General features: G+C 44.9%; 2 protein-coding genes and 1 pseudogene across 5 annotated transcripts; 2 read left to right on the top strand and 1 right to left on the bottom strand.

Annotated features, from left to right (window-relative positions):
- Window positions 1-15894: 15894 nt before the first annotated feature.
- FGF23 (fibroblast growth factor 23) lies at window positions 15895-23892 on the top strand (the record flags this gene model as incomplete). Its single annotated transcript, XM_081082483.1, has 3 exons — window positions 15895-16096; window positions 21613-21716; window positions 23425-23892. 3 exons carry the CDS (start codon window positions 15895-15897, stop codon window positions 23890-23892), a joined length of 774 nt encoding a protein of 257 aa, XP_080938609.1.
- Window positions 23893-37210: 13318 nt separating this feature from the next.
- Window positions 37211-66933, bottom strand: TIGAR (TP53 induced glycolysis regulatory phosphatase). 3 transcript variants are annotated; one of them, XR_013995482.1, is made up of 7 exons: window positions 66794-66933; window positions 58628-58665; window positions 51219-51340; window positions 46386-46463; window positions 41172-41282; window positions 38619-39649; window positions 37211-38398 (listed from the first exon to the last, which is right to left on the bottom strand). XR_013995482.1 is itself a non-coding variant. In XM_081082366.1 (6 exons), the coding sequence occupies exons 1-6, from the start codon at window positions 66823-66825 to the stop codon at window positions 39218-39220; spliced, it is 813 nt and encodes a 270-aa protein (XP_080938492.1). In that variant the 5' UTR covers window positions 66826-66933; the 3' UTR covers window positions 37211-39217. The 3 variants fall into 3 exon arrangements, 1 of the variants encoding a protein (XP_080938492.1); XR_013995483.1 differs by having other exon boundaries at window positions 37778-38398; window positions 38738-39649; XM_081082366.1 differs by having other exon boundaries at window positions 37211-39649.
- LOC308514131 (U6 snRNA-associated Sm-like protein LSm3) lies at window positions 53587-53895 on the top strand (annotated as a pseudogene). The gene has a single exon. The product of its transcript is annotated as a U6 snRNA-associated Sm-like protein LSm3 (transcript).
- Window positions 66934-71842: the final 4909 nt, after the last annotated feature.

Here is a 71842-nt window from a genome sequence, read left to right as displayed (position 1 = left end):
TTGACAAATTTTTTATAAGTTTTGACAATATAAAATTAATATAAATTAACAAAATTAGGGAGTTGTGAGGAGAGAGAGAAGACTTACCTTATTTTTCCTAGCACTTACCCAACTGAACTGCCAAAAAAAATCAGTAACCAAAAAATATATATAGGCAAAGATCCTAATCTTTTAATGTTTTTCATAATATTTTCATAATCTATTTTCTTAAATGTAGAAGAATTTTTGTAAAAACAATATCTTGTGCAAATATCACATTTAACTGAAATTCACCAATTCCTTCACCAGTTTTACTTCTGTTTCTTTTTATTCTGTTAAATCTGAGTAATATCTAATTTAAACATTTTTGCTAAAAAAGTAGAGCATATGGTATGGTTCCATTTTTATAAAAATACTTCTTTTAACATTTCTACCTGTTCTATTTATAAAAAATAATCATAGATATGTCTAGAATAATGTTCATTCAAGAGTAGATATCTATGTGTGAAATTTTCTTGACTTTGTTTATTTACTTAAATTATTTATGAGTAACTCATTTTCACAAACCAAAAATATTTGAGAAAGAAAGTTCAGAAGGAAATACACTAAGTTATCACCAAGTAATTATTTATGTTTGGAGAGACTGAATAAATTTTATCTCTCTACTTTTCTACCATTTCCCAAGCTGCTCATGTTTCAGATCTCAATTTAGTCATCATCATGTTCTCCTGGTTATTCACTGACCTCTGTGCCTGGATGGGCCCCATGGCCACACCTTCCCGTGGGTGTGTCTTCTACCCCTATTGTAACATTTATCACACTTTAATGTTACTTCTATAATTGTCTTTCTTCCCTATTAGACACAACCTACTTTGTGATCAGAGGCCAGGTCTGTCATTTTTTACTGCTAAAGTATCACATAACAACTCTACCCAATACATATTTATTAGATAAATATGCATGCTGAAGTTGTATCACAGAGCAAATGTTACAGCAGAACACAGAAACTGCTTTTTATTTTCTAAAATGAATCCTCTGGGTTTGCCAAACTTTTCAGCCATAAGGTCCATGGACATTTTAAGGAGGAAATATTTTTTTTAAGACTTTACTTTTTTAGAGCAGTCTTAGGTTCATAGAAAAAAATGAGAGGAAAGTACAAAGATTTCCCATATACTTTTTGCCCCTACACATGCATAGCCTCTCCCACTATCAATATCCCCCACTAGATTGACATATTTGTTACAATTGATGAACCTACACTGACACATCATGATCACCCTAAGTTTATAGTTTACATTAGGGTTCACTCTTGGTGTGGTACATTCTATGGGTTTGGACAAATGTATCAGATGACACATTTCCATCATTATAGTATCACTACTGGCCAGGTACATGGATTCGTGCACATTGAAAGGAAATTAATTAGAAGAAATATTTTACTATCGCTATTCACCCTTTCTCTATAATAGAAGTGTCAACCAAATTCATGATCAACAATGACAGATCGAAACACATGTGTGCGATTGGTGCCAGCGAGAGCTTTATGTGTATTGCCCATGTGTGAGTCAACTTAGCCTTTTATATATGTAGAATAAACTTATTTAATTAGACCTGCTTTCTGATTTAGCTAAACTTATCCCAGCCCAGTGAAGCACCCCAACTTCTCTTTCAGGTAATTGTCAGCAACACAGCAGTAAATACCAACATGAAGCAGATTATTATTGTAGATCATGCAGGGAGAACAAAGGGTAAAATATTTAACTGCAGCAGTGTTTGACTATATTCTGCGTAGTGAGAAAACCTGAAGTCATTTTTAAGGTCCACCATTTCTTACTTCTTTTCTGTGAGGTCAAGTTTCTAAACTTTCTAAATCTCTGTTTTCCAGCTAATGAAAAGAAAATTGGATTCTACCGAGTCTCCTATCTACCTACTCCCAGACTTCTGTGAGGATCAAATGAGATGAGGCATGGGAAAATGCTTCACAGACATTTGGTTAAAGTGTAAAATGTTTGCACCTGGCTATAAAGCAAGTCAGGTTCCTGGGCTAAAGAAACTCCAAGGAGGCTAATAGCTAGGGAGAGGAAGCAGGGTGTTGCTACGTGACATCATTACCCAGCGCCCACAGCGACTGTTTCCAGGCTGGGCTGGGCTGTGGGCCAAATTTTGCACCAAGGGCTCTTGGCAGCATTGGCTGCGATTGGGTGGGGTGCCGCTCTGGGGTGGTGGCGGGGCCTGTGTCCCACCTGGGGGAAGCTGAGTGTTGCTTTGTTGGCGTGTGCCAGGTCCATGGTGCCGTTTCTTTGTGAATGGCCAGTGTGTGTCACGGCAGCTCCTGGTTGAGCATCTGCCCCCTGGTAGTCAGTGTGGTGTCATAGCAACCAGTTGGACAGTTGGAGTGACACTTAGCATATTAGCCTTTTATATATAGACTAGAGGCCCAGTGCACAAAAATTTGTGCACTGGGAGGAGGGGGGGCAGTTGACTGGGGGGGTCCCTCAGCCCGGCCTGTGCCCTCTCGCAGTCTGGGACCCCTCGGGAGATAACGACCTGATGACTTAGGCCTGCTACCGGGTGGCAGAGGGCAGGCCCAATCCCTAGGTGCAGCCCCTGGCCTGGCTCAGAGCAGGGCTGATTGGGGAGGTTGCGGCACCACGCCGTGTCACGCACAGAGCAGGGCCAATCAGGGGGTTGGGGCGCTGCCCCCTGTCACTCACAGAGCAGGGCCCATCAGGGGGGTTGGGGAACTCCCCCCTGTCACGCACAGAGCAGGGCCAATCAGGGGGTTGAGGAGCTCCCCCCTATCAGGCACAGAGCAGGGCTGATAGGGAGGTTGTGGCCTCACCCCCTGTCACACACAGAGCCGCAGGGTGATCAGGGGGTTTGGGCGCTGTCCCCTGTCACGCTGATCCCGGTGCCGGGAGGCCTCGAGGCTCCACTGATCCTGGTGCTGGAAGGCATATTACCCTTTTACTATATAGGATAGAGGCCTGGTGCACAAGTGGGGGCCGGCTGGTTTGCCCTGAAGGGTGTCCTGGATCAGCGTGGGGGTCCCCACTGAGGTGCCTGGCCAGCCTGGGTGAGGGGCTGATGGCTGTTTGCAGCTGGTCACACACCCTTCAGGGTGGCGGTCCCCACTGGGGTGCCTGGCCAATCTGGGTGAGGGGCTGAGGGCTGTTTTCAGGCTGGCGGGTGACTGAAGCTCCCAACCGCTCCTTTTTTTCTTTTTTTTTTCCTTTTATTCTGGGCCAGCTTTAGCTCCAGCTCTTAGGCCTCGGATGCTGAAAGCAGGTATCTGGTTTGTTTGGGTTCTATGATCGAAACACTGTTTCAGCTCCAGCTCTGAGATCCCGGCTGGCTGAAAGCAGGTTTCTGGGGTTTTGTTTAGCATCTATATTTGTAACAATGTTTCAAACTGCAAGCTCAGAGGCCGGCAAGGCAGGCGGGGAACGTTGGAGTCCGTCACTGAAGCAAGCAAGCCTCATGTTCGCTTCAAGCTGCCTGGCTGCCGGCCGCCATCTTGGCTGGCAGTTAATTTGCATATTGCCCTGATTAGCCAATGGGAAGGGCAGCGGAGGTATGGCTAATTACCAGGGTTCCCTTTTATTATATAGGATATAGATGATATAGATATAGATATAGATATAGATATATCCATTGACAATTTTGTCCTGTTTCTTTGTCTCCGCATTTTGTTATGCTTCCTTGATGCACCCCCTAGTGGTCTTTGTTCGTGGTCTTATAGTTAAATTTTGATTGTTGTAGCTAATTCCAGGGAGGGTTTGACCTCCAGGCCAAGTGGCTATGAGAATCAGCTGTGTCAGCAGTGAGAGAACTTCTGTCCTCTAGGGAGGTGCTAATCTAGCCTTTGCCTGAGGCTATCCGGCAAATGCCTCTGTGCAGGGCTTGGGCGGGGCGGGTCGCACGGGATCAACAGGGTGGGCTGGAGAGAGCAGTTATGGCCGCTCTCAGTCCTGTCCCCAGGGGCTCTGCCTCTCTGAGTCCCAGCACCCGCTGCAAAGCTCGGAGAGAAAGCTGCACTCGCTCTGACAGAAGTCAGGCAGACCCGCTTCTCCCGTTTGAGTCTGGGTCCCTAAAGACTCGCCCGGATCTGGAGCTCAGAGTCTGCGACTCCCTCCCGATTGAAAACGCCAACCGCGCCCTCGGCCGCCGCCAGCCCGCTCCACGCACTCCGCACCTCAGAATTTGACTTCAGCACTGCGCCTCCTCTGAGTGTCCGTATGCGTTTCTCTTTCCTCCTAGTTGTAGGACTTCCACTCAGCCAGCGTTCCAGTGGTTCTGGGTGATGTCCCTCCGTCTTTTAGTTTCACTTTTGAAGTAGTTGTTCAAAGCAGCAAACTCCGGCGTTAACCTATGCCGCCATCTTGGTTCTCCCTCCTCGATTTTTGTTCGCAAATCATTTTTAAATTCAAATTTCAGTTTCTGGTTTCCAATTTTCCTGACTGGAGAAGACAGTCACACAAAGCCTTGGATGGCTCCCAGAGCTGAATGCACTATGATTAGAACAAATGAAACAAGTGAGGATTTGCAGTAATATTCCTCTAATTCAGCGGTTCTCAACCTGTGAGTCACGACCCCTTTGGCGGTTGAACGACTCTTTCACAGGGGTCACCTAAGACCATCCTGCATATCAGATATTTACATTACAATTCATAACAGTAGCAACATTACAGTTATGAAGTAGCAACGAAAATAATTTTATGGTTGGGGGTCACAACATAAGGAACTGTATTTAAAGGGCCAGAAGGTTGAGAACCACTGCATTTGTTTTGTGTGTGGTCTGAATAATATCATTTTAATTTTGAATTTCTTAACTAATTAGCTTGAAACATCACCCTAAGTCTCCTCCTACTATTGTCTCTCCATGCTTTAAAAGAGTGTTCACTCTTTTCTATTTTCATTTCCTCATCCCTTGTTCTGTTCTCAGTCCGTACAATCTGGTCTCCAATTCTACTCTGTTGAAATGGCTCTTTGCAAAATCATGAGTGAAAAAATGCAAATCTGGTCCCTTAGCTTATGTCTCCTCTGTGGCACCTGATATGGTTAATTATGTCCTCTTTCTGGAAATTTTGCTTCCTCTTGCTTTTGTATTATCCCACATCCTCATTTTCCTTTCTCCATTCCTGATCCTTAAGAACACACTCCAATCTCCATAGGGAGCTTAAGACTTACTCCTCACTCCACCCCTAAGAATGGCATCTCAAATATGAGTCAATAACAAAATAGGTTTCTTCTTCTGAAGGGTGTACACTGAAGTTTTGATACTGGAGGATGGAGCTTTTTAGTAGAAGGAATAAATAAACTATATGTGGAAGCAGCATGGGGTAAATCACACCATACCCTCTTCTCAGCCACTAAGATCCCTTTTATTTCTTCCCTTCTCTCTCTGCCTCCTTAGAAACCCAGTGGGCATCAGGGCAGGGTGGGAGGGAGAAGAGAAGAGATCTGCATCAGCTTTGCTCCGGCCTTTCTCGGAAAGGAGCCTTCCATTCTCCCCTTTATTTAAATGTCTTATTCATTTCCTCCTTTGGGAATTAGACAGGTTAAGACCCCAAGATCAAGAGAAGGATGAGCTTACAGAGAAGAGATCAAGAAGAAGCTGCCTTTGTGTGTAGCCAAGATCTCAAAGTTGATGATGCCCACAGGGGTCACTCACTACCTAGTACAGCTCACGCGGGCAGAAGTTCCGGCTGGTAATAAAGGTGGTGCCTTTGCCTGTGGTATCTTCTGTATGTCTTTTACAAGGAAGCCACTGCAACCAATGGCATTTACCGGGAAATGAGGGACTGACGGGCCTCAGCAAAAGTCTATGAGCAACACCTCTTGATATCTCTTGAGGGCTCCTGTTCCTCCTCTCTCTTTGGAAAGGCCAATATTCCCCGGATATCCAGGGCTCTCCTTTGTTATCCCATATGCTCTCCCTGGACGATCCATCCTTAATATTGCTTCAACTATCACCTGTATGAAAACAACTCCCATGTCTCTACCACCAGGCCTGATCTCTTTCCCCAAAATCACACACGCTCTAACATTCCCCAGACCCAACAAAACCAAACTCATCATCTCTCCAACCAAACCTATTGCTTTCTAATGCTCATCAGCCCTGGAGGCACCCATCTCAGAAACCCAGGGTCATCCTTGAATCCTCCTCTCTGACTCCCATGTATAAGCAATCATTTATTCCTCTGAGTTCTTTCTTAAGATCTTTCATAACCCTATTTTTTTCTAGCCCCAAATGGCTCCTGCTTAGTTCAGCCTATTACCATTTCTCATCTAGAATATTTTGAAATTTTGCTTACTGGTCTCCATGCATATAGTCTTAGTCCTCCTCAAATTTATTCACCACACTGCTACCAGAGTGATCATCCTGAAACATGAGTTTGATCATGTTTATTCCCTGCTCAGAATTTTCAGGGTTTCCCCATAGGCTGAGATTATAATCTAAATCCCTTAATATGTCATACAAGTCTGTCTATAATCCAACACTGTCCACCTTTTCCTCCCTCATTTACCAATACTTCACACCCTCTTTTATTTTTTTTAATTTATCTTTATTCTTTTTTTAAATGTATTTTTTTATATATTTTATTGATTTTTTACAGAGAGGAAGGGAGAGAGATAGAGAGTTAGAAACATCGATGAGAGAGAAACATCGATCAGCTGCCTCCTGCACATCTCCCACTGGGGATGTGCCCGCAACCCAGGTACATGCCCTTGGCCGGAATCGAACCTGGGACCTTTCAGTCCGCAGGCCGACGCTCTATCCACTGAGCCAAACCGGTTTCGGCAATTTATCTTTATTCTTGAAAGTATTATAGAAGTACCCTTTTTTCACACCTCCTTTTATGCTGTGCTTACATTGAAATCCTTACAGCCTCCCCAAGATGTCATGCTCTTTCATGACTCTGTATTTCCACATGTGATCTCCCTTTCAAAATAATCTCCCCTGGCCCTAACCGGTTTGGCTCAGAGGATAGAGCATCAGCCTGTGAACTGAAGGGTCCCGGGTTCGATTCCAGTCAAGGGCACATGCCTGAGTTTTGGGCTCGATTCCCCATAGGAGGCATGCAGGAGGCAGCCAATCAATGGTTCTCTCTCATCATTGATGTTTCTATTTCTCTCTCCCTCTCCCTTCTGCTCTGAAATCAATAAAAATATTTTTAAATAAATACATAAAGTAATCTCTCCTGTATCACAAGTGGCTCAGGTGGCTAACTCATAATCCTTCAAACTCTGGTCAGCTATGGACCATTCCTGAAGCCAAACTTGACTTACCTTGGCCAGTCAGAGACTCTTCCTGCTGGACCCAGAGCCTTTTAACACAGAGCCTTCATGGCACAATCACACTCAGAGTAGTCTTCTTTCTAGCAGGTGCCTTTCCTCACCATACTGTAAGCTTCTTGAATGCAAGAATAATGCCTTTTTACCCATTTGTCTCTGAGTCTAGCACAATGTCTAGTATATACTGGGCACTTACTGTATGTTCAAGGAATAATTAGATGTTCAGTCCACCTCACCTGGAGAGACCTTTATGGGGGTAGTAATGAAAATATAATAAAATGTGCACACTTATTAGAGGCAGTTTGGTGTTTTGAGGAAATATAGGGTGTCTCAAAAATGTATACACACACTTTAAATAATTACAAAGGCGGTGTTTATTAAAATGTATTTCATTTTCATAATGAGCTACCAGCTGTTATACATTTTGGGGAACACCCTGTATAAGGAGTGGAAGGGAATGTTGGGTACCTACTATGGGTCAAGTGTTTGCATATGAGGTAGATAGTATATCCCCGTTTTACAGACACGTTAACTAAGCTCAGAGATTCTGAGTAACTTGTAACTTGTTCAAGGTGACAGCCAGTAAGCGGGCAAGCAAACATTGGAAACTCCAGGTCTATTAGACAAGAAGTCGGAGCTCCCATGCCATGTGGCCCATCAGAAGAGCCTTGGTTATACCACCTCACCTCAGGGTTCCCCAGCTGTAGTGCAAAGAAGAATGAAGAACTGGGTACAACTCACTGGCTAGGAGACCTTGAGTCAGTAAATAACGTTTTTTAGCTTTTTTTTCATCTATAAAATGAAGGTAATAACCCATCTCTGCTCCCTCACAGAGCTGAGAGCTGAGCTGAAATTCAAGTGAAGTAATGTGGCCTTGCTTTAAAAGGGACTGAGGTAAAATAAAACAAAATAAAATAAAATAAAATAAAATAAAATAAAATAAAAAAGGGACCGAGGTTGACATAAAACCATGGTGAATGGATGATTTCCTCAAAAGTATGAGAGCACGTCCAAAGGAAAAGACAGTGTGCCACCCAAAGCCTCTGTGCAGGGAACATTGGAGTAATGGGTTGAATGGCGCCTTTGCCTTGGTGAGGCTGGTGGGAACAGCTTCCTTATGAGGTGAGTTGGCCCAGTTCTGAAGGTAGTGAGAGAAGAGAAAGGAAGAGTTTGAGGGAGAGATGAGAACGGAAGGAAGACAATGAGGCACAGCTAAGGCAAACCTCAGCACGGAGACATTGTCATGTGAAAGAGGGCTTAATAGAACAGTTCTGTCTTCCTGGAGCAGGGAATCTGAAATAATTGAAGATAAAGAATCATCTTCCTCTAGCTGCACAGCCCCTTCCAGTTTCCACAGCAGCGTCAGACCCTGTGCCCATTCACCCCCACAGCCTTGGGAAGAGGTTGGGCAGGAGACTGGAGGGGCCGAGAATGAACAATCCAGCTTGGCCAGGACACACCACTAGCCATGGGGTGCAGCAGGAATTTGAACCCAGGTTTTTGGTTTTGTTTCTTTTATCATTCCAAAGTCAGCTATCCCATCATATCAAGATAAGGGAAGAATTTGTTCCTTTATTCATTCCTTCAGCAACCAACGCGTGCCAGACATCAGAAATAACAATCACTCTGAAAGTCACCTATAAGGAATTCTTATAGTGGGTGAGAGCCACATTGGAACTCCTGCAGCTGGGGTGGAGGCTGGGCTTGGGAAAGAAGCAATAGAGACCATCAACACTGGCCATATACCAAGCAGGGCTATGTAACCACTTTATGTGAGATGAAGTATTCCATGTGCCTTTTAGATCCTGTCAATAATCTAATGAGGAAGGTCTGATTATTTTCACCTTTTTTACAGATGGGGAAAGTGAGGCTCAAAATGGCATCGCTGGTATGGGGCATAGCTCAGTTTCTGACCCAGACTGTCTAGCCCAGGGCCTTCATTCAACCACAGGACTGTGCTAACTCTGAGCTATGCTAAGGAGAATTCATTCACGCTAGGGCAAGGGCTGCAGTCAGTCAGAGGGCAGGGAGCTGCTGGAGGTGTGAGGGGGCTGAGGTCTCCCCTCTCCCCCTAGACATGCAGCTCCTTCCAATCATGTGGCGGGAGCATCCTGTCTGCCCCCCACCCCCACGTCTCATCAACCGTGACCTCTAGCAGGCTGGGGGGATGCCTGCCTCCGGAAGCCCCAACATCCTGCACTCGGTTGAACCCACAACGTGTCAGGCTGCCTGTCCCAGCTGCAGCACACAGACGGCCTGACTTGACAGGCTGGAGCTGAATTACCGGCCCCTCAGCTAGAAATAGCCCTCCGAGAAGTGTGTGGTGGCTACGTGTCCACAGGGAGGGGAGGAGGCTGGGCAGGGAAGCCAAGGAGTCCCAGGATCCTGAGATAACATGGTCCGGATGTGCAGAGTCCCAAACATGGTGGGCTGGCCTGGGTCACAGGCTCCAAGGAGGTGAGTGGGAGCCAGGATGTGTGCTCCCCGACGTGGGCTGCGTGACAAGCCCCAGGCATCCTGAGAGGGCGGGCTGGGCTCCCACCAATCGGATCAGGCAGGCTGTGTGTGTTCAAAGTGTCTATTGTTCCTTCCCTGGGCACAGTCCAGCGCTGGAAGCATCATTGCCTTCCCTCTGGCGCTGGTCAAAGGCACAGAGTGGGAAACGGGGGAAGCAGCCTGGCAGGGCCCTGCAGACGGGGCGACCGACGGCTCTAGACTGTGCTCCTTCTTCCTCCACCTAGAAAAGAGCAAACATCTTCTAGTCGATTCCCTTTTTCTACACAGAACAGAAACGAGATCCATGGAGGTGAAGATGAGCGGGGCAGAGGTGGCTGCCAGGACTCGTGCCCTGGGTCAGCTCTTCCACTGCACGATAGGAGACCGCAAGGGTAATATCCAGGATGGAGACAAAATCATTGGGCCACACCTTCACTGTAGTCCCTAAGCAGAATTAACGCCCCTGAGGTGGGAGGAAATGGAATTATGGGGAGCCAAGCTTTCCCATCCTTGGTCAGTGCTAATACTAGGGAGGCAAAGAAGGATCTGTTTGCAAAGGGCTCATGCCCTAATGCCATTTCCTTTATCTCCATAACCGCCCTTGTTCCAAGTGGCACAGATGAGGCAAAGCAGATGAAGAATTGACTCACCTACTAATGAGGCCTACTAACGAGGGCCTGATTCCCTCCCGTGAGTTTATTGCGATGAATAAATGTAGTTGTGACGCGATGGGGATGCCTGCCGATGGTCAGAAGCCTGATTCTAATGCTAAGTCCTGCCACTAACATGGCTGTGTGACCTCGGGCCTCATTAGTCCTCACTGTAACAGCAGGCAACAGTGAGGGACGCCCAGGTTCCCGGCATCCAGGTACAGGAGTCTCTGTTGCTATGACCCACACTAAGAGGAAGGTGGTGGGGGAAGAGACCCCTTGATCGCCCTGTTTGGGGGGAGTCAGCAGGAGAGGAAGGGGAAGAAAATACAGGGGAAAGGAAATGAACTCAGAATTTACAGGTCTCCCAAGCTCAGGAAACTCTAGATGGGGCTCTGACTTAGAAAGGCACAAAGGGGAGACTGAGGAGGGGGTGCCAGGGCCATGAAGTGCCAGGCCATGAAGTCTGACCAGCCACAAGGATACTTGATTTCATATCAACTTGTAGGAATAACAGTTTGGAAAAGTCCCTCTCCAAGGAGACCATTTCTGTGAGGGACAAGTGAGATACCATTATAAAAGTATTTTGAAAAATTAAAAATCCCTATTTACATAGAGTTAACTTATTTTTTTTTTTTTGAAGGCAGAGTGTTGAAGAGAAAGAAAGGGGAGTCAAAGAGCCCTGTGGACGTGTGACTATGCAGGGTTTGGGGAGGGCAGTACCAATGGACAAACTTTACGCTGCAAGCCCTTAATTCAAAAGCTGTGTCACCCACGCTGCCTCCACTGCAAGTGCGACCTAAGTCTTTGCCTTTGTTCTGAGTGAAAGAAGCATAACCCTGTTCTTATGACCCAAAGTGGACCTTTTGTGAAACCACTCACAGGCCTGGACTCCTCCAGCCTGGGACACACGTCGCCTTGTCTCCCTCAGGCTGTAGAGGTGGAGGCTGGGAGTAGGTTCCAGTAAGATGGGTGTCAGCGGAAAAAGGCGGACTGAGGACCTGGGAGGGAAGGAAAAGGCTGCAGCTACAGATCAGTCGCTTGGACTTCTCTCATGTCCTCTGCCCGCCAGCTCATCTGTGACCGCCCATTCACGAGGGCTCCCAGTGGAGGCACCTGCCGCACCGACCCCTCTTAGTCCTACAAAACAAGCTTCTGATGATCGCACCAAAAGCAACGTAGCAATTGCATGGATTCGACGCTATTACAGAAGCCATTTTTATTTCATTTGGAGTGAATGAATAATGAGGGTTCTATTTATATATTTAGATTTACTTTTGACTACACCTCTTTGGGTGAGACTGATATTATAGTGGCCTATGGTAGCACAATATAAAGGTACATCATCATACATATGATATTAAATATGAGATTAAAGGCAACTGCCTTACTTGAGTCTCTCCCTAATCCAGTGTGGGCATGATGAGCAAGGCAGGGAGAAAGAAATGAGCCAACCAGCAGAGAATTTAAACACTTTCAGTCACCACCCACAGTTGGGTAATTCCCAGGTGGATGATCAAGTATAGCAGGTGACAAAGCAAACGATTGGGGGAGGGGCTAGAAGACAAGACGGTTTCCTATCCCCCCAAAAAACACCCAGACGGGAACATCTGAACTGTTGGAAAGTCTTCAGATTGAGAGACTATGGCCTGGGGGAGATCGGATTCTGAGAAAAGGATGTCAGGAGCTAAGGGAAAGTAATCGACTGGGAATACAGATTCCTATCGTCCCCCCGCCATGTTTAGAGCCTCGGTTCTCTGACTGTAAATGCAGGGATGGACCAGAGGCTTCCACCCAGCTCCCGCAGCAAATCCTCCTCCGTCAGAGCAGGGGCTTGCAGGGCCGGCTGGAGAAGAGCAGGTGTGTCCACCTGCTGCATGCCAGGCAGCCACCTGGGCACCAAGGACAGTGGTTTCCCAGAACCACAAACCACTGGCCTGCTCCCTGCACTTCCTGCTCCCACCTGGTATCAGCCTTTCTCATTTGGCTCCCAAGGGCACACCAGTTTCTTAATCCTCTGACCAGAATTGTCACAGATGAGTGCCCTGTAGGTGCAAGGAACTGGAACCAACTTCCTCTAGGCTCTCCCTTTCTGTCAAGGTTCTCAGAAGCTTCTGGGGAGATGCCACACCCATCGGGCTGGAGGGGGAGGCTGCTCAGAGGCACCATGTGCTGGTGTAGTGTTCACTACCAAAATTCGCTAGAAAGGCCCATTTACATCTTAATCAGAACAGTCGGGCCAGAAATCCTAGCAGGGCATGGAAAATTGAGCAGACCACTGAAGGGGGTCTTGGTTTCTGTACTAACTCTGTGATTGGAACTCAAAGGCTATTTCTTGTAAATACTTCAGTGTCATTGGCATCTAGTGTGGGGGATTAGAACCTGCCAGGTAGCTTGAGGGGAAATGCAAGTAGTGGGCCTGCCCCCTGCAGATTCAGCAGGTCTGAGATCAGTCCTGGGGCTATGGTGATTCTAACAGGTGGCCAGGTTTGGAATCCGCTCCTAGGCAGTTCAGCCAGGAGCTGGAAGTTCTGCTATTGGGCAAATCCTCCCCTCCACTCTCAATTTTTCCATATCTCAGGTGAGGAGAATTATTCTGAGGTTCTTGTACCTCCTTCACTCTCACCAAATAGGAAATGCTTCTTCTCTCATCCCCCTCCCTTTTCCCTTCAGAAATAAACCAACTCCCCTGGATTGTTCTCTGCCCTCAGATCCAGCTGCTGGGCATTCAGGGCTTCTTCTTGGAGGGAAGGTTTGGGAAGTGGCACATCAATTCTCTTTCCCAGCTGCAGTGGCGAGGGAGCTTCCCCTTCCATTCACCCCAGGAACAGAGCCAATGGCCAGGTGCGCCTCCCAAGACACCTGCACTCGCTCCCCAATGTGCCCTGGCAGGCCCTGGGATGCACCCTTCCCTGCCTGTCCATATAAAGGTTCCATCTAGTCTCAGGTCCCTTTAAGCCCTCTTTGACTGCAGTGTCTCCCCCCACCCCCCCACAGTGATCTCTTGCTTCTCTGAACCCCCTTAGCGTTTATTAAAAGTCCAGTAATTTAGCTCCTCTCTCTCAGTGCCTTCTATTGAACAAAGTTTTTCTTTTTTCTGCTCAATATTATCAGCCTTTGAGGATACGATTGTACTGCTTTGTTCCTGTAACTCCCTCCGCCCTTCCCTTGCACAGAGAAGGCTCTCAGTGCCCACCGACTGTCACGGGTGCTTCCAATCTCTTTCCCATTCGCAAGCGACAGAGGAAATGTAGGGTTGTCAACTAGCCAATGTTCCTAAATGATTTGTATTTGTATTTGGCTGTTTCTTCAGTTAACTGAGTTGAGGGGCTATGCTTGTGAACCATTCTGTGAACATCATTGAAGAAGACTGTGTTATACATAAACCTTTTAATGTCCTAAATCTCTCTCTAACCTGGGAAGACAGCACGCTGCCTCTTAGAGACACATCCTGGGTAAAGGCCTGGGTTTCTTAGAGAAACACTGAATATGCCACATTGCTACCTGCACTTCCTTACCAGGCGCCTAGCGCTGGTGGGGTTTGTATATCTAGCAAAGCGCTTAGGAGAGCTGGAGTCAGACTGTCCAGACACCCATCTGACCTCTTCCCTGTATTAACTGTATAAACTGTGTGCATCAGTTTCCTATAACTATAAAGGAAATAACCACATCTCTTCAGAGGTTTATTATGAAAATTCACTGAGTTAGTACAAGTAAAGCACTTGGTAAGCTCTCAATAAATGTTAGTTGCCGCCATGATTATTATTGGAGAAGCAATCTGGGAAAGCAGAAGACATTGTCCGATCTCATTTATTTGTACATATGAATCCCAAGACCTTTTCTTCATGTGTAATATAAAAATGCTGATAATGCCTGGAGTGCCTATCTCACAGCGCTGCAATGAGATTCAAATGAGCTGGTACACATGAAAATCCTTCGTAATCTATAAAGCCTTGTGCAAATGTAGGATAGCATATGCACCCCCTCCCCGCCCCCTGCCGCTTTCACCAGCACCTATATGATTGTGCATCCCATCATGCTTTGTGTTGTGGTTACTTATCTTTACCTCCCTTCTCTCTTAGCCTGTGAGCTCCTTGAGGCAGGGATCACCGTTTGCTCTCTCTTTAATCAACCATGGTGTCCAGCCTGATGCCTGTCCATGGTATGCGCTCAACAAATGGGGAACTGGAAAAGTCGCAGCCTCCTGTGTGTGTTTTTCTGGGATGCGTTCCAGCAGCTTGCTCCCTGTTGAGCTGCATGTGCTAAGATGTCCTCCATCACGTGTAGCTTCCCAGAGGGCACACCTGTGAGGAGCATCTCTGAGAAAGGTCCCATCCTAGGAGCCAGGCACCCAATAGACACTAACTGTGGGGACTCCCTGGCCTGCCACCCACTCCTGGGACCTTCCTGGGCTCTGACCCCTGTGCTCAGCCATCAGTCTCCCGGTCTTCGTGAGGTCTCTCAATGAGTCTCCATATTATTGGAGAGGCCATAATACCAGTTCAGGTGCCCTAGACCAGAGCAATATAGACTATGTTGCTATGGAAAAGGCACTTAGACTTATTGACTTTTGAGTCCTGCCTGCAGTTGCCTTCAGGACCAGACCAAATGATTTCTTGGGCCTGATATGGCCCACCTCCTCTGCCCTAGACAGCCCAACCAGGGACACTGAGAAATCAAACATCAGCATTTCATTTTGTAGAGCAGCAGAGACTCAAGGCCTTGCTTTTCCTTCTTCCTGTCTGGAACCTTCCCAATGGCAACCTTGGTTTAGGCCCCTCTGTTCTCTGTTCCTGTATCTTTATGGGGTGGGGTGGGATGGGGGGGGGTCTCAGAGGACCCCTGGTGCCTGATGCTATTCTGTATTATTTCTGTGTCCTTCCAAATGCCCACCTGTGCTATACACAGAGAAAAGCACTGGACACATTGTTGCTGATTGGGATGGGAAGGACCAAGAAAACCAAAATGAGTAGACTCATTGGGAGATTAATTGCACAGGAGTCTATTGACCGCATGACTGAAGCTGGATTTTTTCGGAACCGCTGGCTGCCTTCACATTTCCTGGTGGAAGTGGGACAGGTCAACAGTCATAGATAACTTTTGCCCACACATCATCCACTTCTTGGAGCGTTGGCTTGAAATTGGTGTGTGTGTGCGTGTGTGTGTGTGTGTGTGTGTGTGTGTGTGTGTGTGTGTGTAACCGACGTGCCTTCTGTGAGCCTCAGAGTTCTCTGCACTCTCTTCAAATGAGCTGATTACAACACAGAGGATGTGGACAGTGGAGGTTTTCCTGGTTGATGTCACACTGCTACCCTTTAAAAGCCCAAGGGGGAAAGGAGGGAATCCAGCCTGGGATCCTCACGCCAGATACCCACCAGGGGGAAGAGGAGAAAAAGGCCAGAGAGGCTGCCCCGAGTCAGGGAGGCAGTGTCAGGTTTCAAACTCCGCACCAGCCATTCAGAGAGCAGCGATGCCAGGGGCCCGCCTTGGGTTGCTGGTCTGCGTCCTGGCCCTGTGCTGTGTGGTCAGAGCCTATCCCAATGCCTCCCCGCTGCTCGGCTCCAGCTGGGGTGGCCTGACCCACCTGTACACGGCCTCAGCCAGGAACAGCTACCACCTGCAGATCCACAAGGACGGCCATGTGGACGGCACACCCCATCAGACCATCTACAGTGAGTAGGGGCTTCATTCAGGCTGGGAGGAAGGGGAGCTCCTTTGCCCGTCCTCTGCCAGGGACATGGGGAGACCCTGGGCTAGATCAGAGGGCTAATCCAGCCTCTGTGTGTGTGTTTAAACCTTGGGAGAAGATTCTGCCACCATCCTAGGTAACGTTTACTGGTTTCTACTGGCATGAATACCTTCTATCTTAACTAAAGTCCTTCTTCCCACAACAGCAGCCACTTTCCCTTGTCCTGTCCAAAGAGTCCAAGAAAGGCAAGGAGGTTCAGAGGGCAAAGACAGACAGGTAAATAGTCACTGAGTTTTAGCTTATGAGCTTTGGGCAGAGTTAGCAATGGAGGTTGTGAAGAAGAGGCCTGTGTCCAACTCCGACTTGAAATAGCTGAACTCAGGGGCTCTTTCCAACTTGGAGCTTCTTGTATTCTGGCCTTTTAAATTTATTCAGGAAAAATGTATAAAAGACAGACTATCCAGGTATGTTGTCTTGATGGGCCTGACCATGTGCACAAACCATTCATGCACTCATCTATCTATCCATGCATGCATCCATCCAACAGGTTACCGGGCGCTTCAGAGCTACCCAGTTCAGTACAAATCAGTGCAAATGAGCTAGTTGGGAGCTCTTTGGCAACACGAGACAACTAGAATGTTTTAAAGATTACATTTGTGGAACGTTGGATCACAGTCCACAATAGTCAATCAATTATGTATGATTCATATGAGGGCCCTTTGGTGTGCACCTATATAAGAAATAATGAAGCAGGAGGACGGATGGATATTGAAAAAGACAAGGTCTTCTATTTTACTAGAATATGTAAAAATTACTCTAAGAATACAGAAAAATATATACTAATTTAATTAAAGAACAAATTAAAGGAATGGAAGAGTAATCACAGTCTGTTTAATTACAGAAAACTATTTGCTGTATATTGTACTAAATTATTTAGTAATTTTCCTGTGGCCTTGTTGTGTGCAAGACAGTAATTCTGCTAAGAATCAAAGGTTCTTAAACCTGGTAGCAAGGTATATGCACATGCAAAACCAACAGTTCAAATCTCTTCAAGTGCTCAATGGATGGTGATAAGAGATTAGAGGAGGGAGAAAAGGTCTCTGCAAATACCAAAAAGGCTCCGGAACTCAACAGGATAAGGTAGGATTCAGGAGTCAACATCTTGGAAGCCAAGTTTGAGTCTAATGGCGAAAATCTGAAATAAATCTGGATATACTTGATACATCCAAAGTGCTGCTCATTTTATCCAAGGGGTGTTTAGCGGAGCCTACAATGTGTCTGACATCATGCAAAGCTCTGTGACTGCAAAGGCAGACACGGCCCTTCAAGCACTTCACCCTGTCTCCCAGCTTATTACCAGACTTCTCAGAAATACAATTTTTGCAGCTCCCATGGAGGGTCACCCTTACTTCCACTGCAAGGTTTAATGTGCACGCGTGGTTTATGGTACCTTATTCTGATTCCCATAGATGGAAAGGGCTTCATTCAATTAGAGAATGCTTATAAAACTTCTCTAAAATTATGGAATCCCTTCACTGAAAGGAGCCCCCCCCCCTCCCCCCTTCACTGAAAGGAGTCCTCCTGAACATGACAAAGTAGACTGGCGTGAGCCGGCTGTGGTGGGCTGAGTGCTCCAGTGTATGGGGCTCCGCCTACTGAGCAGGCAAGCCAAAATGTAGAACTTTCCCTCAAATATCCACTCGTGTCAGGCCCAGCAAAGGCACTGAGTATTAGTTGGAATGAATTAGAATGACTGAGAAGAAGTAAAATAAACTGAACTGATTTCAGGTTTTTTATTTTACAGAAAAGTTTTGTCAGGTATAGCTGCTAGCTAAGCAGGGTGCTCCCGGGGAGGGGAACTCAGGTCAAGGTGGTGGGTGGGAGACACTTTTCCTAGTTTGAATAATCTATTGTACTATTCAAATCAGGTATCATGTGCATTACCAAAAAAAATGCATACGTTAAGATAAATGTTACCAAAAAAGAATAGAGGAGACATGGGCGTATGTGGATAGGTAGGACAACTAATTAACAGGATTTATAATTGCCGCCTCAATGAGTGTAAAGCAACACATGTACACTGATGGGAAGGCGTGGGTGGGTTTTCCCCTCTTAAGTCATTATAGATTTCCAGTGAAATCTGTCTCATTTGATTGCTGTGCTTTAGCAAATTCTTGATTAATAGCTGAGTGCCCACCCCATCTTTGGGTGGTTGGTCACTGTGAACTTGCCTACCTACAAGATTCTGTAACCTCCCTTTGGGCTCAGCACGGATGGCGGGGAGTCTCTCCGACGTCTGTGTCTCCTGTCCTGCTATGAACAAGGCCACCCTCCCACTCCCTGTTACCCCCCACTTTGTGCAAACAGCCGAGAAAAGATGCTTACTACCCCTGGTTACTGTCATTTCCTAGATGCAGTTACTGTCACTTCCTTCCTCGCTGGCATTTTCTTTATTTGAAGTTGAATTATCCTCAGGCTCCTTCATCCTTCAAAATCTTCTCTTTCTTCTGAGGAGCTGGCGGTACTTTACACAGATCATCTTACTTGTCACTTACTGGCTATGAGACTAGAACAGAGCAGGTAATTTTCTACTTTAACAGCAGAGGTTGAGGCAAAGAGGTAATATAACAATTACCAGCATTTAGAAAGTGCTTTTACAGTGGATAAAAATATCGCATTGCATCCTCTAGACAGCCAAATGAGGTGATTCTGCTACTTATGAGGAAAAGAAAGGTTAAGGAAGTTAAATAACTCACGCAAGGTCACATAGGTAGTAGATGACCTACCTAGGCAGTGGTTGGCAAACTGCGGCTCGCGAGCCACATGCAGCTCTTTGGCCCCTTGAGTGTGGCTCTTCCACAAAATACCTACTTTTGCACATGGGCCATGAAGTTTCAATCGCACTGTACATGCGCGCCCGCACGTGGTATTTTGTGGAAGAGCCACACTCAAGGGACCAAAGAGCCGCATGTGGCTCGCGAGCCGCAGTTTGCCGACCACTGACCTAGAGGATACCATGAGCCCAAACCTGTGCTTCTTCCAGGGCCACACACACCACCCGTTGTGTCTAAAAGAAATGTCCATTCACTCTGCTGGCTCCAACAGGTTGTGACTCAAGCAGCCAGTGGTTTAGTCTTTCCTTCTGCTGAATTCTGCCCTCGCATCTGTGCAGACTGTGAAAACATGCCTTCTGAAATGGCAAAGGGAACAGAGTCTTTCTCTTATATTTTCTGGTTTTCCCACTGGCTTATGTTGGTTTGATTCAAGTCTGAGCACCCTCCATAGCCAGCTGCTCACTGTTCCTCTGCGGGCTGATTCCTACTGGGACTGGCCCCGGAGACCAGGAGCAGGTGTCCCATGCACACTGCCCACAGTGACCCTGAGCACAGGATGTCATAATGGCAGGTCGGCAATGCTGTCTAATGCCTTTCCTTTGCTCAACACTTTGCAGTCATTTTTACAGCCATCATTCCATTAGATTCTAATTGTAACCCTATAAAGCAGGCAGGACAGCTGTTATTATTCCCTTTTCACAACTGAGGAAACTGAGGCAAGAGCATGACCTGCCCAAGGCTACAAAGTCAGTAAGAAGTATAATTGGGACTGGAATCCAGTTCCTAGTTCGGTGCTCCTTTCCTGACCCACTGTGTGGGGCCTTGACTTTGTCTTCTGATGATTTCTGTTGGAGACAAGCTACAAGGTGATAGGAAAAGGATGCCAGGTCCACTGACCTTAGTTTGAATCCTGCCTTAGTTTCCACAACACTCAAGATGGGATGCTGCTACTGCCAATATTAGTAATATTAACAATACAACTGTTGTTTTGAAAATTTAAAATACATAAAGTTCTTGGCGCACAATTACTCAAAAAGTTACTCAATGTAAAGAAAATTCATCAGGACAGAACTATTCCTTTCAGGTTCCTTAAGTTTCTCTCAGGGCTTACCACAAAATTAGCCACCTATTCGAGACACATAGGCAGACCCAATTATGGAGCAATGCAAATATCCTCCACACCTCCCATACCCCACCCCGCTTCCAGAAGCTTCCCTCAGGGCTAACCTTCAGCCAAACTTGGAATCAAATTAACTTTCCTCTCTGGCCTCCTCCTTCTCTTCTTTCTAGGCTTGCTCCCACCTCATTTCCTCTGTCCCACGTCATTCTGACTTCAGTCCAGATCAGGGTCTGTTCTCAGCTCGTGTCTAAGAATTGGCTGCTGCTCTTCTCAGAGGTCTTGTATTGATCCTACATTGGGTGGAGGAGGAGACGGGCTGTAAGTCAACCCATGAAGTGGGAACACACCATTTCTAAAAGAGGGATTTGAACCACTACCCGGGCTCCTCCCCGCGGGCTGAGGCCAAATGGGATGCAGGGGGAAATTCTGTGGTAGGCAATGGAAGTGACCTTAAAGACTTAAGGAAATGATTTTCAATAGAAAATGTCAGGTAATTAAACAGCATGTGGGGCATAAGTCTTGCTGAATTGTACCCTTGCCACAAAACAGAAAGCTTTAGACTTTCTTTAACTAGGCATTGGTACTTGTTAAAATTGCAAGTTTCTATGGGAGTGGGTGAGGGGTGTACTAAAGCTGTTATCAATTATTTAAGGTGTAGGTAGTGTGAATGGATTTGGGGCCCTTGCCAGAAACTAGTTTTTGAGAGGGGCATTGAAAGACCATGAGGGACAGCACCTTGAGGGGACATCACCAATGAGAAAAAGACAAAGAACAGCAATAAAGACCCAAGAAAAAAATTCCATCCAACCCTGTTCAACATGGAAAGATAAACCATCTGATTCTAAGTAGCTCCCTCTAGGGGACACACTAGGTATGTAACCCTAAAGCAAGGGGAATGAAATGCATGCTGCAATAGAGGTATAGGCATGGTGCTGAGAGCTGAAAAGAAAGAACAATTAATGATGAGGGAGATTAGCCTGGCCTTGAAGGATGAGTGACTTCAATAAGCAGAGAAGAGAGGGAAGATCAATTCTAATACAGTTTTTGACACATGATGGGTGTTGACTGAGGTACCAGGGACATTTGCACAGCTACTCAGGTGGAGAATCAGGCTCTATGTGCAACCCGGATCCTTGAAAGACACCTTGATATAGATTTTAAAATCACAAAGGCAGAAGCTTTGGGGGAATGTGACTACCACACAAACATGAAGCGGTATTAGCCAGGCAAGGAGACGATAAAGACAGCCCAGGCAAGGAGAGAAACATGTGTAGGGCACAGATGAAAGAATGCAGGGAGTTCAGAATGCTCCATGCGGCAAGGGGGTGAGGAGCAAGGTAATTGGGGGAGAGGGAACAAGAGTGGGGGCGTGTAGGAGTCAGAAGAAATGAGGCTGAACAAGTAAGTACAAGAGCAGGGTTTGTGAAATCATCATGACCATTAAAATTAATCAAGGGAAGACTCATGAAGGCAGGTTTTCCAGAAGTGCTCAAAGGTGGGAACTGGACGTACAGCAAGGTCTGACCTGAAGGCTTTTCTCCACAGGTGCCCTGATGATCAGATCAGAGGACGCTGGCTTTGTGGTGATAACTGGAGTGATGAGTAGGAGATACCTCTGCATGGACTTTAGAGGCAACATTTTTGGATCCGTGAGTTTCTTTTTGTGCTGATCACCATTTGCAAATAATTATCTTTTTTTTTTTTTGACAGAACATAAGCGTTTATAGCTTGAAGATTCCATTTGCAGAATATCTTGATGACTTGTTTTCACTGAGTACTTTTTTCAGTAGAAGGAGTAAATGCTCAGGTTTATACACCTGGGGTTTGAACCAGCCTGTCTGGCTCTGGGGCCCAAACTCTTAGCCTGTAGTCTAATGCCTGTTAGTTTTCATCTGTGTCTCTAACACAGCACCTTGTGTGTAGCCAAAGGCCCGTCAGCCATGTCAATTCGTGTCATCAGGCGCATTAGGAAGGGTGAGGAACCGTAAGTGTCTTCTTGGTTCTGTGACTAGCCCTCCTTGACCTTGGTCAAGCGCCCCCCCCCCCACCCCCTGCCGCCCCCATTCCTCCAAACTTCAGTTTCCTTGAATGGAAAAAGGAAAGTGGGATGGACCATTGCCCTGTGGGGCTCCCCCTAGGTAAAGTTCTCTAATTAATTTTCTCTGCTCCAACTGTGCTGGCTGGTCCTTCAGACGGATAAGCAAAGGATTTCCCAAACTACAGGTTGCAGGCACAGCCCAAAGGGTTTTGAGATGGTACAATAATGGGACTGCTTATCTCAGGATAAGCAGACAGACAGACGCACCAGAAATTTCATGAGAGCAATGACTTTCTCTTTTGCTTACTGCTGTGTCCCAACATCAATAACAGTATCTGACCCAGAGCAGAGAAATACCTGTTGAAGAAATATAGAAAATTAAATGGATACATAAATAGCTGTTGACCACAAATAGCTGTTGACTGCATATACATCGTTCTCATCTGTAAAACATTACTTCATGGAGTCTGAGGATTAAACTAAATATAATATGCAGAGGTCCTAGCAGGCACTCAATAAAACCCTGTCCTAGTTAGTGGCAGACTGAGGGCTCAGACCTAGGACATCTGTTGCTAAAGTTCACGTCCCTAACTCCCAAATCACATTTTCTCTGATGTGAGTACCCCCACTTATGTTTGACCCTTCAAACTCCATCCCCTTTCTCCTTCAAACGCCATCCCACCAGCCAAAAGAGGGTTCAAAAAGGTAGAGCGCTGGAAGGACAAGGCTGCATTTACTAGTAAGTTAGCCCTCCCTCCAGAACCAGGCACCGGCGCGCTGCGGCTCCGTCCGCCCTCGCCCACCTCCCGGCCGGGGCTGTGAGCCCTGTGGCCGCCACGCCCTGGGGGTGGGAGCTGCGGTGGGTGCCTAACGCACTGGTGCAAACCACGCTTCCCCAGCCGTGTGAAATGCGCCTCCCAGCAGAGTAGTCGGGGGGGATGGGGCTCCTCCCAGCACCTGCTGCCTCCGGGACCCCAGGCGGGTCCGCCCCGGGAGCGCGGGGCTGGGGCTGGGGCTGGGGCTGGGGCTGGGGGTGGGGCCGGGGGCGGGACCGGGGCCGGGGGCGGGGGCGGGGCCGGGGGCGGGGGCGGGGCCGGGGGCGGGGGCGGGGGCGGGGCCGGGGCCGGGGCCGGGGGTGGGGCCGGGGGCGGGGCCGGGGCCGGGGCCGGGGGTGGGGTCGGGGGTGGGGCCGGGGCCGGGGGCGGGGGGCCGGGGGCCGGGGGCCGGGGGCCGGGGGCCGGGGCCGGGGGCGGGGCCGGGGCCGGGGGCGGGGCCGGGGCCGGGGCCGGGCCGCGCTCACGGCCGCCTCCGCCTTGCAGCATCACTTCAGCCCCGAGAGCTGCCGGTTCAGCCAGCAGACGCTGGAGAACGGCTACGACGTGTACCACTCGCCGCAGCACCGCTTCCTCGTCAGCCTGGGCCGGGCCAAGAGGGCCTTCCTGCCGGGCACCAACCCGCCGCCCTACTCGCAGTTCCTGTCGCGGAGGAACGAGATCCCGCTCTTCCACTTCAACACGCCCGCGCCGCGCCGCCACACGCGCAGCGCCGAGGACAACTCGGCGGCCGACCCGCTGGTCGTGCTGAAGCCCGTGCCGCGCCTGACGCCCGCGCCCGCCTCCTGCTCCCGGGAGCTGAGCAGCGCCGAGGACAACAGCGTGGCGGCCCACGACCCGCTCGGGGTGGTGCGGAGCAGCAACAGGGTGAACTCGCACGCGCCGCCCCCAGGTCCACCTAGGACCCGCAAAGGAATGCTTCTCGTGCCTTTCAGAAACGCACGCAGCCTTTAAAGCAGCGGTTCTCAACCTGGGGGTCGAACGACCCTTTCACAGGGGTCGCCTAAGACCATCGGAAAACACATATATAATTACATATTGTTTTTGTGACTAATCACTGTGCTTTAATGATGTTCAATTTGTAACAATGAAAGTGGGGGTCACCACAACATGAGGAACTGTATTAAAGGGTCGCGGCATTAGGAAGGTTGAGAACCACTGCAAGGGACAGCCCCCTGTACACGCCAAGGAAGGGGAGGTGGGGTGATGTGTGTGCAATTAGCCGCTTCTCTCCATTTCCTTCCCTGGGAAAGCCCCTGAGAACCTGCCTTCGAGGCCTGAGAAAAGGGGCTTCGCTGCCTTCCTCGACCCACCTAAACCACCTTTCTGAATTCAGCCCCGTAGGTAAAATAGAAATTCCCGCTTCACCGCGGAGAGAAAGGATTTTTCCCTTCCCTTGTTTTCCTTCCATATAGACGCCTCTCTTCTTAATCAGTTTAGCGCTAAAATCAAAGCTACAATTGAGTGAGCTCACGCTCTGCAGGTGAAGGAAGAGTCGATGCCAGCAGTCTTCTCCTCTGTCCCTTGCATTTGTTACCTTGGCCCTGTAGGCATTCGAATTTGTAACCTTGACCCAGGCAGGGCAGTAACGGCCGAACTGGGCAAACGAATGGGAACCCTAATCCCAAGTCTTTGTTCTTCCTTGAGCATCTCTGGAGAACAGCTGTCAAAAAGATGGGTGGAAGCCGGTCAGAACCTCACCAGAATGCTCAGAGAACTGAGGCAGACATCAAGCTAGAAAACTCCAGCTGCCCGGGGCCGGCGCCCCTGGCCATGCTCTCTAAGCAGCCAGAGCCAGAAGGCGAGAAGCACCCTGCTCGGCTCCCAGGCACAGCCTGGCCCCTGGCCCGGTCTTTGGCTCTAGTGAACTGGGCCTGAGGAAGAGCCCTGGTACCGGCTCCGGAAAATCTAGCCTGCTAGGATTTGTTTTTCAAAATGGAAATAAATTCAACCTCTCCTAAGAGGCAATTCATCAAGCCTCTACTTCCAGGTCCAGTGGCAATCCATTCTGGATGGATTATAAAAATGTCACAGGGAAGGGAGGGGTCCTGAGACAATGGGGCTGCTCTGGGCTAGGTTCTCTGTATTCTGGTAGATTCTGCCCTCTGAGTGAAGTGGCATCAAGGACCCGGGGGAAGCGAAGTCCAATAGCCAGGGCACCTCAGTGAAGGAGTTAGGAAAAGACCACACTGCCAGCTCTTCATACGATCTCTACCACCCAACAGCAGTGGCTGGGGGCTGGTTAAAACACTCCCAGGCTGACAAGTCTGGGTCTTAATCCACTTGGGAAATGGGGGGGCATTAAATGAAGACAGCTTTCAGGCCAAGGAGCCCCAATACTACCATGGGGAAAACCAAACCTCACAGCCGAGGAGCACCAGACAGTGGGATGGCTGCTCAGTCCTCACCTAGCCTTACCCCACAATGTAAGGTCTTCCTACAGCGGGCCCCATTTTCCTACCTCTACTTAAATGGCTCCCCCAAAGAGCAGAATATTAACAAGCAGACTTAAACAACAGCTTCTTCCCAGCCACCCCTGTCCCCCACTGCTATCATGTACCCAACCTTAAAAACATCCGTTCTTTTTACTTATGAGAGAAACATTGGACAACTGTTTTTGCATAATGGTTTTAAGCTGAACTTGAAGAAATAGTTCCTTTTATGAAGCACCAAAACTATAATACTATGTAGCAGTGCATGGCAAATATTCTCTTTATATAGTTTTCATTTTCTGTTGGAGATATTATACTGTATAAAAACTATTGGAAGCTCCTCAATACTGATGGAAAATTCCCAAAGGACTTTAGTAGAAAACTGGTTATAATCTCACAAACTCAATACCATCTATTAGGGGGGTTTCTCTTTGACAGTGCCAAGGTGGCCCCCACAATTTCCTATGTCTTGAAGCATGTGGCGATATTTATTTATTTATTTGGAAGACTTTGCCTATCGCTCTGTATTTATAGATATTTATAAACATGTAACCCCACCATTTTCCTTTCTTCTGTTTAAAAGAAAAATAAAATTAATCTCAGCTTCTATTAGCTTTTCCTCTCTGTGTTACTACATAAAAGCATGTCACAATATGAGAATAAAAGGGATTAGGGACCTTAGGGGAATCCAGAGAAGACAAAGTTGTAAAAGAATACCAGAATTAAAAAAAAATTATTGAATTTATTGGGGTTACATTGGTTAATAAATTTATATAGATTGCAGATGCACACTTCTATAATACATCATCTGTATATTGTATTGAGCTCAGGGAATATGGGAACTCTTACTACTAAAAAATATAGTTTATTAAAAATATATAGAAGGAACCAAGATGGCAGTGTCGATAAACATGGTACTCACCACCTCCCACAACCACATCAAAATTATAACTAAAATACAGAACAACCATCATTCAGAACTGCCTGAAATCTTACTGAATGGACGTCCTACAATTAGAGAATTAAAGAAGAAAGCCCACTGAGACTGGTAGGAGTGTTGGAAGCGCAGGACAGACTGGTCCGAAACCTACGTGTGGTGTTTCTAATTAGGAAGGATATCTTGGCTGCGGAGGCCTCCCACACCAGACCCCCTCAGCCAAGGATCCCAGATCTGGGAAGAGAAGTCCCCTTAACTTCAGGCTATACAAACCAGCTGGGTTGTGGCTGAGTGACACAGAGGCTGCCAGAGTCCCAGCAGTTCCTCTTAAAGGGCCTGCACATGCACTTACTCAGACTCATTCCCTCTGAGCTCCAGAACTGAGGCAGCAGCTTGGGGGCATCCAGAGACATATAGGGAGAAACTGGATCGCCTGGCATCGGGGCAAGAACTTAGGGGAGGCTTTCTCCGAGATAAAGGTGCTCACAGGGTTCATTGTTTCTATGCTGAGACTTCCCCCATCATAGAACTGACTCGCAGATGCCATATCTGAGGCTGTTCACTCTGCCCTAGAGATTCCCTAAGACTCCACCTCACCCAATTTGCAGATCCACCCAAGCTGTTTGCAGCAGCTTTTTCATATGAATTGCCTGTCCTAGCTCAGGCCTCAGGCTTTCCTAAAATCTCCCAAACAAGCTGCAGCTGGAGTCAGCATGCCCCAAACCTATCAATAAGAGGCCCAAGACCCGACACTAGCACCAGCCTGCCTTGTTTCACAGTTTGGCCTTGCCTATGCAGTTCCAAGCCCAATACAAGTAGCAACCATGTGCAGATCACTCTGTAGCTCCTACCAGGTGGCCCCAGGCAGTGGCTGACTTTGTACCTCCCAAGAGGCCCCAAACCCAGTGCACCAGGTGGACAGCTTCAGACCATACCAGATTACAACCCTACACATCCACCGTAACACACTCAAGGGGCAGACTCAGTGAGCACCAAAGCCCCATGAAGCAAGTCCTACTCCATAGGGGTGTCTCTTGCACAGAAGCTCTTCCACTGTAGTTGCAGCTGGTCCTCATAGACAATTGGCCTGGAGGTCAATTCTTCCTAGTAACACTAACAGCAATCAAGGCTCAACTACAATAAGACTGCATGCAGCCCACACAGGGATACACCTAGAGTACCAGGCTCAGGTGACTGTGGAGGGTGAGCCGCTGGGCCCTACAGGACACCTACTACACAAGACCACACTACCAATTCCAGGAGACATAACAGCTCTAAATAATACATAGAAATAAACACAGGGAAGCAGCCAAAATGCAGAGACAAAGAAACATGTCACAAATGAAAGAACAGAGGAAATCTCCAGAAAAAGTACTAAATGAAATGGAAGCAACTAAACTACTAGATACAGAGTTCAAAATAATGGTTATAAGGATGCTCAAGGATTTTAATGAGAGTTTCAAGGGACTTAGTGAGAACATCAAAGACATGAAAAAGGATCGGTCAGAAATTTAGCATATACTAACTGAAATAAAGAGTAATTTACGTGCCCTGGCTGGTTTTGCTCAGTGGATAGAGCATCAGCCTGCAGACTGAAGGGTCCCAGATCTTATTCCAGTCAAGGGCACATGTCCAGGTTTTGGGCTCGATCCCCAGTAGGGGGTGTGCAGGAGGCAGCCAATTAATGATTCTAAGCATTGATGTTTCTATCTCTCTATCCTTTTTCCTTCCTCTCTGACATCAATAAAATACATTTTTTAGAAATGAATAATTTACATGGATTCAACAGTAGACTAGAGGTTGCTGAGAATCAAATCAGTGATTTGGAATATAAGGAAGTAAAAAACACCCAATCATAAGAGCAAAAAGAAAAAAGAATCCAAAAATATGAAGAGAGTATAAGGAGGCCCTGAGACTTCAAGTGTACCAATATTCACATTATGGGGGTGTCAGAAGGAGAAGAGAGAGTGCAAGATACTGAAAACCTTTTTGAAGAAATGACAGAAAACTTCCCCTACCTGGTGAAAGAAATAGATTTACAAGTTCAGGAAGCACAGAGAGTCCCAAACAAGAGGAACCCAAGAAGGCCTACACGAAGACATATCATAATTAAAATGCCAAATGTTAAAGACAAAGAGAGAATCTTAAAAGCAGCAAGAGAAAAGCAGTTAGTTACCTACAAGGGAGTGCCTATAAGACAGTGAACTTATTTCTCAACAGAAACTTTGCAGGCCAGAAGGGAGTGGCAAGAAACACTCAAAGTGATGAGTAACAAGGACCTAAAACCAAGATTACTTTATCCAGCAAAACTCTCATTTAAATATATTTTTTTATTGATTTCAGAGAAGAAGGCAGATAGAGAGATAGAAATACCAATGATGAGAATCATTGGTCAGGTACCTCCTGCATGCCCGACACTGGGGACCAAGCCCACAACCAGGACATATGCCCTGACTGGGAATTGAACCATGACCTCCTGGCTCATAGGTCAACACTCAACCACTAAGCCACACTGGTCAGCAAGCAAAGCTCTCATTTAGAATTGAAGGTCAGATAAAGAGCTACACAGAGAAGAAAGAGCTAAAGGAGTTCATCACCACCAAACCAGTATTAAATGAAATGTTGAAGGGTATTCTTTAAGAAGAGGAAGAAGGAAAAAAAGATAAAAAAATATGAAAAAGAAAATGGCAATAAGTACATATTATCCATATTATCAACAATTGAATCTAAAAATAAAAATAAGCAAGGAATCTAATGAACAAAATAAACTGATAAATAAAATCAAACAAGAGGCATGGAAACATGAAACAGATTGATGGATCTCAGAGGAAGCAAGGGAGGGGGAGTGGGAAGAAAGCAATCAAAGATCTTATATGCATAAATACAATACATATGGACACATACAATAAGGTGGTAAAGGTCTGGGGTGTGGTGGGGTGGGAACCAGATGGAAGGGAACAATGGGGAAAAAAGAGGGGAGCATCTGTAGTACTCTCAACAATAAAGATTTATATATATACTAGAGGCCCAGTGCACAAAAATGTGTGCATTTGGGGAGAGGGGTCCCTCAGCCCGGCCTATGACCTCTTGCAGTCTGGGACCTCTCAGAGGATGTCCACCTGCTGGCTTAGGCCCGCTCCCTGGGGGATCGGGCCCAAGCTGGCAGTCAGACATCCCTCTTGCAGCCCAGCAGCCCTCAGGGCATGTCCACTTACCAGCAGGGAGCAGACCTAAGCTGCAGTTGGACATCCTTGGTGCTGCTGAGGAGGCAGGAAAGGCTCCCGCCACCACCGCTGTGCTGGCAGCCATCAGCCTGGCTTGTGGCTGAGCAGAGCTCCCCCTGTGGGAGCACACTGACCACCAGAGGACAGCTTCTGCATTGAGCATCTGCCCCCTGGTGGTCAGTGTGTGTCATAGTGACCAGTCATTCCCAGTCATTCTGCTGTTAGGGTCAATTTGCATACAGTGGGGCCTTGACTTCCGAGTTTAATTCGTTCCAAGACCGAGCTCGTTAAGGAGCTCATTAAGGTGCTTGTTAACTCAAATTACTCTGTCAACTCAATGCAAAAACTCGGCCGAGAGACAGCTGGTATCTCAAAAAACTCATTAGTTGGGACACTCATAAGTCAAGGCCCCACTGTATTACCCTTTTATTATATAGGATAGAGGCCTGGTGCACGGGTGGGGGCCAGCTGGTTTGCCCTGAAGGGTGTCCCGGATCAGGGTGGGGGTCCCGCTGGGGTGCCTGGCCAGCCTGGGTGAGGGGTGATGGGTGTTTGCAGGCTGGTCACACCCCCTTCAGGGTGGGGGTCCCCACTGGGGTTCCTGGCCAGTCTGGGTGAGGGGCTGAGCACCGTTTTCAGGCTGGCCAAGTCCCCTGGCGACGGAAGCTCCCAGCCTCTCCTTTTTTTCTTTTCTTTTTATTCTGGGATTTATTTACCTTCTATAATTGAAACTTTGTAGCCTTGAGTGGAGCGTAGAGCCAGCCAGGGTGGGTGAGAAGCTTGGTTTCCTCCATCACCAGGGGCAACCCAAGCCTCCTACTCACTCCAGCTCCATGGCCACAGCTGGCTGAAAGCAGGTATCTGGGGTTTATTTATCTTCTATAATTGAAACTTTGTTGCTTTGAGTGGAGCTCAGAGCCAGCCACGGCAGGCAGGAAGCTTGGCTTCCTCCATCACTGGGACAACCAAGCCCCTGCTTGCTCCAGCTCCGTGGCTGCTGGCCGCCATCTTGGTTGGGTTAATTTGCATATAGTTGTTCTGATTGGCTGGTGGGCATGGCTTAAGGCGTAGTGAAGGTACAGTCAATTTGCATGTTTGTCTTTTATTAGTGTAGATACTAGAGGCCTGGTGCACGGATTTGTGCACTGGTGGGGTCCCTCAGCCTGGCCTGTACCTTCTCACAATCCGGGACCCTTTGGGGGATATCAAACTGCTGGTTTTGGCCTGATCCCCACAGGCTGGCCTGCAGACCCTGAGCAATGGATGAATGATTACTCTGACACATGTTTCTATAAATGATTACTCTGACACACATTTCTGTAAATAAGACTAATAGTAAATTAGTCTTATGAAAATTAACAACTTCTCATTAAAAAACACTATTAAGAGAAACATATTTTATAACAAATATTGTTTATTTTAAAGGAACCAGACAGTCCCATTTGCCTGCCTCCTTAGGTTTTTATTGTAGTAACAGCTTGAACCAAAATTAACCTCTAGATACTATCAGTAGGATAAGTATCCTTGAGAAAATACATGTATCTGCAGTGTCCTTTAAACAAGGATGTTTTGAAGTCTAAACATAAAGAATCCAGTATAACAACCAGGGGTTCAAACTTGTTTGGAAAAGTCAAGGCAGGGGCTGCTGCCTTTGTCAAGAATCTCCTAGAAAAATCCTCCTTAGAGACTTTCCAACCAAGTCCCATGCTTCCCCACAGACCTCAGCCACTTACCTCATACCATACCCCAGAATCAATTCCATATGGGTCAAAGGCCTAAACATAAAAGGTAAAATTATAAAGCTTCTAGAAAAGAACAATATCTTCATAACCCGGGGTTAGCAAAGATTTCTTAGACTATAGAAAACAATAACCATAAAACAAATACAATAGTAAATTAGTGAAAATTAACTTCTCATTAAAAAATACTATTAAGAAAATCATATTTTATAACAAATATTGTTTATTTTAAAACAAAGTTGATAAATATGTAAGTGTGTATATATATTTATACATACTCACTCACATGTAGATGATAACAAACTCGTCTCTCCGAAATATATATAGAATTCAAACTAAAAAATAAAGATAAACATAATTATACAAGAGATTTAACAAAGGAAGTTATGTAGCTAATAAATGTGAAAAGGTACTCTACATCATTAGTTAGCAAGGAAATAAAAAAATAAAACCACTGTGAGATACTAATACACACCCAACAGAGTGGCTAAAATTTAAGACTGATAACATCAAATGTTGGTGTGGATGTAGAGCACCCATAACTCTCATACTTTGTTGGTGAGTATACAATGGTTCAACTACCCTGGAGAAAGATCTAAGTGTCTTGTATGATAAGTATACACCCATACCTACCCAGCAACTTCACTCCTAGATGGTTACCCGAGAGAAACTGGACTTCCCTAAATAAAGTAGTATTCTTCCCTTTAGTCTTGATCCCCTTATCCTCCTTCATTTTTCTCAATAACACAGACCACACTGATATTTATAGACTATCTATCTTCCCTTGACAGAATATAGGTTCCACAAGAATGGGGACTTTGTCTATTTTTTATTTGTTGCTATATATTCACAGTTCTAATACTTCTTTTTTTTCCTTTTGACATTAACTTTTTTTAATATTTCAAGAAAAACAATTTTAAATATAATAATGATACATGCAATAAATATTAATTTTTCAAGAAAAACGATTTCAAATGTTACATGCAATAAACAATATTTCAAGAAAAAAATATTTAAAATATATTACCAAAACTTTACTAATATAGTATATATAATATCACAAAAGTATGAAATATGAAAAATCTGCAAATAACAGGATTACTTCTATTATACTCTAATATATTTTTTTCTCTGGCTTGAATTTTGTTCATCAGTTTATGTTGTTCATTGTACAAATGAGTGAGATCATGTGATATTTCTCTTTCTCCGACTAGCTAATTTCACTTAGCATAATGCTTTCCAGGTCCATCCATGCTGTTGCAAATGGTAAAAGTTCCTTGTGCTTTACAGCAGCAGAGTATTCCATTGTGTAGATGTACCACAGTTTTCTAATCCACTCATCTGCTGATGGGCACTTAGGCTGTTTCCAAATCTTAGCCATGGTGAATTGTGCTGCTATGAACATAGGGGTGCATATATCCTTTCTGATTGGCGTTTCTGATTTCTTGGAATATATTCCGAAAAGTGGGATTACTGGGTCAAATGGGAGTTCCATTTTTAATTTTTTGAGGAAACTCCATACTGTTTTCCACAGTGGCTGAACCAGTCTGCATTCCCACCAGCAGTGCATGAGAATTCCTTATTCTCCATATCCCTCGCCAACACTTGTCATTTGTTGATTTGTTAATGATAGCCATTCTGGCAGGTATGAGATGGTACTTCATTGTCGTTTTGACTTGCATCTCTTGGATCATTAGTGACTTTGAGCATGTTCTCATATGTCTCACAGCCTTCTGTATGTTCTCTTTTGAAAAGTGTCTACTTAGGTCCTTTGCCCATTTTTTTATTGGATTGTTTATCTTCCTTTTGTTAAGTTGTATGAGTTCCCTGTTAATTTTGGAGATTAAGCCCTTATCGGAGATAACATTGCATATATGTTGTCCCATGCAGTGGGCTTTCTTGTTGTTTTGTTGATGGTTTCTTTTGCTGTGCAGAAGCTTTTTCTTTTGATGCAGTCCCATTTGTTTATTTCCAATCTATCCTATCTAATAAAAGAGAAACATGGTAATTAGCATACGACCGCTACCCTTCCCATTGGCTAATCAGGGCGATGTGCAAATTAACTGCCAGCCAAGATGGCGGCTGGCAGCCAGGCAGCTTGAAACTAACATGAGGCTTGCTTGCTTCAGTGACGGAGGACACCAACGTTCCCCGCCTCCCTTGCCGGCCTCTGAGCCTGCAGTTTGAAACACTGTAACAAATATAGAAGCTAAACAAAACCCCAGAAACCTGCTTTCAGCTAGCCGGGATCTCAGAGCTGGAGTTATACATTGTTTCGATTATAGAACCAAAACAAACCAGATACCTGCTTTCAGCAGCGGAGGCCTCAGAGCTGGAGCCTCAGAACTAAAGCTGGCCCAGAATAAAAAATAAATAAATAAATAAATAAATAAATAAATAAATAAAGGAGTGGTTGGGAGCTTCAGTCACCCGCTAGCCTGAAAACAGCCATCAGCCCCTCACCCAGACTGGCCAGGAACCCCAGTGGGGACCCCCACCCTGATCCAGGACACCCTTCAGGGCAAACCAGCCGGCCCCCACCCGTGCACCAGGCCTCTATCCTATATAGTAAAAGGGTAATATGCCTCCCAGCACCGGGATCAGCAGAGCCGCGAGGCCTACCGGCACCGGGATCAGCGTGACGGGGCAGCGCCCAAACCCCCTGATCGCCCTGCGGCTCTGTGTGTGACAGGGGGTGGGGCCACAACCTCCCTATCGGCCCTGCTCTGTTCATGACAGGGGAAGGCACCCCAACCCCCTGATCAGCCCTGCTCTGTGCCTGATAGGGGGGAGCTCCCCAACCCCTGATCGCCCTGCGGCTCTGTGTGTGACAGGGTACGGCACCCCAACCCCATGATCGGCTCTGCTCTGAGGGTGATAGAGGGCGACGCCCCAACTGCCCCCCATGGGCCCTGCTGTGTGTGTGACAGGGTAGAGCCATAACCTCCTCATCAACCCTGCCCTGAGTGTGACAGGGTGCAGCTCCCCAACCCCCTGATCCGCCCTGCTCTGTGTGTGACAGGGGGCAGTGCCCCAGCTCCCTGATCGGCCCTGCTCTGTGCGTGACAGGGTACGGAGCCCCAACCCCCCTGATGGGCCCTGCTCTGTGAGTGACAGGGGGCAGCGCCCCAACCCCCTGATTGGCCCTGCTCTGTGCATGACAGGGGGTGTTGCCGCAACCTCCCCATCAACCCTGCCTTGAGTGTGACAGGGGGCGGTGCCCCAACCCCCAATCAGCCCTGCCCTGAGCATGACTGAGGGTGGCATCACAACCTCCCGATCCGCCCTGCTCTGTGCATGACAGGGGCCGGCACCCCAACTCCCCAATCGGCCCTGCTCTGAGCCCGACCAGGGGCTGCACCTAGGGATTGGGCCTGCCCTCTGCCACCCGGGAGCAGGCCTAAGCCAGCAGGTCGTTATCTCCCGAGGGGTCCCAGACTGCGAGAGAGCACAGGCCGGGCTGAGGGACCCCCCCACCCCCCAAGTGCACAAATTTTTGTGCACCGGGCCTCTAGTATATATATAAAAGCCTAAGTGACCATTATGACCGGCCGACCAAACAACTGGTCGCTATGATGCGCATTGAACACCAGGAGGCAGACGCTCAAAGTAGGAGCTGCCTCCTGGTGGTCAGTATGCTCCCACAGCCAACCTCCCGTGATCCCTCCCCCCCTGGCTGGCCGTCCCCAATTGACCCCGATCGGCCCTGATCTCCGGCCAGGCCAAGGGACCCTACCAGTGCACTAATTCGTGTACCAGGCCTCTAGTAGTTCTTATAATAACCTGGCATTTGTGTGCCTTGCTCAAAAAATAATTATTTCCCTGGCCAGGTGGCTCAGTTAGTTGGAACATCATCCCATATACCAAAAGTTTGTAGGTTCGATCCCTGGTCAGGCATGTATAGGAGGCAACTGATCAATATTTCTCTTTTATATCGATATTTCTCTCTCTCTAAAAATCAATAAAAACATATCTTCGGGTGACAATTACATATATATAACAAATTATAAATTAACAAATGTATGATTCTAATAAAATTTGCAATTTTTCTGGAAATTGGCCTATTGATTCTAAATGTATATGGAAGCTGGAGCCAGTTTGGCTCAGTGGATAGAGCATCAGCCTGCAGACTGAAGGGTCATGGTTTTGATCCTGGTCAAGGGCACATGCCCGGGTTGCGGGCTTGATCCCCAGTTAGAGGGGCATGTAGAAGGCAGCCAATCAATGATTCTCTTTTTTTAAAATATATATTGTTATTGATTTCAGAGAGGGAGAGGGAGATAGAAACATCAATGAGAGAAAATCATTGATCGAGTGCCTCCTGCACACCCCCTACAGGGGATCGAGCCCGCAACCTGAGCTTTTGCCCTTGACCTGAATCAAACGCAGGACCTTTCAGTCTGCAGGCCGACGCTCTTATCTACGAAGCCAAACTGGCTAGGGCTCAATGATTCTCTTCTCATTGATGTTTCTATCTCTCTCTCCCCCTCCCTTCTCTCTGAAATCAATAAAAATATATTTTAAAAATAGCTTTAAAAAATAAATAAAATGTATATGGAAGAATAAAGGTGCAAAAATAGCTAAGATACTATAAAAATGAAAAAGAGATATCCACTCTACAAAATATTCAGTTCCAAAGCTACAGTACCTAAGTATGACATTGCTATGGGTGTACATAGCTCAGTGGAACAGAACCAAGTCCACGGACAGATGCCAGCAAATATGGGTGCATGGGGGTATGACAGTAGAATCACAAATCAACTGGGAGACTCCTAACAATGGTGTTGGGGTAACTGTTTCACGTGAAGAAAAATTAAAAATTGACTTCTGAACTTATACCACACAAAAATAAATTCCAGATAAGATTTAGCATTCAAAAAATCCTCTAAAATTGTAAGGAAAAAGATACTATATGGCCTCATGGTAGAGATGGCTTCTCAAGGCACCAAACTAAACCCCACAAACCATAAAGGACAAGATATATTGGTTTTGATTAAAAATTAAACACTATGTCCACCAATAGATGAGTGGATAAAGATGTGATGCTTATATACAGTGGCATATTAGATTAGCCATAAAAAAGAATGGCATTTTACCTTTCCAACATGGATCAAGAGGGTATTATGTTATGTGGAATTGGTCAGAGAAGGACAAATATATGATTTTGCTTGTAAGTGGAATCTAAAAAACAAAACAGAAAAAAAAAACAAAACTCAAGAGAACAAACTGATGGTTGCCAGATGTGAGACGGGGGATGGGTGAAAAAGGCGAAAGGGATTAAGAAGCACAAATTGCGTTATGAAGACAGTCACAGGGATGTAAAGTGCAGCATATGGATTACAGCCAGTAGCTATGCATCGTGCCAGGTGGGCACTTACACTTATCAGGGGGACCACTTCACTGTTATATGTTCAACTATGTGTACACCTGAAACAAACATAACATTGTATACCAACTGTAATTAAAAAATAAATTTAAAAATTAAAAAGATGCATGATAAAATGTAAAAGGCAAGTAAACTGGGAGGTATTTGGGATGTTACTCCTGAAACTCGCGAAGAAAAAGCCAAATAGCCCAAGCGATAACCAGGCAAAGAAATACACTGGTGCCATACCAGTGAGGAAGTCCTAATCGTCAACGCAGATGAAAAAATGCAAAGACCCATTAGGAATCCCAGAAAAGTCCAGGAAAGTAACAGTATTTTTCATTCACTATATTAACAAAATTTCATCCAGACAGTATCAAGTGCTAACGAAGACATGGAAAACAGGAGTTTTGGAACTCTAGTAAGGCTGCAAAACAACCATTTTGAAGATGGTTGCGCTCTTATCTACCCAGGTTGCACATGTTTTATGACACAGCTCAGGAGACGCAAAAGGCAGTTTCTGCAGCATTGTGCCTACAGAAAAATGCTGGTACACCTAAATGCCCACTAATAGAGACGACACAAAACGTGCATATTTATTCAGCAGAATACAGTGGTTATAAGTAGATTATACAAATCAAAATAGAGCCCCCAGACACAGTGAGTGAAAATAAAGGATACAGACAGCTTGAAGGTATTTATGTACATTTTTGACACCAAAACAATATTATTTCCTTATACCAGGTAAAGATGTAAAGAATGGGTGAATACATAGATTCATTGTAGTGGTTGCCTCTGTAGAGTACAGAGGGGAACATGACTGAGAATTGGTTACATAAGAAATTTGACTTACATCACAATGTATCTTAAAAGGGGGTGCATTACTTTTGGATGATGGAAATGTAGGCATCTGTTATTTGTACTTTTTGGTTACTTTGTCAAATTTTCATTTGCAGCCCACTTCCCCTGGTGTTCAACTGTGCTGTTCCAATACTGGTAGGAAAACTGCTGGAGCCCAGCAGGATGCTGAACTTCACACATTTCAATGATGTTCAAAGTAAAAGCTGACCATACATCATTTTAGCCTTAACCGACAAACTTCAGCATTCTTTTCTTTTTCTTTATGTATTTTTATTGATTTTAGAGAGGGAGAGATAGAAACATTGATGAATCACACTTCCTACCGGGGATCAAGCCCACAACCTGGGCATGTGTCCTTGACCGGATTCGAACCCTGGACCCTTCAGTGGGCAGGCTCTCTCCAGAGCCAAACCAGCTAGGGCTTAATTCTTTTCTAAGCTGAGACCCAGAGCATTCATCAACATGCACACTGAAGAGCAGACTACGTGTAAAGCACCTCTTCATTTAGATACGGATTTTTTGCTTATTTTATTGTTGATAGTATTACAGATGTCTCCCCATTTTCTCTTTTGCCCCCCCCTCCACCTAAACCCCCAAAGCCTGGGATAGATAAGAATTTTTGAGGGTCCAATCATATGCTTGAAATTAAGTTAACCAAAATCCCTTTTCTCCAGTGCCACCTGGTGGGAAAAGAGAGGCAATCTCGTCCGTGCCTTCCACAAAACCCCCACATTTGCAGTTCTCAGAGTACGATTTTTCTTTTTCAACGAAGCACCCACTTTTATTCTGAGGCTACTGTGCAGCACCCTGATAACTCTACTTTCTTTACAGCCTTTCTCAAACTGAACTCTCAGCCTACATATTAGACAAGAACTTCTGCATTCACCCACATTTCAAACCCTCTAGAGCAGTGGTTCTCAACTTTCTGGCCCTTAAAATACAGTTCCTCATGTTGTGACCCAACCATAAAATTATTCTCGTTGCTACTTCATAACTGCAATGTTGTTACTGTTATGAATCATAATGTAAATATCTGATATGCAGGATGGTCTTAGGCGACCCCTGTGAAAGGGTCCTTTTGACCGCCAAAGGGGTCGCGACCCACAGGTTGAGAACCGCTGCTCTAGAGGGAACAATTCCAACCGTTGATTTCTATATTGAAAACTAGTGTCATTTTGCTTTATATAAACTTGATGGTAAGCCTTTTTTATTTAAGGACTTTTAAAATATAGTATCGACACTGTAAATATGCAGTGAGAATTATAAATAGTTCCTTCTTCCAAGCATGGCTGGAGATAGTACAAAACATACAGTATCTTACCGTGAGCCAATAAAATAAGCTAGGTTTTTCAGACATTAAAGGAAAATATCAACATTTTTTAAAAAGGGGGGGAAAAAAAGAGTAACCAGATTACTAATCCCCCAATTTGCAATACTGCGTTCCTTCCTCCTTTTACAATCCAGAGACATAAGTAAGCAGGGTAGTAAAAATACTCTGGAAAATACCAATTGTACTCAGACAAATCAATTCTAAATGGTTTTCCATTAGTGTTTTATGTGGCTATGATTCCATTTGAACTTAAAAACCTGCTAAATAGACAGCTTTTTTTTTTTTTAACTGTTTCCAATTTAGTGAGAGCAGAGGATGAAAATAAATAAAGTCAAAGGCACTCCCTCCCTCAGAGGCTCAAAACTGTTACAATTTTGGTGTGAGTTTAAATTTAGCAAGTTTCAGTCATTTCTTTTAGATGCTCCTGTAGGTTCATACAAACACACTGAACTGTTGGTTTAACTTCTCTTTCTTTCTCAAAGTTTATGATGAAGAGACTAATCCCTGTATTGGCACTGACTGATGTAAGTTCAGATTTGCTCAGAGTTTCTGGTAAGGAACACTCAAGGTCATTCAGAAAATAACCGAACAGGCTTTTCATGTAAGCACCGTGACTCACTACTAAGACACTGGCTACTAATTCTGGAGCGCTGCTGTCTGAATTAAATTTGGAGGCACAGCTTTTTCCTAAAGGGAATATCTCTGCCAAAGAAGTTGCCAGACAGTTGCTTGGAGTTTCTAAGGAACACGATTCTTTTTTATCTGCTTCCTTCCAGATCAGTTGACAAAGAAATTCAAAGAAGTCTATTCCACGCATCTTCACCTACAAGGAGATAAGATAAAGGGTGAAATAAAGTGACATTGTTGACTGTCTTAAAACATAAACATAAAGCCTGATTGGATTTTTCTAATGTCATAAAATACTATTTCTTTTGTTGTTAATCTTCATGAAGATTTCTTTCCATTGCTTTTCAAAGAGAGCGGAAGGGAGAGAGGAAGAGGAGAGGCAGAGAGAAAGTGAAAACCATCAACGTGAGAGAGACACATCAATTGGTTGCCTCCCAAACACACCCCAACCGGGGGCAGGGAGCGAACCTGCAATGCAGGTACATGCTCTTGACCGGGATTCAAACCTAAGACCCTTCAGTGTGGGGGCCGACGTTATAACCAGCGAGCCACACAGGCCAGGGCAAAATGCTGTGTATCTATGCATTCAGTCAGTAGTCCCATGGACTTTAGTAAGTGCCCACCATACTTCGGGAAACTATGAAAGCACACTGGGGACAAAGAAGAGTAAGATACAATTCCTAATCCCTAGCTCAAAGCACTCACAGTCCAGTTAGGAAAATATGCAAGTAAACAGAAGCCCATAAAACAGTATTAACTAGGAGACTACATCTGACACTTCAGTGTACTTAGAACCAGGACAAAAAAAAAAAAAACTTTTCCTTTCTAAATTTATAGAAATTTTTTACATGAAAGTAATGAATAGGGGGGAAATAACCAATAATACAATTCAAAAGCAGAACGGTCCAAAGAAAGGCAAGCCGGGTGATGCTGTCAGGGAGGCAGTAGAGGCCTGAAGATTTCAGTGTGAATTAGTTTGCCTCTCAGGTGTTCTGCTTGTCATTCTTGAGCGTCACCACCTGCTTTACTGACTACCACTACCACTGCTTAAGTTACTGCTTCATATTCAGAGTTTTCTTAACAGTAGTATGTAATAACACACATCCTTTCCATCCACTATCAGCTATGACTGCCAACTTAAAATCAACGAGAAAGCCAGAATAGCTTAGAAAGGAAAAAATGGCATCACGCAGAGTTGTTTTATAAACCAAACAACTTTCAAACTGCTTAGCTAAAATTTAGGAACATCTAAATTACAAAAAAAAACCCAAAACCCTGGCTGGTTTGGCTTAGTGGATAGAAAGTCAGCCTGCGAACTGAAGGGTCCCAGGTTCAAATTCGGTCAAAGGCACATGCCATGGGTTGTGGGCTCGATCCCCAGTAAGGGATATGCAGGAGGCAGCTGATCAATGATTCTCTCTCATCATTGATATTTCTCTCTCTCCCTTTCCCTTCCTCTCTAAAATCAATAAAATTTAATTTAATTACAAAAAGGAAATTACAAAAAATGTATGGCTCAAAAAGTGGTGTGTTCGATTCCCTGTCAGGGCACATACCTAGGTTGTGAGTTCCATCCCTGGTCAGGGTGCATGTGGGAGGCAACTGATCAATGTTTCTCTTCCTCTCCCCCTTCCTCTCTCTAAAAAAAATTTTTTTTAAAGTCAGATTTCAGCTACTGTGACATTGGCCAGTTCATCACATGCCCCAGGGCTACGTACCTGATCTAAGGTCTCTCCTCCAGGTGGTGTGAACGCAGGGCATTCTTCCCCAGCTTCTTTGGCCATTGCCCTCAGCTCACTCAGCCCCTTGCCTTCTGCAACCCCGTATTTCTGCAATATCCAATAGACAACAGTGCCTCCAGTTAACTTGCAATATAACAATTAAGTACAAGTTTATGACAAATTTAGAACAAGCATCCTCATGAAGAAGTGTGGTTTCCTTCTACTTACCCTATTATATCACCTCTGAACTGATAATTCCCCACAATGATAATGGATTACTTGCATAATAAAATATTGGAGACAAATCATTTTTTATAGTTTGCACTGATGATACCAGAAGAGTGCAACAATACCATCAGTCAGAGTCCAATAGTAAAATATTATCCTATCTAATAAAAGAGAAACATGGTAATGAGCTGTACCTCTGCTACCCTTCCCATTGGCTAATCAGGGCGATATGCAAATTAACTGCCAGCCAAGATGGCGGCCGGCAGCCAGGCAGCTTGAAACTAACATGAGGCTTGCTTGCTTCGGTGACGGAGGACTCCAACGTTTCCCGCCTGCCACTGCCGGCCTCTGAGCTTGCAGTTTGAAACACTGTTACAAATATAGAAGCTAAACAAAACCCCAGAAACCTTTCAGCCAGCCGGGATCTCAGAGCTAGAGTTATACATTGTTTCGATTACAGAACCAAAACAAACCAGATACCTGCTTTCAGCAGCGGAGGCCTCAGAGCTGGAGCCTCAGAACTAAAGCTGGCCCAGAATTAAAAAAAAGAAGAAGAAAAAAAGGAGCGGTTGGGAGCTTCCGTCACCTGCCAGCCTGAAAACAGCCATCAGCCCCTCACCCAGACTGGCCAGGCACCCCAGTGGGGACCGCCACCCTGAAGGGTATGTGACCAGCTGCAAACAGCCATCATACCCTCATCCAGGCTGGCCAGGCACCCCAGTGGGGACCCCCACCCTGATCCAGGACACCCTTCAGGGCAAACCAGCCGGCTCCCACCCATGCACCAGGCCTCTATCCTATATAGTAAAAGGGTAATATGCCTCCCAACACCGGGATCAGCAGAGCCGCGAGGCCTCCTGGCACCGGGATCAGCGTGACAGGGGGCAGTGTCCAAACCCCCTGATCGCCCTGCAGCTCTATGTGTAACAGGGGGCGGGGCCACAACCTCCCTATCCGCCCTGCTCTGTTCGTGACAGGGGAAGGCACCCCAACCCCCTGATCAGCCCTGCTCTGTGCCTGATAGGGGGGATCTCCCCAACCTCCTGATCGCCCTGTGGCTCTGTGTGTGACGGTGCGGCGCCCCAACCACCCCCCACGGGCCCTGCTCTGTGTGTGACGGGGTAGAGCCATAACCTCCCCATCAGCCCTGCCCTGAGTGTGACAGGGTGTGGCGCCCCAACCACCTGATCCACCCTGCTCGGTGTGTGACAGGGGGAGGTGCCCCAACTCCCCTATCGGCCCTACTCTGTGAGTGACAGGGGGGAGCTCCTCAACCCCCTGATGGGCCCTGCTCTGTACGTGACAGGGGGTGGCGCCACAACCTCCCCATCAACCCTGCCTTGAGTGTGACAGGGTGTGGTACCCCAACCACCTGATCCACCCTGCTCCGTGTGTGACAGGGGGCGGTGCCCCAACTCCCCTATCGGCCCTACTCTGTGAGTGACAGGGGGGAGCTCCTCAACCCCCTGATCGGCCCTGCTCTGTGCATGACAGGTGGGAGCTCCCCAACCCCCTGATGGGCCCTGCTCTGCACGTGACAGGGGGTGGCGCCGCAACCTCCCCATCGACCCTGCCTTGAGTGTGACAGGGGGCAGTGCCCCAACCCCCCAATCGGCCCTACCCTGAGCGTGACTGAGGGTGGCATCGCAACCTCCTGATCTGACCTGCTCTGTGCATGACAGGGGGCGGCGCCCCAACTCCCCAATCGGCCCTGCTCTGAGCCCGACCAGGGGCTGCACCTAGGGATTGGGCCTGCCCTCTGCCACCCGGGAGCAGGCCTAAGCCAGCAGGTCGTTATCTCCCGAGGGTTCCCAGACTGCGAGAGGGCACAGGCCGGGCTGAGGGACCACCCCCTCCCCCCCCCCCCCCAGAGCACAAATTTTTGTGCACCGAGCCTCTAGTTTTTTATAAGAGAATAGGCACATTTTTCCAGGTGCTCTTATAATCCTCAAGTCCAACTTCTAACATTCTCAGTTATATCTGGAGTAACCTCTATTACAAAGAGGAACATTAATTATCATCACTGGCTTTGTTTTTTTAAGAATGGAAACATCCATTGGTTCAATATTCCAAACACTACGCTGAAGCATGGTAGACAGGAAGGGAGAGTGAAGAAGAGCAGGGAGGCACGTGGCCCCCGCCCCCGCGGAGATGGCAGCGTGGTGGAGACACTAGCCGAGGAACGGCAGGAAGTGCTGTGATGGAGGGAAATACCAACACAGACACAAACAGCAGAGACATCACTGAAGGCCCAAGCCTTGGGGTGGGTGGAAGTGGGCTAGGTTTAAGGAGCAAGTATTCCAGGCCGAGTGAGGAAAGAGCACAGGCTGTTTGGGGGACGCCAGATCCAAGATCTCTGAGAGACACGTGAACAGAGGTCCAGAACATAGACCACAGAGCCCAGCAGCCTCGATTTTCATTGAGCTCTGCAATAAGCTAGCTCTGTTACTCCGAGCATGGGCTTGACCCCTGTGTGCCTGTTTCTGTACCTGTAAAATGGGGGCTAAAACATGAGGTTTTTGAATCTTTACATCAGGTTGTTGCAAAAATTAATAAACTTGCAGAGCTTGCAACAGGGCCAGAATGTGATGAGCACCATGTAAGTGCTCGCTAATATTATTAAACTGGCCACCAAGCACCAGGGAAGGGGAAGGAGGCAGGTGGAGACAACCGGTCAGATCCCACAGCACGCGCACAGACAAACAGGTAAGAGCTTAGACAACCTTTGAAGACAAAAGGGAAGTAGCAGACTCTTGTATACAGGTGTGCAGCAACCCAATTTTCCAAAGATTACTCTGGCTTGTGGTGTGGACATTGGATTGATAAAGGAGTGCAGTGAACAGGAAAACCTAGGTGACAGTGATCTAGGGGACAGAGGACAGTGAACTGCAGTAGATGGCAGCAGTGGGTTTGCAGAGAGAGGAAGGATTCAAGAACTATTTAGAGGTAGAACTGACCAGAGGACAGATGTGCAGTGTGAGGTACAGTGAAGAGTCAAAAATAAACGATTTGAACTGGGTAAAGCAGGAGCCCAATGGAGAGGAGAGTGTAGCTCACTGAGCAGGAAGTAGCTGGGGGGCATTCAAACAGAAATGAACAGTAGGCAGTTTGATACAGTTTAGGGATCTAAGCTAAAAGTACCCATTTGGAAATCAGCTCATTAGCAGAAATCATAAGAGAGGATGTAATTACTCAGGGAGAGAGCGAAGAGATGGTGCAGCCGAATGATCAATAACACTTGCTACTCCTTGATGATGACAGGCCCTGTTTGGTGTTCACTGAATTCAAGGCAATTTTGTTTACCATTTGAGCAAAATGAGCCTTTCCAAGCAGCACATATGCTGGAGCTCTAGTATGTATGTTGCGCCATAACAGAGAACATAAGCACATTAAGTGAAGTAATTCTTTAAAGATGTCCTAGCCATTCTGTTACATTTCTGTCTGGTTATGTAAGAAATCACAGGGCTGGCAGGGGCGTTAGGTGTTTTATAGGTCAGAGTTATAGAGCATAATAAAAAGTCCTCTAGGAGACCTGGAGCCAAATCTCAGATGTAAAATTGTTCTACAGCTTTAGCTAAATCACAGTTTCAAAAGATTCATTTCTGGTATCTAAAATGGGCTACTTATGCTTAAAATCAGGCAGTAGAACTGGGAAGCTGAGGGAGAGAGGTTTTCAATTTCATTTTAAATTTTTCTGTACTGTGTTAAATTCTTTTTTAAAAAATATATATTTTAATGTGTGTTTTTTTAGAGAGAGGAAGGGAGAGGGATAGAGAGTTAGAAACATCAATGAGAGAGAAACACTGATCAGCTGCTTCCTACATACCTCCTACTGGGGATGTGCCCGCAACCAAGGTACATGCCCTTGACCGGAATCGAACCTGGGACCTCTCAGTCCGCAGGCCGATGCTCTATCCACTGAGCCAAACTGGTTAGAGCTACTGTGTTAAATTCTTACAAATATACCTTGCACTTTTATAATTTAAGATGTATATCATATGGCCGAAACCGGTTTGGCTCAGTGGATAGAGCGTCGGCCTGCGGACTAAAAGGTCCCAGGTTCGATTCCGGTCAAGGGCATGTACCTGGGTTGCGCGCATATCCCCAGTAGGAGATGTGCAGGAGGCAGCTAATCGATGTTTCTCTCTCATCGATGTTTCTAACTCTCTATCTCTCTCTCTTCCTCTCTGTAAAAAATCAATAAAATATATTTAAAAAAAAAAAAAAAAGATGTATATCATATGATTTCACCTGGCGGGGAGATGCAGTTGGTTGGAATATTATCTCATACACCAAAAAGGTTGTGGGTTCTATTCCTGGTCAGGGCACATACCTAGGTTGCTGCAGGTTCGATCCCCAGTTGGGGAGCATTCAAGAGGCAACCACAATGTTGCTCTTTCACATCTCTCTGCTCCCCACCTTCCTCTCTCTCTCTCTCTCTCTTAAAAAAAAAAAATCAATGAACATATCCTTGGGTGAGGATTAAAAAACTTTTAAAAATGTATATCATATGATTTTAATCTATATATCTATATATACTAGAATATGCTAATTAACTGGGACACCTTGACGGGTCAAACGGACACGGAGCGTCAGGGGCGGGGCGCAGGGGCCTCCCCGCACCTGCGCTGGGGGAGGGCCTAATCAGAAGTGGCCGCGGCTGCTTCAAGGGCCAGAGAGGGAGGCAGGGCCGACCAGCAGCGGTGGTGGCTGCTGCGGGGCCCAGGGAGCGAGGCAGGGCCGGACCGGAGACTCGAGGGTGTACAGCGCTGCACAATTTCGAATCGCACGCTGGGCTCCTAGTAGTTAAATAAGATACTATCTATGCTATCTCTGAGAGTATGTAACAGTGACTATTACAGCACAGATTCTCAACAAATGTTAGCTGTTTCCATACTTCGAGCAGTAATTAATTTTTAGCCATATGATAACCTGAGGTAGTTGTTGATGACTATGGCAAAGAATAATACATAAGCTACTTACTCTTTCTCGAAGTCTTGAATCATACTTCACTGTCATATGTTGGCAACAATTGTTCTTCTCCAAAATCCCATGCACTGTCTGAAAATCGAAAGATAACTGTTTCTCTTCTCATAAAAATAATCATTCTGGCCAAGACATCAAAATAATACATACCTTCTTCTTTTTTTTTTTAAATATATATACTTTATTGATTTTTTTACAGAGAGGAAGGGAGAGAGATAGAGAGTTAGAAACATCGATGAGAGAGAAACATCGATCAGCTGCCTCCTGCACATCTCCCACTGGGGATGTGCCCACAACCCAGGTACATGCCCTTGACCGGAATCGAACCTGGGACCTTTCAGTCCGCAGGCCAATGCTCTATCCACTGAGCCAAACCGGTTTCGGCGACATACCTTCTTAATGAATAAAAAAGACCTAGAAATCATTTTCCTTTGTAAAAGTTACCTCTCGGTACTGCTCATCCTTTCTCTCTTCATGCCAGATTTCCATATATCCTTCTACCCTAATTTCTAATTCAGCAGTCAGCAAATTATAGGCTATATAGACCAAATCCAGACCATCACTTTTTGTGAACAGTTTTATTAGAAAACAGCCATTTACTTATTGTTTAGGCTGCTTTCACAGTACTACAGCAGAGTTGAACAGCTGTGACTGAGACCACATGACCCACCTAACTTAAAATACTTACTCTCTGGCTCTTTATAGAAAAGGTTCTGGTTCATTAATCTCCATTCAGGGTGTCTAAATTGCTGTTAAACCCAATGAGTCTTAATTTTAGTAGTATTTTCAGTTCTAGAATTTGCATTTGATTTTTGTTTGTACTTTCCTGTTCTCTGCTGAAATTCTCAATGCTTTTACCTCTGCATTAAATGGTTATTTTAAAGCCTTTGTGTGACAACTCCCATTATCAGCTAACTGCCATGGCTACTTCTGCTGCCTTTTGTACTTATTTATTTTTGTTTCCTTCTCATTGTGTGCTTGGTTACTTTTAATGGACAAGGGACAGTGTATTTGCAAAACTAGTAATTTAAGTCCATAACCAGCCTTATTTTTTAATACCCTACCCACAAATTAGACATTATCATTGTTACTGTTTTATATTATAAATAGTTCTTTATATTGACCTAAACCTTTACTAATTTCTTTGCTCATTCTTTTCTAAAACTCATACGTTCCTTTTGGAATTATTTTTCTTCTCTTATCCTGTGAAAGTTCTTTACTTTCAAGCCTATTTGTCTGAAATGCTCTCATTTCACCTCCACTAGAAAACATTTTGCTGGGTATAAAACTCTAGGTTAATCCTACTGTCTCTCAGCATATTAAAAAAATTACTGATACTGTCAAATTGGTTGATAGCCTAATATTGGTGTTTAGTACATGATACTTTTCCTTTCTATTCTTTGGAGTTTTGCAATTTTGTTTTAAATGTAGATGTAGAGTTTTCTTTATCCTGTGTTTTGTTACACTTTCTGGATCTGATAATTTGTTATCTTCCAACAATTCTGTAGAATTATCAGCTTTGTCCCAAGAAACCTTTATAAAGATTTTCGTTTTCTTTTTTTCTTAATTTAATTTTTAATTGTTGACATTATAGATGTCACCCATTTGACCCCCTCCATCTAGACCCCACCCTCCCATCCCTCTGGCCCTCACCACATTGTTGTCTGTGTCCATGGAGTATGCATGTATGTTCTTTGACTATTCTCTTCACCTTCTTTGATCCCACCTGCCGACCTCTCCCCCACCCCCAATCTGTCAGTCTGTACCATGTATCCATGTCTCTGGTTCTATTTTGTTTGTCAATTAATTTTTTTCATCAGGTTCCATATAGAAGTGAGATTATATAGTATTTTTCTCTGACTGGCTTATTTCCCTTAGCATTATAATCTCCAGGTCCATCCATGCTATCATAAAAGGCAAGAGTTCATTCCTTTTTACAGCCACATAGTATTCTATTGTGTAAATATACCACATCTTTTTTTAAAAATATATTATATTGATTTTTTAACAGCAAGGAAGGGAGTGGGATAGAGAGTTAGAAACATCAATGGGAGAGAAACATCGATCAGCTGCCCCCCGTACACCCCCGCACTGGGGATGCACCCGCAACCAAGGTACATGCCCTTGACCAGAATCGAACCCGGGACCCTTCAGTCCGCAGGCCGACGCTCTATCCACTGAGCCAAACCAGTTAGGGTGTACCACTTCTTTTTTATCCACTACTCTACTGATGGGCACTTGGGCTGTTTCCAGATCTTGGCTACTTATCTATACTAATAATAGGTAATATGCTAATTAGACCAGACATCTTCCAGATGTCCTCCCAGACAAAGCCACGGTGGTGGGGCCGAGGCAATCAGGCAGGCAGAGAGCGGTTAGGGGCAATGAGGCCGGCAGGGGATCAGTTAGGAACATCAGGCAGGCAGGCAGAGGCGGTTAGAGGTGATCAGGCAGGCAGGCAGGTGAGCGGTTGGGAGCCAGTGGTTCTGGATTGCGAGAGGGATGTCTGACTGCCGGTTAGGGGTCCCGGATTGGAGAGGGTGCAGGCCAGCCAGACTGAGGGTCCCCACCCCCATCCCATGCACAAATTTCATGCACCAGGCCTCTAGTTGCAAATAATGATGTTATGAACATACAGGAACATATATTCTTTCTAATTGGTGTTTTGGGATTCTTAGGAAATAGTCCCAGAAGTGGGATCACTAGGTGAAAAGGTAGTTCCACTTTAATTTTTTTAGGAAACTCCATACTGTTTTCCACTGTGCCTGCACCAGTCTGCATTCCCACCAACAGTATACTAGGGTTCCTTTTTCTCTACATCCTCACCAGCACTTATTTGCTGATTTACTGATGGTAGCCATTCTGGCAGGTGTGAGGCAATATCTCAACGTGTCTTCTGTGGGTTTTTATTTTTTAAATAGAATTTTTATAAATTTAGCTTTTAGGTTAGTTCTATAATCAATCATAAGTTAATGTTTGTGTTATGTGAGGTAAGAGTCAAAGTTCATGTTTTTCCATATGGATATCCCAATGTTTCAGCACCTTTTATAGAAAAGATTACCCTTTCAATCACTAAATTAGCTTGGTACCTTTGTCAAAACTCTAAACCAAAAACACTCAAAGATAACTGACCATAAAAATATGGTGCTATTTTAGGTCCCTCAACTTTTGCTTGAGAGAAAGTCTTTATTTCACCTAATTTTTCAAAGACTTTTCACTGGGTAAATATTTGGGAAAATTTTAGTCATTACTTATTCAAATTATTTGTTTTAACCCTCATACTCATGCCCCACTTCCCTTTTGGGATTTCAACTACATGTAAATTAAATTGCTTAATGTCGTACTATACTTCTCTGAGACTTTTCAATGTTCCTTTTCTAGTCTTTTTTCCTTTTTACAACTTTAAAATATTGTTTCTATGTCTTCATGTTCACTGATCTCTTCTTCGACAGTATCTATTCTGCTGTTAATTCCATCCCATAACATTTTCATTTTAGAATATTGTATTTTTCATCTATAGAAGATAAATTTGATTCTTTTATTCTCTATTTCTTTCCTCATTACGTTCCTCTAAGGGTAGTTTAGCCTCACTTATTAAGGTGTAATACTATGACAACTCTACTCTATGCTCTTTGCATTCAATGAAATCTCTCCACTTTAGCTGATGGGAAATCAAATTGAGCTCTAGGAATTGTTCAGCTTACAACTTCCCCAGCAATTGCTCTCCCCCCTGAAGTTGTGTTTTGTCTGGCCACAGGCAGTTACACCCTACACGTGTGCAAATTAAGTCCACCAAAGATTCAAGGGGATCCCTACACACATTTCTACACTTCTTTCTTTGTGCAGCTCTCTCTTCCAGTACTCTGCTCCATAAATGTTAGTTACGCCCTAACTGGTTTGGCTCAGTGGTTACAACGTCGGCCTGCGGACTGAAGGGTCCCAGGTTTGATTCCGGTCAAGGGCATGTACCTTGGTTGCGGGCACATACCCAGTAGGAGGTGTGCAGGAGGCAGCTGATCGATGTTTCTCTCTCATTGATGTTTCTAACTCTCTATCCCTCTCCCTTCCTTTCTGTAAAAAATCAATAAAATATATTTTTTAAAAAATGTTAGTTACTTAACCTTTCCAAGCTCTATCACCTAACTCACTGGGACCATTGGGCTATATGTGGCTTCTCCTACCATAGTCTGGGAATTGTTTCAGCAGAAAAGTCAGGACAATCCTAGGGCTCACCTCGTTTGTTTCACTTCTTTTGGGGATCATAAACCCACATTGCCTGAAGTCCAATATCTGAAAATAGTTTTTCACAAATTTTGTCCTATTTTCTAGTTATTCACGTGGGAAGGCTAAACCCAGCCCTGTTATTCCCTCGTAATTGTCACAAAATTGTCCTTCCATTGAGCTTTTAGAAGTTGACTTGGGTCCTTTTTAAATCTCTAGGTAATTTTTATACCAATCTGTTCCCTAAAGATATTTAAGATACTTCAAAAAATGTCTCGTATTTATAGTTATTGTTTTTTAACTGTATCTAGTAATTCCAACATCTAATGCCTTTGTGTGTTAAATTCTCCTGCCTATTGTTTCTCCTGACTTTCTCTCTCGACACCTTCTTTGTCTTTTTTTTAGATAGCTTTTCTCAAGCTAGTCTAATTTAAAATTTACCAAAATAAAATAAAGTATAATGGGAAAAAAAAGTTCTGTTGAGGAGAGGGGAATATTGGGGGTAGTCTATATGTGATTTAATTCCCTATGAATTCTGGTAGCAGATTTTTCAAGGTTACACTGGTGAAACTTTTGACTCATCACCCTAAACCTTCACTCTAAACTTACCTGCTTTGTCCTCATGAGATCACTGGAGAAAACATGAGTAAACTTCACATTATTAAGAAATATACCAGCAGCAGCTGCTTGTTTAAATCCAGTTTCTGAAAGAGGCTCATCTACTCCTTGTCCTGTGTGATCAAGAAAAGAAACAATATCATTCAGAAATATAAGATATGCAAATTAACTCACATGTAAGAGACTATAAATGCCTTTATTTATATTTTATTGAAATATTTCCTTGGGTACTTTTCCACATATCATTCCAGAGAACTGACCAGTAAAATTAAGCTATCTTATCTAATAAAAGAGAAATAAGTAAATTGACCTTCACTTCACAACACCCACAGCCAATCAGGAGTGAGTACGTAAATTAACCTGACAAAGATGGTGGTAGCCCCACCCCTGGCTGCTCTGGGCAGCGTGCCTCCTCAGGGCCTCCCAGCCGCATTCCACACCTGTCAACCGTCCTTGCAGCCTCCCTGTGGCCCAGCCCCCGGCCTCAGAGGCAACCCTCTGGTGCCTGAGGTCATAGCTCCCGGTGTCTGGCATCTCCCTCTACCCCACCACTGCCGCGCTGCTCTGGTAAACAAAACCCTAGCTTTGGAGCAGCCCCACAGGCGCAGACGCTCATGGGAGCTTGCTCAGTGCACAGTTAGTGCACCCCGGGAGCCCCGGGCCAGCCAAGGGGCGATGGTGGCGGCCCTGGCGGCAGCGGCTGGCGGCTCAGCTTTGTTTTGAATAGATGAAAGAGGCCACCTACACAGTAACCCAAATTATCAGACCGCCCTCCTCCCTATCTCGCCGAATCAAGAGGGGAGGGGCGATGGGCGTGGAGGGAGGGCGGGCGGGCAGGAGGCGGAGGGCGGAGGAGGAAGAGGATGCGGAAGGGAGCCAGTTGCATCCCACTTTCACAATGGGAAAGTGAAATGCACTAGTGCACCCAACCTCTCCAGTCCTCCCCGCCTGCCTCGCTCCCCCCACCTCTTCCCCTCCGTGCCTCCCCAGGAGCACCAGCGCTGCACAGAGGAACTCTCTGGAGAAGGAGGGCCAGGAGGAAGCGGCACCAGAGCGCACAGGGCTTGCCACTGCCACTGCCACTGCACAGGCTGCCAGAGAAAGCCCCCCATCACTGGCAGCCAGGGGAAGAAAGGCCTATACTTGCATGAATCTTCGTGCATCGGACTTCTAGTAATCCTATAAAAGGCTCAAGTATTCAAATTTTTCCAAAAGAATGTTTGCCTAATGGGAATTATATGATAAAAATTCAACTGTCTCAAGCTTTCCACTTTCACATTTTCCTATCCCTTCAGTATTTATATTTTGTTAATGCTGGCTCTTATCTCATGTTCTCAACTTAGGTGTTATATTTGGGTGGTAGGATCATCACCTAAGAAAGTTTTCCCTTGATCTCCATTGGCCAAATGCTCCGTATTGTATTACTTTCCCCTCCCTCACTCCCTTCTCCATTTTCACTTAAAAAATACTTTATTTCCATTAGATACTCTGAAGGCTTATCCTACTACAAAAGAATGAGAGAGAGAGAGAGAGAGAGAGAGAGAGAGAGAGAGAGAGAGAGAGAGAGATATGTGCATTCCTGGGCTCACAGGATATAAGGAAAAAGAAAATCTCCAGGAGACAAAGCAAAAGAATCCAAAAAACCCTGAGCATAAGAAAATGGTGTTGCTGTGATATTAGCACAGGGGTGGGGCAGGGGGTGGGGTGGGGGGGAAGGCTGACTGACACAGCAAGGTGGGAGAACTGGAGAACTGCACTGAATATTCCTGGAAATCAGGGATCCTGAAAGGGAGGCTAATGCAATTTCAGGTCAGCAGTAAAATAAAATGCAAATTCTTTTCAGAGCAAATCATCTATACTAATAAAAGGGTAATATGCTAATTAGACCAGATTAGACTGGACATCTTCCGGACATCCTTCCAGACAAAGCCACGGTGGCGGGGGCCAAGGCAGAGGAGGTTAGGGGCAATCAGGCAGGCAGGCAGGTGAGCAATTAGGAGCTAGCAGTCCTGGATTGCAAGAGGGATGGATGTCCCAGATTGGAGAGGGTACAGGCTGGGCTGAGGGACCGTGCCACTCCCCCCCACACACACAAATTTTGTGCACCGGGCCTCTAGTTCTCAATAAAGGCTAACAAGTTTTCTATTAATTTAGAGCAAATAATAGTTTAGTCAAAGACTTAATCTCACAAGAAATTAATCCATCATGAATGGAAGTCATAAAAATCATAACAGATTTAGAACCAGTAACACTTCTAACATTGAAATCAGAAAATACAGACTATAAAATAAGATTAAGGCAGAATGACAAAAATGAGCAAACACAAACTCATAAAAAACTACCAAATAAGGTTTGAAACATGGTGGATGATGTGGAGCAGCAACAAACTACCAACACTGTAGAAGAGCCCCTGGATCTTATCAGGCTCAGCCTGGATGAGCGAATTCATATGAAAATGTGAAATGACAGAGAGCTTCAAGGTAGATTACATGCTTATGATCAACATTAAAATATGATATTGGAAGATGTGGAAGAAACTGTGACTACTACAGAAATTGATGAAGAAACATATGAAGAGATATATAAATCAACAAAACGGAATATTCCAATGCTTTTTGTCCAGGAAGATGGTGTTGTGCAGGCTGCCCCTCCATTAAGAGTTGGTTGAAACAAAGAATATACCCTGTGCGGAAATTAGGAGACTTTATATGATTGCATCTTTAAAGGTAGAAGATATTCAAGAGAAACCTGTGTAAATTTTGATATAAAGAAATGACCAAGGATTCTTCTGCTCCTGAAATGAGTTTATTTGCACATAACTCACAAATTCTTAAGCTAAATGGCATTTTTATTTTTCTCCAACTCTTCCAATAAATGTGATCACCAAAAACAAACAAAAAAAACAAAAGACTATCAGATAGCCTTCTAAAAGAACCAAATAGATCTTTTAATAATGAAAAATAAAATCCCTGAAGGAGAAAAAAATTTCCTCAATGGATAAAGGGAGATCCAGTTGCAAAGTGACTTAATAAACTCCAAGACAGGCCTGAATTCATACCCAGAATACAGGCTGGATATAGATGGAACGCATCTCCGATCTATTAGAGGCTTGACAGAAAAAATGAAAATTCCTAACTATGAAGAGACTAGAGGCCCAGTGCACAAATTCGTGCACCAGTGGGATCCCTCAGCCTGGCCTAGCTCCTGAGGGATCCCGGATTGTGAGAGGGTGCAAGCCAGGCCAAGGGACCCCACCAGTGCATGATCGGGGCCGGGGAGGGACATAGGTTGTTGGCCAGCTGGGGAGGGACTGCGAGAGGGCTCCAGGGCGTGTCCAGCCCATCTCGCTCAGTCCTGATCTGCCGGACCCCAGCAGCAAGCTAACCTACCAGTCAGAGCATTTCCCCCGCTCCTGGTGGTCAGTAAATGTCATAGCAACTGGTCGACTGCCCCCTGGTGGTCAGTGCACGTCATAGCGAGCGGTTGAACTGCCCCAGCATATCATTAGCATATGATGTTTTGATTGGTTGAACGGCCAACCGGACACTTAGCATATTAGGCTTTTATTATATAGGAAAAATGATAGTTGAGAATTTTCAAGAAACCCACAGATAAATGAAATACAATGTAATCAAGCAGAAAAAACATTTTTAAATCCTATCCTATCTAATAGTAGACAAACACTGAAGTTAACCGTACCTCCACTATGCCTCCCATGGGCTAATCAGCAAGATATGCAAATTAACCGCCAACAAAGATGGCGGCTAATTTGCATACTGCAGGCAGATCCCGCTGGGCCGCCCAAGCTGAGATCCAGGCCTGCCGTGTCTTGGGCGGGCGGCAGCAGGATCTGAGCAGCCGCTCGCCCTAGCGCGGGATCTGGGCCTGTGGTGTCTTGGGCGGGGTGGGCAGAGTGGGCAGGGCGATCGGCAGCATGATCCGTGAGAGGGCACAGGTTGGGCTGAGGGACCCTCCTTCCCTGCCAGTGCACAAATTTTTGTGCACGGGCCTTCTAGTGTGTGTGTGTGTGTGTGTGTATATATATATATATATATATATATATATATATATATATATATATATTAAGATAAACTAGAATACCAAAATCAAAGAAGATTTTAAAAGTAGTTTCAGAGAAAGACAAATTACCTACCATGGAACACCATTTGGCTGAGAGAAGACTTCTGAAGAGAAACAATAAAAACCAAAAAGCAACAGAATAATATCTCCCAGGTGCTAAGAGAACTGTCATTCTAAAATTACCTAGACCCGTAGTTGGCAAACTGCGGCTCGTGAGCCACATGCAGCTCTTTGGCCCCTTGAGTGTGGCTCTTCCTAAGCCTTAGGAGTACCCTAATTAAGTTCATAACAATGTACCTACCTATAGAGTTTAAGTTTAAAAAATTTGGCTCTCAAAATAAATTTCAATCGTTGTACTGTTGATACTTGGCTCTGCTGACTAATGAGTTTGCCGACCACTGATAGACTAAAAGCAACTACACAGACTAGAACCAGAACTGTCTAGAAGAGAAACAACTGAAACTATCTTTGCCATTAACCAGTCTGCACTAGGGGCGCTTTTGAAGAAGATACTTAGGAGTGAAGGTCTGGGATATAAAAGAAATGATAAGAGGAACTGGTAGATATACATGTAAATCTAAACAAACACTGTCTAAATAACAAATTGAACAATAATAGCTACGGCCTGTAGTTAAAAAGGACAGGACTAAAATACTAAACAAAAGTAACATAAGGTCTTTGTATTTTTCAAGAGAGTGAATATTAATCTTATATTTTATTAAGCATGAATGGTAAAAATTTAAAGAACACTGTTAGCCATTAAAAGAATAGAAATGGCTTATCATTTCAAAGCCAGTAGGGAAGGTGAGAAGGGGTTGGATAAGGAAAACACAAACCTCGCCCTCAGGATAACTATCCTCCCCTAGCATATCACTCGTCAGGTGGCTTAGACCCACAGACCTTTCCTTCCTAAGGATAATATCTAGGCTTCAGTTATATTTCAGCTCCAGGCCCAGAAAAGCAGCAAGACCAGACAAGTGACCCCTTGTTTGCCTGAGACCACCTACACTGACTAATGACCCCCTGTCCTGAAAGAGCACACTGGGTAGAGCTGATGAATATTCTTTTGACTCTCGCCTGAGACCTCCCCTAAGATTTCCATCTGCAAGAGAGAGACAAATACATCAAGACAAAGGATCCGGTGCATGCTCTCCCTCCAAGGAGCATGCCCGTGCCATTCCCACCCCCGTCTCCTTCCCCCACAGGCAAGTATCCCCTAACTTTTAAGGGGCCCCATGAGATTTACAACCAGGAGAGCAATTGGCAATGGCAGCTTGTCCCTGGCTAACCCACTGAACCTCTCTACAAGGCCCCCTTTTCTCTGACTTCGCAGTGAACCAAAACAGCCCAGCCTAGGCTTTCCTGTTGATTCGTCTATGCCCTTCCTTGTTTTACTGTCCTAAGTATATTTTTGCTGTCAGCATGGACCCAATACCCTTTGGCTCAGTGCTGTGTAGCTCTTCCCTTTGGATATCCCCCTCCTCCAACCCCTTTTCCTTAAATAAATTCAATTTTTCTTTATTCATCATCTGAGATGGCTGTTTAGCCTGCCCATGCACCACTGACATTAACATTCCACATATCAGCAACCAGAATAAAAGCAAATAGACTGCTCTTGCCAATTAAAAGACAGATTGTATTTTTTTAAAAGAAGAATCAAAATCAGTTACCTAGTATTTATGAGGTAATAACACTTAAGACATCAGTACACAGAAAGGTTTAAAGGAAAGGATGGAAAAATATATTTACATACCAGGCAAATTCCAACCCCAAAACAGAGTAGCTATACTACTCTCAGAAATGCAGGACTTTATGACAAAAGTCTTAGTAAGGATTGTGAGCATTACTATAAATAAGTGGTGATCCAATTCACTAGGAACATATAACAATTTTTGAATTTGCATGTGCCTGATAACATAGTCTCTAACTATATAAAGGCAGAACATAAAAGCACACATTATGCCAGTTCAGGTACTAAAGGATGACTTGTCCATCACAGTCAGAAATATAACATGTCTTATTCATAAACTGATATTTAGGTCATACTGGCAAATTAGTAAACTTACAAATTAGTAAAGTATAGGAGATTTGAACAACAACAAAAGACCCTCAAGGTTGATTATTTGATATATAACTCCAAACCCAACAATTGGAAAACATAGATTTTTCTCAAGCATGCAATGGTAGATTTATAAAAACCAACCATTTTAACAAATTTCAAGTAAATATTATCAAATAAATCATGCTGCCAGAACATGCAATTACACTGGAAGTGAATCATAAAAGATGAAGAACAACAAAGCAAGCCCAGCTATTGGGAAATTTAATAGATAACTGATAGGTCAATAAAGAAATCAAAATGGAAATTTAAGATACTTCGTACTGAATACTTACAAAATTGCTACAAATCAAAGCTGTAGGTATGCAACCAAAATAGTACTTCCAAATATATAAGCCTGGAATGCTTAAAAAAGGGGGCGGGGGAGAGGGTATAACTTCAAGAACTAAGCATCTAACTTACCAAATTAGGAAAAATAACAAAACACACAAAAGAAGCCTTACAAAACAAGTGTGAACACAAAAGCTTTTATTCATGTTCCATTGTCAACGTGAAATGGAATGAAGGACAAGGTAGTCAGGGACATGAGTCCAAAGAATAACCTGGTGTGGACACAAGTCATTGGAAAACAAAGGTTCATTTAACTATCAGATTAGTACCCAGTAGAGGGAGTCAAGCACACTGGGTATGAAAATCAGTTCCTGCCAACCCCAGATGTCCCTAACCAAAAAAATTAAACAAAATGCTTTTATAATCTGGCTGAACGTCCACCAAAATATTCTTTAAAAGCCAGACTAGCCAGATCATTAGGGAGATTAAAAGATCTGAGTCTAAATTACCACAAGAAGGGAGGGACAATCTGTTCAGAATAAAGTGAGAAAGTTCTTTTTTAATCCTCTTTGTTATTACTAAAATTGAAATCTTAGCAGAAAAACACCATTAGCATCAGCCAGTAAACTTTGTTTCCAAATATAAAATCATCTTAAATCCGGGCAGTTATATTTTAAGACGGTTTTATCAGCTGCCTGGGCCACTTGAAGCTACCCACAAACAACGTGGAATACCACTCTTTACATACAGCTCACTTGAGAGTCCTTGGTTACCATCTGCTCTGATCATATTTCTGTGGCTATAATGCTTTAATTCTGTAATCCCAGCTCATAACACAGGGCTGAGCCCATCCACCCTGCCCCACAAGACCCAACTAACTCCCATATCACATTAACACTAAAGAAGAAAGCAAAAATAATAATATACCAACCTTGAATTACTTTCTCCTTGTTTAATCTTGTTTGTCCACTAAAGTAGAGAGGATGGTGGGGGGGAAAAAAAACACCTTTATTAATAAATTAGGTTATTTTTAAGATGAGAAAAAAAATCAGCAATCAAAGGTAATGCTATTCACAAAGATAGCACATGAACCTTGCAACATACTTCATAATCTAATCTGTAAAATTTATTCTAAATGAATATTTGCAATCATTTAATGTATTTAATTGATAAGCTAAGAATTTCACACTGCCCAAATTAAAATGTATAGATCACGAATCAATCTTAAGTGAACTGCAGATGGGAAATTCTGTTAAAAATGTATGTGTATATATTACTCTTGTTAAATATTCTTGTTAATAGAAGTATGTTGACCAAAACAATTTTCCCAGGCAGAACTCAAATATGAAGGTCAGTCTGTCCACTGCTGAACAGGATGAGCAAGTCCAGGACTGAGAATAGAGTGGGGGGGGGGGGGCGGAGGGGAACGTACAAATCTTCAGACCCCTGCCTTCTCCTAGGACCTAGGTTTTCTCAAGATGTTCCACTCTGTAGTGCTGACAACTGTCTGCAGACCACACTGAAGAAGTGGGGTTTGAGTAATACATGTTTAAGAATGAGAAAAAAAACACACAACAATTTTGAAGCAAGAGTAGGGTGAAAGGACTGGAAACTTTGTCACAAAATAACAGTCAATTGGGAAGAAGGCAGGGTTACATGGACAAGACTGAGTGATAGGACAGAACTACAGTTAAAGCCACCATCAAATACACAAAAAGCTGTCAGGAGAATTCAGCTGAAGCTTCCTTGAGCTCTTTCTACATGCAAAACAGTGCAAGGCACTGGAGACACAGATGCTCAGGGTCTGCCCTTGTTCTGTGTGGACTCTGGACATAGAATTGGGAATAGGAGGTAAAAACAGTAAAAATGTTTCTTCAGAACAAATGATTTCTCATTTAGAACCAAATGTCTACAGCCCCCTATTTATATCCCTCCATGTCAATGAGAAGTGAAAATCTTTGAAGTAAACTTCATTGCCATAAATCAGGCACAGGAACAAAACTGCTTGGGCTCTAGGAGCTGGGTTTGGGTCAAGTGTTTCAGTTTGTCCTCTGTTAAATAGGATAGATAGCAACAGCCTCTATCTCACATGACTCTTGTGATACCTGAGTGAATAGAGTTAAAGTGTTTAGAATACTGCATAGCTTTTAATAAGCACTCAATAATTATAAGAGCTTTATAGAGGCTTGGACAGAGGTTTACAAAAATAAAAAAATGTAACAATGCATTTCTCTAATCTTTTAAAAACTGTAAAATAAACAATATAAACAAATAAAACCAACACTCATATAATATTACCCACGTTAACAGATCACTGCCAGCCTCCTAGACCCTTTTCCATCACAATGTCCTCCACCCACAGAGGATCCATTATGTGGACATCTGGATGCTCCTTTACTTGCCTTTCTTTATAGCTTTCCCACCGGTGTAGAGCATAGGTTACTTTAGCTATTGTTGAACTTTATAATGAACTAGAGGCCCGGTGCACAAAAATTTGTGCACTCGGGGAGGGGGGGGTCCCTCAGCACGGCCTGTGCCCCCTCGCAGTCTGGGACCCCTCAGGGGATGTCCACTTGCTGGCTTAGGCCCGCTCCCTAGGGGAACAGACCTAAGCTGGCAGTCAGACATCCCTCTGGCAGCCCAGGAGCCCTCGAGGGATGTCTACTTGCCAGCGGTGAGCAGGCCTAAGCTGCAGTTGGACATCCTTAGTGCTGCTGAGGAGGTGGGAGAGGCTCCCGCCATCACTGCTGTGCTGGCAGCCATCAGCCTGGCTTGTGGCTGAGCAGAGCTCCCCCTGTGGGAGTGCACTGACCACCAAGGGGCAGCTCCTGCATTGAGCATCGGCCCCCAGGTGGTCAATGTGTGTCATGGTGACCAATCATTCCCAGTCGTTCTGCTGTTAGGGTCAATTTGCATATTACCCTTTTATTATATGCCTGATGCATGGGTGGGGGCTGGCTGGTTTGCCCTGAAGGGTGTCTTGGATCAGGGTGCGGGTCCCGCTTGGGTGCCTGGCCAGCCTGGGTGAGTGGCTGATGGCTGTTTACAGGCTGGCCACAGCCCCTTCAGGGTGGGGGATCCCCGCTGGGGTGCCTGGTCGGCCTGGGTGAGGCGCTGATGACTGTTTGCAGGCTGGCCACAGCCCCTTTAGGGTGGGGGTCCCCACTGGGGTGCCTGGCCAGCCTGGGTGAGGGGATGATGGCTGTTTGCAGCTGGTCACACCCCACTCAGGGTGGGGATCCCCACTGGGGTGCCTGGCCAGTCTGGGTGAGAGGCTGAGGGCCATTTTATGGCTGGCGGGTGACTGAAGCTCCTCCCAACCTCTCCTTTTTCCTTTTTTTTTTAATTCTGGGATTTATTTACCTTCTATGGCTGTCACTGGAGCTGAGAGTCGGCTTTAGCTCAGACCTCGGCTGCTGAAAGCAGGTTTCTGTGCTTTGTTTACTTCTATATTTGAAACTTTGTTGCGACTCCAGCTCTGAGATCCGGCTGACTGAAAGCAGGTTTCTGGGGTTTTGTTTAGCTTCTGTATTTGTAACAATGTTTCTTAGAGAGCAGCTCAGAGCCCAGCAGCGGCAGGTGGGGAATGTTGGCTTCCTCCGTGACTGGAGCAAGCAAGCCTCCTGTTCGCGTCAGTTGCCTGGCTGCCAGCCGCCATCTTGGCTGGCAGTTAATTTGCATATCACCCTGATTAGCCAATGGGAAGGGTAGCGAAGTTACGGCTAATTACCATGTTTCTCTTTTATTAGATAGGATTGTCTCTTACAATATGTAGTCTTCTGCATGTTGTTTTTTCATTCCACTGTTCAGCCATTCGGTCGATTTGCATATTACATTTTATTATTATAGACTTCTAATAGCAAAAGATGGTAAATAACCTACATGTCCATTAACAAAGTTCTGGTTGCCTTACAAACAGTGGTATACCTACATAATGGAATAGTATGTCCCCTAAAAAGAGAGAGATTGTATGTGAAGATATAGAAAAATCACCAATATATATTATTAAGTAGAAAAAGCAAGGTGCAGAGTTTTAAATCCATCTTTTTCCTCTAGTGCAAAAAAAAGAAGTCATCCTGTAAAAAATGGAATCCCAAGTATTGTGATAATTTTGTAATGATACTGCCCCTCCATCTAGCCATTTTTAGTGAAAGGAGAAAAAATAGCTCTAATATACTGAAGGGCAGAAACTGCTGCAGACATTGCTGCTTCATTAACAATCACTGGCATTCTGTTGGTCACTTCTGCCATCAAATCATTTTATAAACACTATAGAGTAGGAATCTAGAAATAGAATTTTTTTCTAAAAACGTTCATAAATATTTAGTTTTACAGCTTTTATCAGCTTTATCGAGAGGTCTGTATAAATCCTTGAAGCAAGTATTTAACATTAGTTTGCTTGGGAAGTGGAAAAGAAAAGTAGGTGACTAAAATAGTTTTACTATTAAACTTCACTTAACCAAGTTTGGCTGTGACAGCACAGAGAAGATGAAGGGAGCTGAAAGGTCAGAGGAATATATTTTGAAGGAGTCAGGACTAACACCACTCATTTTCAAAATCTGCAGTGTGATCCATTTCCAAAACGCAACACCCGACTCTGCAAGAATTCAAATGCTTCTGCCAAGAGGTGAGGTCTTATGACCAGCCATTTATAGGCCCTACAAATAGGCATCATTCATTTCATAGATTATCACACTGTTCACTTTAACAGGTATTTGACTTTATTAGTTCGGGCTTACATTCTTTGGCATTTCTTCAGAAATCACATAGAAAGCTTAATTTCCTAAGCATATCCCTTTAAAGAATTCAAATTCAACAGACACGAGAGACAAATAGTAGGAAATTAGTATACATTTGGGGCAAGTTTTCAAATAGATATGCTTTAGCATACATGGAAATGTAAAGCCTCACCTGATATTTAATCATGAGTACAGTTTTATTCTAATTCCTCTCCATAATTAAGTGAAAATATAAAAGATTCCAAGGGCTAGTAACATGGAGATATTCCCTGGGTATTTGAGGGGAAAAAGAACCTAATATCTCAATCTGTGATATATTTGTTTATATACAGAATTAATTCTGGGTGCAAAGGCTATGATCAATCCCCAGAAAGCAAATATCACAATAACATAACAATTATATGTTATCTTTATAAAAGTTTACAGGTGATTTCATGTTTATTTTTGCTTGTTTTTTTTTCACCAGTGGTTCTCAACCTTCCTAATGCTGCGACCCTTTAATACAGTTCCTCATGTTGTGGTGACCCCCAACCACAAAATTATTTTCGTTGCTACTTCATAACTGTAATTATGCAGAGTTTGCTACTGCTATGAATTGTAATGTAAATATCTGATATGCTATATGTGTTTTCCAATGGTCGCGACCCACAGGTTGAGAACCGCTGTTTTAAACCAACATCAACAAAAAGCAAGCTAACTGATGCTAGAGGTAGAGTAAGAAAAACATCAGTTTTGCTATCAAAAACTTTAGTAATCCATTACCTTTAAGTCATTCAAGTAAATTAAATTTAGTTTGTAAAAAAAATTTTAATTTTAAGAGCCAGTTAAAACTGGAAGTGAAATGGATGGTCTGCAGGCAAATGGTTGCAAACACCTACAAATAACATGTCAAGGGAACTGGGGGCTTCAATATATAGTGTAGGTGATGGAAATGCCAACACACACTGGAGTTTTCAGCAATGCTTTGCTATAAGATAATGAGAAGTTACAGTTTAATAATATCAGTAGACTTGAAGTTTGAAATCTTGGGCATTCTATTCCAAAAATGATACACAAGGTACTTTCACTTCCAAGTATGATGAAGAATAGTAAACACACATATACAGAAACAGCACAAGATTCATAAGGGATTTGGTTGAACTTAAATTGCTTTCTTAAAGTTTTCTTGCATTACCTGAAGAGGCACTGTTCAATAAAATAATCCAACTCAAAAAAATATTGATCATGCCATCAGTTTCAAGGTGTTTATCTTATAGTTATACAGAATCAGGTAATAGAAACTCAAGTGCCTATTCCCAATACTGTGCTAAATAATCCAATCTTGCTGACTCCCATAAGAGTCATTATATTTGCCCTAACCAGTTTGGCTCAGGGATAGAGTGTTGGCCTGCAGACTGAAAGGTCCCAGGTTCGATTCCGGTCAAGGGCATGTACCTTGGTTGTGGGCACATCCCCAGTAGGAGGTGTGCAGGAGGCAGCTGATCAATGTTTCTCTCTCATCGATGTTTCTAACTCTCTATCCCTCTCCCTTCCTCTCTGTAAAAAATCAATAAAATATATATATTTTTAAAAAGAGTCATTATATTTAAGTATGGTAATTATCAATCAAGTTTGAAATCATTTCTTTTCCTGAAAGAATCATCAATTTTTAGCTTTGAGAATTCTAAAGGAGAAAAGAGAGATGGTCCAGATAGGGGAGCAGCTTACCCTAATCCTATAGATTGTTTCAACACTTTCATTCCACTTGCCCACAAATATAACAGAACAAAGCAAACTATTCTTATCACTATTCACAAGTATATGAAGAAAAATAAAAAGCCTCTAAAATGGCTGGTGGTATTCAAACACCCTACAAATACTAGTCTTTAATTCAATAAAATAGGATGTAGAAGAGTACAGTGGTTAAGAGGGTTGGTTGGGCTGTAGGGTCATGTTGCTTTGGTTCAAATTCAGCCTCTCCAACCCAACATATGACTTTAACTAAGTTATATGCCCTCGTCCTAACTGGTTTGGCAGTCAAGGTCACATGCCTGGGCATGTGGGCTCAACCCCCAGTAGGGGGCATGCAGGAGGCAGCCGATCAATGATTCTCTATCATTGATGTTTCTATCTCTCCCTCTCTCTCTCTGAAATTAATAAAAATATACATTTTTTAAAGTTACATACCCTCATAGTCTCAGTTCCTTATCTGCAAACTGAGGAGCAATCCTTACTTCATTGGATTGTTGTCAGAATTACAATAGTGCCTGACACACAATTTCTTAAGGTATTTTTCACGTGTTTTCTATAGAATCCTGTGAGGAGTCCAATTTAAAAAAATCAAGCCTTTTTTAAGAATCAGGAAGGGGATAAAAATCCACCTTCATATAACTATTGTTTATTAAGAATCTGAATAGGGATCACCTGATTTTTCAAGAGGTGTTTTAACCCAGATTTCCCACAAATCCTGAGCTTCAATTATGTGCCAGACACTGCTGGCTGGGTCAGGGAGCCAGAAAGTGCTCTAACACAAGCAGAAAGGGCAATCAGGTCTCTAGTTCCCGTTCTGCTACTGATCAGCTTATGAGCTTAAGTAGGTCATACAATGGTCATAAGACATTCTATAAATGAAGAGGGTAGAGAAGAGATAGGGAGGAATTCGATTCCTAGTTTAGTCAGTAAGATGCTGTGAATCCTAGCCCGGTCGGTGTTGCTCAGTGATTGAGCGTCGGCCTATAAACCAGGAGGGTCGTGGTTTGAGTCCCAGTCAGGGTACATGCCAGGATTTCCCGCTCAATTCCCAGTATGTGTGAGTGTGTGATGAGGGGAGGGGAGTGTGTGTGCAGGGTGCAGCCAGTCAATGATTCTCTCTCACCATTGATGTTTCTCTCTCTCTCCCTCTTCCTTCCTCTCTGAAATCAATAAAAAGATATATTTTTTAAAAATTAAAATCCTGTGAATCCCAAAGGGACAATTTCAGGTGATTCCCAAGATTTCTTCTTGTAAAAGAACAGGACAGCCCCGGCCGGTTTGGTTCAGTGGATAGAGGGTTGGCCTGTGGACCGAAGGGTCCCGGGTTTGATCCCCAGTGTGGGGCGTGCAGGGGGCAGCCGATCAATGGTTCTCTCTCATCATTGATGTTTCCATCTCTCTCGCCCTCTCCCTTCCTCTGAAATCAATTAAAATATATTTTTAAAAAAAGGACAGAAGAGATAGCAGTTAAAGTCATTTGACAAGATTAAAACACATTATCGTTCCTTGTGAGCTCCATGAAGTTAAAAATGGCATCTTATTTATGTATGTAACCCAGTCCATTGGCACATAGTGCCTACTCTAAATGTTGTCCGATAAACTATATATATATATATATATATATATATATATATATATATATATATATTTGAGGATTAACAATTTTTATTAGAGCTGTCCTTATAGAAAGGTAAGTTATTTAATTCTCAGATATATTTCTTATCTGCCATTGTGCTATACACTCTATTTTTCTCCCACTTAATTCTCACATTAACCCAGTGAGGTAGGTTTTATATATCAGGAAACTGAGGTCGGAAATATGAAGTCAGTTTAGGGAAGGCCAGGTTACGAGGCTTCTAGGCGGAGCCACGATTCTTACCTCGGTCTATCTTGCTTGAAAAATCTGTGCTCTTAACCACCCTGAATCTCACTTCCCACTAACAGTCGGTAAATAAATGAAAAGAGGGGAAAAGATGAGAGACACAAAGACATATCAGCATTTGGCTCCGTGTGATGTTGGGACAAAAATATCTGTTCGGGGTGATGCGGTCGGCTGAGCCCAGGGCGGGGCCCCTTTTTCTCTCCCAGTAATGTACCCTCTGGAGGGGAGAGATACATCTCAGATACATGTCCGTGGGGCTGACTGCCCAGGCAAACGAGCGGGAAACGAGGAGGAACTGCAGGGACAGAGAGACGGGACAGCGAAAGGTAGCCGGCATCAAAAATAGCCTCCCTCGAGCTATTCTGCCTGCAGTCTTCGCAATCTGCTGGGGAGCAAAACGGTGCACCGAGAAGCCTGGAGACAAGGTTGTCTTTCTTCAGCTTTAGCTCTGGCACTAACTGCTGGGGACCCCGGCCATTTACTTGTCCGGACCTCACCTCCTCTGCACCACGGGGCTGATGATATTAACATCTGCCTCCCCGGCTCAGCGCTGCCGGAGGGGAGGGGGAGGAAGGGTCACAGGAAACAGCACGTACGAAAACACCTGGAAAATCGCCCGTCCAAGCCAACTCTGCGAGGGGTGAGCAAGCAGGAAGAAACAGGATGACAGACCAGTGGCCCCCTCACCCACTCCACAACACACAGTGACCAGCGGGGAAAGGCTCCCTGCGAGAGCAATACTCACTGCCGGACCACAGTCAGGGCGAAGCGCGTCATCGCCGGCCTCGTCCTCCACGCTGCGCCGCTCCTCTGCGCTGCCGGCTCGCCGCTCCCACACCACTTCCGCCAAACCCCGCCGGCCCGCCGGCTCCGCTCCTACTGGCCGAGGCGGGCGCCTACGTCATCTCCGGAAGGCCAATCAGGGCGGTGGGAGGCCCGCCTGTCGGCGGAGACTGGTGAGAGCTGAGGCCCCGCCCAGGCCCTTGGCGCTTGCGCCACTGCGCGCCGGCCTGTGATTGGCGCGCAGGAGGTGCACGCCGGCCCGCCCTGCAGCCCCAGGCAAGCTGGTATCTTGGAGGCGCAGTGTAGCAGATAAGGGAGTCCACGCTCGGATTTGAGATCAGTCTGATTTGAGGCTGGAATGCAGCCATAGTCTGCTTCGTGGGTGTACAGTTGCCGACAGATTGGGTCATAGGAGGTGTAGCTGTCCACCGCTGACACAGGAGATGTAGGGTCAGCAAGGTCCGTGGACTTACACCACCAAGTTCAGGCCCTCACTCCCCCTTGGCAGGCATGTTCCTGGAGCAAACTTCAGTCCGGCCCTTTTGAGCCCTCATCTAGACTAGGCCTTATCCTTGGCCTGCTACGCCCAGTTTTCCCAAAGAATCCTGTAAAGCCAGCTTATCCAGAATCCCCTTATCCTTGGTATCTAATCACACTCCTCTTCTTACATCCTTGATTTTTTTTTTAGGTTTTTTTTTGAGAGATATTTTTTTAAATTAAATCTTTATTGTTCAGATTATTACAGTTGTTCCTCTTTCTCCCCCCCCCCCCCAATAGCTCCCCTCCACCTGGTTCCCACCCCGCCCCCCACTGTCCTCATCCATAGGTGTATGATTTTTGTCCAGTCTCTTCCCGCATCCCCCAACACCCCTCCTCCCGCAGAATAGTCAGTCTACTCCCTTTCTATGCCCCTGATTCTGTTATATTCACCAGTTTATTCTATTCATCAGATTATTTATTCACTTGATTTTTAGATTCACTTGTTGATAGATGTGTATTTGTTGTTCATAATGTGTATCTTTACCTTTTTTTTCTTCTTCCTCTTCTTAAAGGTTACCTTTCAGCATTTCATATAATACTGGTTTGGTGGTGATGAATTCCTTTAGCTTTTTCTTATCAGTGAAGCTCTTTATCTGACCTTCAATTCTGAATGATAGCTTTGCTGGGTAAAGTTATCTTGGTTGTAGGTTCTTGGCATTCATCACTTTGAATATTTCTTGCCACTCCCTTCTGGCCTGCAAAGTTTCTGTTGAGAAATCTGCTGACAGTCCTATGGGTACTCCCTTGTAGGTAACTGAGTTTCTTTCTCTTGCTGCTTTTAAGAGTCTCTCTTTGTCTTTAGCCCTTGGCATTTTAATTATGATGTGTCTTGATGTGATCCTCTTTGGATTCCTTTTGTTTGGAGTTATCTGCAATTCCTGGACTTGTAAGTCTATTTCTTTCACCAGGTAGGGGAATTTTTCTGTCATTATTTCTTCAAATAGGTTTTCAATATCTTGCTCTCGCTCTTCTTCTGGCACCCCTATAATTCGGATGTTGATATGCTTGAAGTTGTCCCAGAGGCTCCTTACACTATCTTCATATTTTTGGATTCTTTTTTTTTGTTTTTCCAGTTGGGTGTTTTTTCTTTCTTCATATTTCAGATCTTTGACTTGATTCTTGTGATCCTCTAGTCTGCTGTTGGATCTCTGTATGTTATATTTTATTTCAGTCAGTGTATGCTTAATTTCTAGTTGGTCCTTTTTCATAACCTCGAGGGTCTCACTAGATTTATTGAGAGAATCACTAAATTATCGGCAGTTTCTAGAAAATTCTTGAAAAACCTTATAAGTGTGGTTTTGAACTCTATATCCAGTAGTTTGCTTTCCTCCATTCTGTCATTTGTGACCTGTTTCCTTTTTTTAAAAATATATTTTATTGATTTTTTACAGAGAGGAAGGGAGAGAGATAGAGAGTTAGAAACATTGATGAGAGAGAAACATCGACCAGCTGCCTCCTGCACATCCCCCACTGGGGATATGCCCGCAACCCAGGTACATGCCCCCGACCGGAATCGAACCCGGGACCTTTCAGTCCGCAGGCCGACGCTCTATCCACTGAGCCAAACAGGTCTCAGGGACCTGTTTCTTTGTCTCCGCATTTATTTATATATATATATATAAAATTATGTATATATAATTTTCACAGAGAGGAAGAGAGAGGGATAGAAAGTTAGAAACATCAATGAGAGAGAAACATCAATCGGCCGCATCCTGAACACCCCCAACTGGGAATGTGCCCGCAACCGAGGTACATGCCCTTGATGGGAATCGAACCTGGGACCCTTCAGTCCACAAGCCAACGCTCTGTCCATTGAGCCAAACCGGTTAGGGCTCTCTGCATTTTTTATGCTTCTGTGCTAGGTGTCCTACAGGGCCCAGTGGCTCAGCCTCCCCAATTACTCTTAGTGCACCCCTTTGTGGGCTTTGTGCAAAGTCTTGTTGTAGTTAAGCCTTAGTTGTTGTAGGTATCACTGGGAGGAAATGACCTCCAGGCCAATTGGCTGTGAGAATCAGCTGTATCTGCAGTGGGAGAACTTCTGTGCTGAAGACACCTTTCTGGGGCAAGACTTGCTTCAGTGGGGCTTTGCTGCTCACTGAGTCTGCCCCCAGGGTGTGTTCCTTATGGATCTGAGGAGTTGTAATCTGTATGGTCCCACTCTGACCACTGGGTACACTGGCTCTTGGATCTCTAAGGAGGTGCTAATTTAGCCTCTGCCTGAGGCTACCCAGCAGGAGCTATGGAGAGATCTGCAGTTTCCTCTTCTTTGTTTGGGGTTTGGAGGTACCCAGATGAGGCCCAGCTGTGAAGCAATGCAAGCTGCTGTGGGGCCTTGGGCCTTCTTTTGGAAGTTCTGGGTCTCTCTGACGCAGCTGAAGTTTGTTAGGTAATTTTCAGATTGCAAAGGGCCAGGCCTTTCATATGCAAAAGCCTCTGTGCACAGCTTGGGTGGGGTGGGGTGGGGTCTCAGGGAATCAACAGGTTGGAGCAAGCAGCTATGGCTGCTCCTCAGTCCTACCCTAAGAGGCGCCAGGTCTCAGTGTCCCAGTAATCGCTGCAAGTACCTCTGAGAGAAAGCCACCCTCGAGTTCCCCCCGCTGCCAGACAGTCCAGTTTTTTCAAGTATGAGTCTGGGTCCCCAGAGTCTTGCCTGGAACTGGAGTTCAGAGTAGTCCGGAGCTTGAGACTCCCTCCCAATTGAAAAAGACAACTGTGTCCTCAGTTGCCGTGCGCCTCCGTACCTCTGCACTTTACTTCCACACCTCCTCTGAGTCTTAGTGTGCTTTTCTCTTTCCTTCTAGTTGTAGAATTTCCACTCAGCCAGCCTTCCTGTGGTTCTGGATGATGTCTGTTTTGTCTTTCAGTTGTATTTTTGAAGTGGTTGTGCAAGGCAGCAATTTCTGGTGTTTACCTATGCCGCCATCTTGGTTTCTCCCCATCCTTGATTTTTAATCAAGCTCCTCTTCCATTGACTTTTGATATCTAACCAAGTTCCTCTTAGTAATTTTCCATTCTATCCAACACCCTGGCCCCTGGCTATAAATCTGCATGGGTCCCTCTCATATCTGGTATTGAATACAAACTCTTTCTCCCATTGCAATAGTTTTGAGCTCTACTGCACCAATACATAAATACATAAATAAATAAATAAATAAATAAATAAATAAATAAATTAATTAATTAATAAAAAGAAGAGAGCACATTCTAACCTGGCTGGGAGTTGCATGTGGGACCTGGGAGCTCACCTGGAAATATGTCCCATCCTCCTTATCAGGAGCTGCCTATTATGGAAAGATTAACAACCTTGTTGCTAAAACTAGAGCCACCAGCCCTTTGAAGACCCCTCAGCCTTTGCATACCCATAGGCTTTTGCAAATCTCCAGCCCGCATTACCAGTAAACTGCCCATTTGGCATACTCTTTTGTCTACTTCCCCATGTAATCTTCGTCCTACCCAATATAAGCATCTGGCTTATGATGGGGTGCAGAGCATGTTTTTGTGGATGACCTGCTACTTTTCCATACTGCTAGCAGTACTGGAAGAAATGCTCATATATGATTCAACCCTGTCTCTGCTTAATTGGCTCAAGTAGTGTCAGGCAGCATGGACCCACTGATTGTCTGGTTACACCTCCTCAGCATAAAGCAGTTATAAAAGAGACTCTGCACTCCCTTTCTCTGAAAGAATTCAGAGCCAAGATTCTTGAGAGCGAATGTACTAGGCAGTTAGACGGATGTGAACAGAGCAAGGACCATGGGCCAACTGGAGGAGAAATGTACAGGACCCTGAGACATGCTCTCATCACTCCACCTGCTCTGAAGCTGGAAGTGGAGGAAAATATGTAGAGCGGACCTTTACATTTTGCCTAGTAGGAGCTGAGACATCTATTGCTAATATGTAGAATTATTCCATTCATTTTGGGGAGAAAGTCACATTAGGGTTATATGTTGGGACCCACTGTTTGGGAAAAGGATGCAGGGATGTTTTCTACATATCCAAGATCTTGCATTTGGTGTATTCCATCCCTGGGTGTGGCAGAAGACCAAAGAAATACCAAGCATGCTTACTAGAGAAAGGGAGGGACCCTGTTTATTAACACTAGTGGACTCCGGGAATAATTTCCAAATCAGATTGAAGAAACATGCAGAAGGCTTCACTTTTTATAATCTTCTGGGGTCTTTGTCTTGCAGATATGGTTCTGCCCCCTTTCATGGGCTTACAGGAAGGCCCCCAGGTGTTGGGGGTCTCCAGGCCATATCCGATGATCTGTCCTGGGGCCAGCGATAACAGACCCTGTGTCGTCCCCCCCCCCCCCCGCCCCCAGGGCAGTGCATTGTTCACAGTTTTTATGGCCTGACACGCCTTACAAGACCAGTTTCCTCCTCATGGGAACTGCTTTTAAGGCAGAAGCAAATGCAGTCCACCAGGATAAGATTTTTCATCTAAAACTAATCTCATAGATATGAGATGA

This window comes from Myotis nattereri, assembly GCF_964212035.1.
Source record: "Myotis nattereri genome assembly, chromosome: 2".
Classification (NCBI taxonomy): Eukaryota; Metazoa; Chordata; class Mammalia; order Chiroptera; family Vespertilionidae; genus Myotis; species Myotis nattereri.
The sequence above is the reverse complement of the archived record's forward strand: the minus strand, read 5'-3'. Positions and strand labels throughout refer to the sequence as shown.

Coding starts and splice junctions, on each gene's coding strand:
- TIGAR (XM_081082366.1), bottom strand. CDS start 66,825: ATGACGCGCTTCGCCCTGACTGTGGTCCGGCA. Junction 58,666..66,793: donor GCCCTGACTGTGGTCCGGCA/GTGAGTATTGCT, acceptor TCTCTACTTTAG/TGGACAAACAAGATTAAACA. Junction 39,650..41,171: donor GAGGAGAGACCTTAGATCAG/GTACGTAGCCCT, acceptor ATCTCCTTGTAG/GTGAAGATGCGTGGAATAGA.